This window comes from Aedes aegypti, chromosome 1 (genome assembly GCF_002204515.2).
Source record: "Aedes aegypti strain LVP_AGWG chromosome 1, AaegL5.0 Primary Assembly, whole genome shotgun sequence".
Classification (NCBI taxonomy): domain Eukaryota; kingdom Metazoa; phylum Arthropoda; class Insecta; order Diptera; family Culicidae; genus Aedes; species Aedes aegypti.
In genome coordinates, this window is record NC_035107.1 from 160,631,477 (window position 1) to 160,692,424 (window position 60,948).

The 60,948-nt window shown below is 37.6% G+C and overlaps 3 protein-coding genes across 4 annotated transcripts in view; 1 reads left to right on the plus strand and 2 right to left on the minus strand.

Moving 5' to 3' along the window:
• Positions 1-5,951, minus strand: part of LOC5580228 (E3 ubiquitin-protein ligase RING1) — a 16,307-nt gene extending 10,356 nt beyond the window's left edge. The window contains exon 1 of the mRNA XM_001655886.2: positions 4,929-5,951. Coding sequence (XP_001655936.1) covers positions 4,929-5,898 — 970 coding nt within the window. The 5' untranslated portion in view covers positions 5,899-5,951. The remainder of the gene's footprint in view (positions 1-4,928) is intronic.
• Positions 5,952-15,753: 9,802 nt separating this feature from the next.
• LOC110674292 lies at positions 15,754-18,461 on the minus strand. The gene is made up of 3 exons (XM_021838573.1): positions 18,452-18,461; positions 16,593-17,629; positions 15,754-16,536 (listed from the first exon to the last, which is right to left on the minus strand). The coding sequence occupies exons 1-3, from the start codon at positions 18,459-18,461 to the stop codon at positions 15,754-15,756; spliced, it is 1,830 nt and encodes a 609-aa protein (XP_021694265.1).
• A 578-nt stretch (positions 18,462-19,039) lies between these two features.
• LOC5580229 lies at positions 19,040-60,372 on the plus strand. Of its 2 annotated transcripts, XR_002502034.1 has the most exons (3): positions 19,040-19,662; positions 43,334-43,615; positions 59,902-60,367. XR_002502034.1 is itself a non-coding variant. In XM_021852512.1 (2 exons), the coding sequence occupies exons 1-2, from the start codon at positions 43,607-43,609 to the stop codon at positions 60,304-60,306; spliced, it is 414 nt and encodes a 137-aa protein (XP_021708204.1). In that variant the 5' UTR covers positions 43,334-43,606; the 3' UTR covers positions 60,307-60,372. The 2 variants fall into 2 exon arrangements, 1 of the variants encoding a protein (XP_021708204.1); XM_021852512.1 differs by lacking the exon at positions 19,040-19,662 and having other exon boundaries at positions 59,902-60,372.
• The last annotated feature ends 576 nt before the right edge of the window (positions 60,373-60,948 follow it).

Sequence of the window (60,948 nt, forward strand, 5' to 3'; positions counted from 1 at the left end):
GGGTGATATCAAGATCTACATGGGCGACTTCAATGCGAAGATCGGATTCGACAACTCGAGCTATGAGTCCGTCATGGGACGCCATGGTCTCAGAGAAATGAGCGAAAACGGAGAGCTGTTGGTAGAGTTTTGTGGCAATAACGACATGGTGATCGGGGGATCGCTCTTCCCCATCGTCCAGTTCACAAAGTCACGTGGGTCTCCCTTGACGGCTTTACTGAAAATCAAATTGACCATATCTGTATCAGCCGAAACTGGAAACGGAGCCTTCTTGGTGTGCGGAATAAACGTAGCGCTGACATCGCATCCAACCATCACCTTCTCATCAGCGAGGTGCGTCTGCGCATTGCGCGGATTCGTCGACAGGAGGAAAAAGTCGGACGTCGATTTAACACACGCCGACTGGAAGATATCACAGTGAAAAGGTCCTTCGTCGAAGAACTGGAGACTCGTGCTGCTAATATGTCGGAAGGTGGCAGCGTAGAAGAGCAATGGACCACCATCAAGAATGCCTTCATCACTACCAGCGAAAATAATCTGGGTGAGCTACGCACTCGGAGAATACAGTGGATTACCGATGAAACCTGGAGGACAGAGGAGCGGGGAGAAGCCAAAGCCGCGATAGAGCGGGCGAAAACCAGAGGAGCCAAGGCACTTTCCCGTCAACGATACTCGGCTCTAGAAAGGGAAGTTAAGCGCTCATATAGGCGAGACAAACGATCGTGGGCGGACTCCCTTGCTGACGAAGGTGAGAAAGCCGCAGCAACCGGCGACATTCGTCTTCTCTACGATATCTGACGACGTCAGCGAGGCAAAGATGAATACGACGATGCCCGTGAAAGACACGACTGGACAGCTGTTAACCGACCCCACTGACCAGCTAAAACCAGGCTATCGACATGCATGGAGACACCATCTTCTATGGTGACAGAGGGCTCGATTGGCTTGTCAGATAGATCGGGCCCGGGACATCCTGTCTACTGCAAATCGCTGCAGTTGATATAGGGCATGTCCATTGCCTGGCTAAAACGCTGGTTTGAGCACTTCGAACAACTTTTTCAAGTATCATCCCGGCCACCAGCACCTCAGCATGATCCGCCTAGGGTTCGGCGTATTAGTCGCGTTAACACCAAAGCTCCATCACTGCATGAGATAGAAACAGCCATTTAAGGTATAAAATCTAACCAAGCCCCTGGAGTCGATAGCATATCAGCCGAGATGCTCAAAGCAGACCCCGCAATATCCGCTCAACTTTTGCTTCAACTATTCCGCAATATCTGGCACACCGCGACTTTTCCCCGGCCGACTGGATGCAAGGCGTGTTAGTGAAGGTACTCAAAAAGGGTGACCACACTGTATGCGATAATTGGCGAAGCATCATGTTGCTATGTATTGTTCTCAAAGTTCTATGCAAAGTGATCCTAAACCGGATCCAGGAGAAGATCGATGCGACTCTCCGTCGGCAGCAAGCGGGATTCCGTGCCGGACGATCCTGTGTGGACCATATTATCACGCTCCGTATTATCTTGGAGCAAGTCAATGAATTCCAAGAGTCCCTGTATGTGGTATTCATTGACTACGAAAAAGCTTTCGACCGACTCAATCACGAAAATATGTGGTGTGCCCTGAGACGCAAGGGTGTTCCTGAAAAAATCATCGGCCTCATCGAAGCGCAATACGAGACCTTTACGTGCAGAGTATTGCACAACGGGGTCTTGTCTGAACCCATCCGGGTTGTAGCTGGTGTGAGGCAAGGATGTATACTATCACCGCTACTGTACCTCATCGTAATTGACGAGATCCTGATAGGCGCCATTGACCGTGAACAAAACCGTGGGCTGCTGTGGCAGCCTTTTATTATGGAGCACCTAAATGACCTCGATTTGGCTGATGATATTGCTATACTAGCTCAACGGCTCGCTGATATGCAGAGTAAGCTAGACGATCTTGCCGAACGCTCCTAAGCGGAAGGTCTCAACCAGGGAGTGAAATTATCGGTCACGGCGATAATCATAAGCCTATCGCTCAAGCCGATTTTCCGAAGAAGAGAGACGTGCGATAATATCCTACCCGTCTAGCCCTGCGAGTGTGCTCTCACGAGATCTGCAGCAGCGAATTTACATTATCACCAGCAACGAGAAGTTGGCTTCCTTCTTTTCTACTCTTGTTTCGTCGTTTTGAATGTCCTTCGCTTCCGCATGTAGCTTTTATATACCAAATTTCTCTCCCCCTTCTTTCAGCTGGCGTGGTCTAGTGGTTATGATGCACGCGCGTTTTGAAAACGTTTTTGCTCATGGACATGGGTTCGATCCCCGTAGGCGGTGCGAACATTTTTGTTATTTCCCTTATGATAATTATCGCGATAAGTTTAGAGCCGATAAAATTGGATCAGTGCATATGATCGGATCCATCTAGATTTTTCGTCAGTAGGGGGACACGGGGCAGTATGGACACCGTAAGGAATTTGCCTATTTTGACTGTAAAGACATGAATATGATACTGTTTTTTATGTGCAGTATGCTTTTCAGAGTTCTTAAGCATTTGTTAAGCATGATTGCATAATAAAGAAACAAATATTTTGTTTTCAAAAAAAGGTTAAAAAAAGCATATATTTGGTAGGGGCTTGTTCACAAATTTCATAACGCTGAAGGGGGTGGGTGGGTGTCCTTACGATGTTACGGCTCATACAGAATTTGTAGGATGTTCATACAAAAAGCATAACGAAGGGGTGGGTGGGTGTCGTAAATAATCATTTTCGGCGTTATGAAATAAATGAATGAACCCTAGTCGTCATCAACCTAGCGGGGCAAAGTGGACACCTTCATGGGGCAGTATGAACACCTTCACGTTTATAGGAAAATGGTCCCGCGATCATTCTCAAAACCTCGAAAAATGAAATACATATTCAGGAATCCATAGTGACAGGTCACTGTGCCACTGAAAACATGATTAAATTCAACTTACGACATTTTTCGTAGAGATGCTTTCAATATTGCCTCCAGGTTAGTTTTTATCAAGAATTGACGATTTTCAACCGATTTGTGGTTCCGCATCATAATCATGGCATTAAATGCTAAATATTTTTGGATAATTTTGTGTTTGAAGTTATATTTCTTTCTCTTTGAAGTGTCAGCTCTACTTTGTCACCCGGTGTCCATATTACCCCAACAGTATAAGAAATTTTCATATAAGTTTTTTAATGTCTTAAAGTACCAGAAAAAAATCTACTATATTTTTGAATATAGCATAAATAATTGAAGGTTCAATCAAGAGCTACATTATCGTTCAACTTGCAGTCATTTGCCTCTGAAACCTTATTTGGTGAGGTGTGAATGTTATAATTTTCGAACCAAATAAAATTATGCTCAATTTTTCGGTTTAAAATCAATGTTTTAAACATTTTCTCTGAAATTTTAGTTGATAATTGACTCTTCCTACAATGATCAACAATTATAGCAGTTCACGAAATCTGTTTCTCGCAGATAAAAGCGGGAACTAATTGTCGGGTTGCTTGAAAAATGCATATTTTCGTCTTATTTCTGCGGTAATTTCATTCACCGGTCTCAACATCAACGTCAACAAGACCAAATCGTTGGATATAAACACGGCCAGCCCTTCCAGCTTTACAGTAGCCGGGCAAACAGTGGAAAACGTCGAAAACTTCCAAAATATTTGGTAGCCAATTGGCGTCAGACGGCGGTACTAAGATCGACATAGGTGCACGGATCAAGAAGGCAAGGGCTGCTTTTGCGAGCTTAAGAAATATTTGGAAAAACAGTCAGATTAGTGCCCAGGACCCATAAGTAAGTAAGCTACCGACACTACGCGGCTATCTAGGTTGATCATGAAAAGGAGGTTAATATTGAAGATTAACTCCTAACGTGCCCAAGCAGCCTAACAAGAACCAGGCTATAAGAGTTCGATGCCTCATATAAATTGACCAAACATTTCCCTAAGAATATGTTAAGAACTTTTTTGGCAGGTTTTTCGTGTCATCACGACAAGTATTACAGCACATGTTACTGTATGTATTTTTCTCCTAAACTTTTATCAGAAATATATTCAGTTATGTTTCTAATGTTTCCTTCAGATATAACTCCAAACATTCTGGAGTTCAGAAGTTTCTTAAGTGTTTTTAAGGCATTCCCAAGGAATTCCTCCAAAAATTTATTTTGTTTGTTGCCTTCAAGAATTCAACTTATTTTTTCTAAGGATAATTATAGAAATTATCTTAAGTCGTCAAGGAAATCTAAATATTATTCAATCAATCAATTTCTTTACAACGCTTTCCGAGATTCCCGTTTGGAACTTCTAAACTTTTGGGTCGTTCTTGCGAGTTTTTACCGTCAGAACCAGCATGCGATACCTTCAGGAAACACTCCAGAAATTCCTTCAAAGACGCTTTCAGTAATTTAAGACAATCCTTTGAGACATTTCCAGAGGAAGTCTACAAAGATTTTTACCAGGCATTATTCCAGGAGTGTCCAGGAAAAGGTAAAAGAACTTTTTAAGTAATCATTGAAGTAGATTTTCAAAAGAACCGGTAACTATTTCTAAAGAAAATCCTAAGGTAACTTCTAATGCAACTTGTGTAAGTTCTAAAGTATCATATATGAATACAAGGAAGGTGAAACAGTTTGGAATACAACTTTAATATTGTACTAAAACTATGAAGGCACACATCTTAAGAAAAAAGCAATACACAGTACTGTTATATCTTATTTCTGTTTTAGCTTTTAATCACTGGTAAAAAGATTAAATAAAAATCAGAATCGAGGGATTACACAATTTATCGAAGTTAAACAAAATTGAGTACAATTTTCACAAAATTGCGTAAAATAACCCAAATAACATGTTAATTAACATAACTTAAAAAAAACTAAATAAGTACAATTAATATCTCAAAACGAATGTGTTTTTCCGCATACCTGTAGCATTTGAAGTGGTTTTGATGTAGCGAACCGAGTTTTCTTTCAGCGCCTTCAGTAACGGATTGTCGCCTGCCATTTCCGTTGGATGTGGTTTGAATACAAGCTCAATTTCGTCGCTGCCGTGTTCGGAATTGCCCTCGCCTTCGGTGTCCAGATTGGAGTCATTTTCCTCCGTCCGACCGTCCATTTCGCTGTTGCTTTCGGATTCTTCCGATTTTTCCGAAGTGAGAACCGATCGGGCCCTTTTGGCCTTGCTTGCCGAACTGACATTGGACGGAACCGGGGAAGGTGTGCTCCTGACCGATGGAGGATTCGACAAAGGAGGAACGGATTCCCCGCCAGCCTGACTATTGGAGGAACCTTCCCGATTGGCCGTTTCGGGAACTGTTCCATTAGTGCTTGGAACTGCAGGTTGATTTGCATTCGCCACAACAGGAGTTGCAGATGCGGAAGAAGAATTTGTTGCTGCAGCTGCTGCGGCTGATAGATCATTTTCACTTTTTTGCTTACGATTAGGTCTGTTTTGGGATTGCAACTTAATTCCCTCGTTTATTGAATGAACTAGTGCTTGCTGGGAATGACTTTGATTGAATTTGGCCAGCACTCTTTCTTGGTGTGCTTCATATTCATCTCTGCTAGGATATATTTTCGATATCAATAAATCGAAATTGGGATCAGGTCGAAGCGAACGCTTGGAGACGAGTTTCTTCCTACAAGTAGGACATTCCTTGTTTCCGGAACGGAGAGCCGTAATTATGCAGTCGGAACAAAACCGATGCAAACACTCTTTTGTTGTCATCGTCTTCTTCAGCATATCCAAACATATTGGACACATTAATTCACTGTGCAAACTGCGGGGTGATACAGCAATCTCTGTATTGTCCGTTATCGCTTCCTGCGGTGTCCGGTTTAGCTCATACAAGGATAAATCCCAGGTTTTATTTTGGAGCGGTTCCATAGACGCCATTTTCACTGAAACTATTATTTACCTTTTCCAAGCCGAGTCACAAACAACACTATGGACCAGTGCACGAGTTCACTAATTTGACGTTTGAGCGGTGCCGAATTCACTCGTTGCCATGGTCACGTAAATAACACGGCACCGCTCAAACGTCAGATAGTGAACTCGTGCATCGGTCCATAGGCCAGGAGAAGTGGATGAACTTGTCATTCATTTTTCTGTCAATTCTCATACAAAATCTACTTTTTCTTTGACAGAAATTCACTCTAGGTGAACCACTTCCCCTGGCCTATAGGCCAGGAGAAGTGGATGAACTTGTCATTCATTTTTCTGTCAATTCTCATACAAAATCTACTTTTTCTTTGACAGAAATTCACTCTAGGTGAACCACTTCCCCTGGCCTATATGCGAACAGTTTGACGTGACAACACTCCACGAAATAAAACAAGCATACGTTCAGCACTAGACACACTATGGAAAACGAACATTTACCTACACGGAAAAAAGACTCAGATAAAATGATGCAACCGTTGCAACCAGACCTTCTAGACACGCTAACTTGAAAGTACCCATTAAATGGGTATCACGTACCCATTTTCATGACGATTATGGAACTGTCAGAAAAAGAGTATTTTTCGATGACATTAAAAAGGGTATTTGAACCTCATTATGGAGAAGCCTCTCTTGTATTGACTTCGCAGCACTAAACCGTAATCGCACCTGCTCATGTGATGCGAAGTTTTCTGGATGCGAAGCTAATGTCAAAGTCGAAACAATGGGACGGCGGCTGTGACGACTTCGGGCGGCTTCCACAGATGTAAATAAGCGGCTAAATTGACCTCTTACTCACTAAGTCATTATTGACGAACTTCAATGAAATGTTATGCAGCTTGTGAAATTAATATTTCTGACGTCGAAATTTCACTGAAAACTGTTTTATTTTGATCAATTATGATGTGCATTACTCTAATTTGGCAAGGAGTATTGATAATTTTTGTGAAGTCTCATTTGTTTTGCTGCATGTGGTGTTAGAGATCAAGAGAGTTTCTAGACTTTGTTCTGAGCAATTTTCTCTCACTGTGTAAATAAGTTCGCAGCTCCAAACAGAGATCGCATTCTGGATTTAACCAAAAAATACAATAACAATAATGGGTAAATATTACACATGATAGTTGTATACAAGAAAACCGCCATTTGTCGCCGCTAGGAAAAATTATACGTTTAAGTAAGCAAATTACGCGAATTATCGACACAATGTTCTGGATATAACTTTCTTAGGCCCCAAGCACAATGTGAACGGCAACGCGGTACAACGGCAAAACGGCATGCCCATCTTGATCTATACTTCACTTATCAATCCCATGTTGACTAAATCCTTTTCAAAATTGACTTGACAAGTAGAGTGTAGCTCAAGATGGGGTTGCCGTTTTGCCGTTGTACCGCGCTGCCGCTCACATTGTGCTTGGGGCTTTATAACTTCAAACATAAACTATCCTCAAATTTTGGACGGAAGCAAGCCCTATTATATTAACACGTAAGTAACTCCGTCGGAAACTTTATGCTGAGATTATAATTTTCACTAATTTATGGGTTTTCTTGATGCAGATATTTACCAAACCTGAAGGATGCGGATGATAACGACTGGATTATCAAAGGCAATATACTGCAGGCTGCATCGATTGCTGATAAAATGGATTTTCACGAGGTTCGTTCCGGTTCTAGTATGGAGCCAAAGACGTCTCTGATGGAGGGGAAGGAAATCAGCACCTTGATGAGCATTGACCGGCGTATAGGAACTTCCGCAAAGAAAAATGAAGAATAATATTAATTCCGTGGAATATGTTGAATAATTTTGTTTATGTGAAGCCTAATCATAACGTTTTTACATTACTACACATTTTCTTGAAGCCCTAACCTCAATATGCCGCATGTGCGATAAAAAAAGAGGTATTAATACCCATTTTTATATTGGAGACCAGGAGTTAAAAATACCCATAATTTAAAGTTCACAGCCAATACTCTTTAATGAGTAAGTGGACTTTACTCTTCAAATGAGTTAAGCCACTTTTCGTGATAATGGGTACACGATACTTATTTAATGGGTACTTTGAAGTTAGCGTGTGTCAAGTCGGTCAGTCGCAGAACACGACCATCATCGATTTGCAGCAAATTTTGCACATGTTTTTGGTATGGTACAATGGTATGGTATGGTAATGGTTTGGTATGGTGTTTTCCATAGAAAAATTGATCTTTTTGACTCAAGGCTCAAATTCTCAAACTCCGAAATTGTTGATTTTAGAGAAAAATGTTGTATGAAGAAGTTGCAATGAACCGTTTGGACAATAGAAGTGATAAACCATAGAAGAAGTTCAAACTCGAACAAAAACGATGCGAGCGTCACGAGTGGCCTGTCGGCCAACTACTAAATATAAGGATTGGGCGCTATTCCACTGTGCGATGAAAATAATTAGAGTGATACGTCTGTTTGTCTGGGGTTTAATATTTCTATTGTTTGGACTATCAGAAAAAAATATGCTTTGTATAAATAATTTATGTTTTTTCATGAAAAAATCAAAAATAAAATTTAAATTTTATATAAGGTACCGTGGGGTAAGTGGATACAGAACAATCAATAATCAACTTCATTATTATGTACTGCTTACGTGAATAATGTAATTCAATTTTTTTTCTGTGGATAACAAATAAGAAACTAATATACTTCAAATCGTCATTTATTTAGATTTTTCTGATTTTTATGTATTGAGTATAAGGGACTTGAAAATTTGCGCCAAATGATCCACTTGCTCCACCAAGGTGGGGTAAGTGGATCACCACTAAAACAAATCTATTCTCAAAACATATATGGTGTGATTATGTATACTAAGAATAATATTGCTCTCGTTCTTGTTATTAGTGCTAGTTATGTTATGTTTTGATACTTTAAAAAATAAAAAGTATCTTTATTTTATCAACATTTATTTTAACATTATTTTTGTTTAACAAACTGAAATCTTCTTATTCCAATTATGAATGTATTTGTATCATCTGTCTAGAACAATTTATATGGTCAAATAAGGTACGATAATATGTTTTCAATTGGAAAATTTGTATATTTTGCTCTTTTGCAAACAATTCAAACAAAACTTTTTGTGGTTTATTAAAGCTGAAAAAAAAACCACGAAAAGTATTGGTTGAATTTTACAATATTCATTCGTTTATATTTTCTTATACCAGAAGGATTAATATAAAGTTTAGGTGGATTATTTCAAATTTTCTATAGTCAATTAGACAAATTTAAGCTAGTAATGAGAAAAAGTAAAAACAAAACAATATTTGCAAGTATTCCAACTTATTGAAATTATCGTAAGCAGTCTGCCGATAAATGATAATAATACTTGATCCACTTACCCCACCCCATTAAAAAGTGGGGGTAAGTGTACCATGTCCAATATATCTGTATTTATTTATAATAATCACATATTTTTCATTGTGATTCATTCAATCAGAACAGAAATGTTCACCATGCGTTGAAAAAACTATTAGAATTTGATTTAAGGCAGAGATAGAATGGATTTTTGATTGACGGAATTCAATTTTGAAATTAATTATTTTTTGCAGCCAACAAGTTTTCTTGTGTTAGTGTACGTGTAGTACCAGTTTTGCATTAGTATCAGTTTGGACGTAAGAGCATAACCTAAAACGAAGCAATAGTGCGAAAACATTCAACATATTCAAGTATTTATGCTAAATATGGACAAATGATCCACTTCCCCCACTGTACCTCAACACAAATCAGAATACATAAACAATATTGTTAGTTTAATGGGAGCAATTCTAACCAGAAATTTGTTGAAACAACAAAAAGAAAAGCATTACGTCAAATGGAAGTTTCATTTGTTTCAAATGTTCTTCTTCTTCCTGGCGTTACGTCCCCACTGGGACAGAGTCTGTTTCTCAGTGTTCTTATGAGCAATTCCACAGTTATTAACTGAGAGCTGTGGGGTGTGTATGTTTAATACCACAGACAAACAGACGTCACACTCTCATCATTGTCCATCGACCACCTTTTTAACGGTTGATTCAAAAATATGGCAGGTGGCCAATCCGCCACCCGCAGCGCTCGAATCGTTTTTGTTCGCGTTTGACGTTTACACACTAACGCCATCTGTTGGGCCGTCGGCCAAACACATCGATTTTAGCATTGGGCGTACATGTCCTCGTGACTATGATTTTGATCGCGATTTGTTCTAAGTGTTACGTCTGTTTGTCTGTGTTTAATACCTTTCCCCTTACATGCGTATGTTTAATACCTTTCCCCTTACTGACTGACAGCTGAGACGGTAATGCATTCGTATGCTATGATCGCAATATTAGTGTGTGCGTGATGTGGCCGTCAGTCTTCCAATCGCCTCAAGTCAGTCAGTGTTAGATTTCCGGTGAAGTAAGTCACATTCCGGGTGATTCTTCCACACTGTTATAAGATGGCTGACAGTCTCCCAATTTGGGATTGTCGAGTATTTACAAGAGCTTACTATGCCAATGACAATTTTTGCATGTGTATATTGTGTGGCAGGTACGAAGATACTCTATGCCCTGGGAAGTCGAGAAAATTTCCAGCCTGAAAAGATTCTCGACCGGTGGGATTCGAACCCACAACCCTCAGCTTGGTCTTGCTGAATAGCTGCGCGTTTACCGCTACGGCTATCTGTTTCAAATGTCTACATTGTTTATTCAGTTAATCATGCATAAAAACTGTCCCACCATTTTAGTTTTCATTTGAAGCGGCAAGAAAGTGGATATACAGTGACTCAATTTCATTTTCGTACGGAGCACTGTTTTCATATCAAGTTTGTATAAAACTATTAAATGATCCATGGACTTCGATATACTTTATCAATAACGATGGTCATATGTGTCATCCATTGTTGGGCAATCATAAACTGTATTTATTTGCTTAAATTTTTGGAATAATGGAAAAGAATTGAATTTGTGTCTAAAATTGACCAAATTTCATATTCGTACACCTTTTTGTTAGGACAAACATACAATATTCAAAATTAATTTTTAATGGACTAGATGATCGCTTAAGTTCTTCATTGTGTTGTTCAAATGTAGTAGAGTACATTAGGACAATTTATAAGCGGACAAGTTATCGGAAATTACGAAACCTTTGGGGAGCAACTATCCTCCAAACCTCCATCCTTCCATTGTAATTTTATGGCAAGAAATCTGTTCCGTTGAATCTCAAGTTCGATAAGGGTTCATTCACATATTTCATAACGCTGAAAATGGCAATTTTTGACACCCATCCACCCCCTCGTAACGCTTTTTGTATGAATATTCTACAAATTTTGTATGAGCCGTAACACTGGCAGAACACCCACCCACCCCCTTCAGCGTTATGAAATTTGTGAACAAGCCCTAATTTGCAGCTTAATGGAAGATCCATAATGAGCCTCTGTACGTGCCATAAATTCTTTTGTTCTTTTGACTTTTACTGTGCGCCGTGTGTTGGTGCTGTCTCGCTCTCTCTCACGGGCAACTTGAAAACAGGGTGCACAGTAAAAGTCAAACGTTTTATATCATGCATAGGCTCATGAACTAATTTGTTTTTAGGCAATTCCTTTTCTTGTCAGTAGCAAACCAACCTTAAGTGTGAAACTAGATGTTGACTACCGTAGTTGATCAGTCGCAAGTTGCAAGTTTTCTATTTTTAAAACAAGTACTGGCACCCACCGGGTGGTAAATGACTGGACAATGCGTACCATTGGTACTTCGCGTACCTGCAGGTATAAAATAGACCCCATTTGTGGTTCTTAGCCTCTTGTCCAGTACCTCCTACCCCTACCTCCCCGTGGTGCCGCCTGGGGTACGAGTAACCGTAGGGAAGATCGGGTAACCAACCCTGGTGGGACCTTGGTCGTATGCTGACAGGGAAGGGGAGCTCCTCTCTTCTTAGGGTGTAGCTTATCAGAGCGTCTGTTCTCCATGTTAGGGCGGCTCAAAACAGCGTCTGTTCTCCATATTAGGAGCGGATGATCATCGTCCTAGTGCCAGCGTGGGACTCTAAACAGTGCTGTGCACGATGATCCTCCGGCGAGACAGGGGTTGGTGCAGGCCTTACAAGCCAGCCGTAAAAATCATCAGTACAGGAAGCATACAATGTAAATTCGGACCGGAACAATCGGCATAGACCCAGGCATCGAAAACGGACTAACGATTGAAAACTCGGATCATGGAACTGTAAGTCTCTCAATTTCTTGGGAAGTACCCGCATTCTTTCCGAATTATTGAGGGTCCGCAAGTTCGACATCGTAGCGCTGCAGGAGGTTTGCTGGAAAGGGTCGACGGTACATACGTATAGGGATGGTTATACCATTTACCAGAGCTGCGGCAACAGACATGAGCTGTGCACAGCTTTTATCGTGATGAGCAAAATGCAGAGGCGCGTGATTGGGTGGTGGCCAATCGACAACAGAATGTGCAAGTTGAGGATCAAAGGCCGTTTCTTCAATATCAGCATAATCAACGTGCACAGCCCTCACCTAGCAAGTGACGATGACGATAAGGACGCTTTCTACGCGCAGCTGGAACGTGAATACGACGGCTGCCCAAGCCATGATGTCAAAATCGTTATCGGAGATCTCAACGCTCAGGTTGGCCAGGAGGAGGAATTTAGACCGATTATAGGGAAGTTCAGCGCTCACCAGCTTACGAACGAAAACGGCCTTAGACTGATTGATTTCGCCGCCTCCATAAACATGGCCATACGTAGTACCTACTTCCAGCACAGCCTCCCGTATCGGTACACCTGGAGATCAACCCAACAAACTGAATCGCAAATCGACCACGTTTTGATTGATGGAAGACACTTCTCGGACATTATCGACGTCAGAACTTATCGCGGCGCAAACATCGATTCGGACCACTACCTAGTGACGGTTAAAGTGCGCCAATGATTCTCCGTTGTAAACAACATTCGGTACCGACGCCCGCCACGGTACAATCTGGAACGACTCAAGCTACCCGAAGTCGCAACTGATTACGCGCAAAGCCTTGAAGCAGCGTTGCCGGAAGAGGGAGAGCTCACCGAAGCCCCTCTTGAGGACTGCTGGAGTAGTCTCAAAGCAGCCATAAACAACGCAGCGGAAGGTGCCATTGGGTTCGTGGAAGCAAATCGACGAAACGGTTGGTTCGACGAGGAGTGTCAGACGGTTTTGGACGAGAAGAATGCAGCGCGGGCGATGATGCTGCAGCAAGGCACCCGTCAAAACGTGGAACGATACAAACAGAAGCGAAGACAGCAAACCCATCTATTCCGGGATAAAAGCGCCGGAAGAGTTGGAGTGCGAAGAGATGGAGCAGCTGTATCGTTCTCAAGAAACACGAAAGTTCTACAAGAAACTAAATGCATCCCGCAAAGGCTTTGTACCGCGAGCTGAAATGTGCCGGGATAAGGATGGAGGTATCTTGACGGACGAACGTGAGGTGATTGTAAGGTGGAAGCAGCACTACGATGAACACCTAAACGGCGCAGAGGAGGAAGATCAAGACAGCAGGAGGAATGGCTTCATCAGTACGGCGGATGAGGGAGACGTGCCAACTCCCACAATAGGTGAAGTTAAGGATGCTATCAAACAGCTCAAGAATAACAAAGCAGCTGGAAAGGGTGGTATTGGAGCGGAACTTATTAAAATGGGCCCGGACAGGTTGGCCACTTGTCTGCACCGATTGATAGCCAGGATCTGGGATACAGAACAGCTACCGGAGGAGTGGAAGGAGGGAATAATATACCCAATATACAAAAAGGGTGACAAGTTAGAATGTGAGAACTATCGAGCGATCACCATTCTTAATGCAGCCTATAAAGTGCTTTCCCAGATCATCTTCCGCCGTCTATCGCCACTGGCAAGCAGATTTGTGGGAAGTTATCAAGCCGGTTTTGTGGACGAGCGATCTACGACAGACCAAATCTTTATGTTGCGGCAGATCCTCCAAAAGTGTCGCGAATATCAAGTCCCTACGCACCACTTATTCATCGATTTCAAAGCGGCCTATGATACCATCGACCGCGAAGAGCTATAGAAGATTATGGACGAGAATGGTTTTCCCGGGAAACTGACTAGACTGATCAAAGCAACGATGGATAGTGTACAGTGCTGTGTGAAGATATCGGGTGCAATATCGGACTCATTTGAAACACGCAAAGGACTTCGACAAGGCGATGGTCTTTCCTGCCTCCTGTTCAATATTGCGCTTGAAGGTGTTATGAAACGGGCGGGCTTCAACATGCGGGGCACGATCTTCAATAAATCCAGCCAGTTCATTTGTTTCGCTGACGACGTGGACATTGTCGGAAGAACGTTCCAGGTGGTTGCTGAACAGTATACCGAGCTGAAACATGAAGCAGATCGGGTTGGATTGAAGGTAAATACGTCAAAGACAAAATATCTGCTGGCTGGAGGAACCGAGCGCGATAGAGCTCGCATAGGCAGACGCGTGACGATCGACGGGGATGAGTTTGAGGTGGTGGACGAATTTGTCTACCTCGGATCATTGATAACGTCGGATAACAACTGCAGCAGAGAAATTCGAAGACGTATCATTGCCGGAAGTCGTGCTTACTATGGACTCCACAAGACCTTGTGGTCTGGTAAACTTCACTTCCGTACTAAGTGTACCATGTACAAGACGCTAATAAGACCGGTAGTCCTCTACGGGCATGAGACGTGGACAATGCTCGAAGAGAACTTGCAAGCGCTAGGAGTTTTTGAACGATGTGTGCTTAGGACGATCTTCGGCGGAGTATGTGAGAACGGCGTATGGAGGAGAAGAATGAACCTCGAGCTTGCGCAACTCTACGGTGAACCCAGTATCCAGAAAGTCGCCAAAGCTGGAAGGGTACGATGGGCGGGACACGTTGTGAGAATGCCGGACAACAATCCCGCAAAAATGGTGTTCAACTCAAATCCGGCCGGTACAAGACGAAGGGGAGCGCAACGAGCTAGGTGGTTTGACCAAGTGGAGCAGGATCTTGGAAGTGTGGGGCGATCGAGGAATTGGAGGTTAGCAGCCATGGACCGAGTTAGTTGGCGTAACATTGTGGCGCAGGTCATGTCTTTAAGGACGTAGAGCCAGCAAAAGTAAGTACTGGCACCCACCGCTCGTGTACTGTATTTTGGTTTTCAAAAGATTTAAGTATGTTTAAATAAATATTTTGAGTGATGTTTTGATTTAGCTGATATGGGATAACAACGTTCGGTAATATTGAAAATGACGTTGCTTACTGAAATCATGGCTCCTGAAGCCGAATATGAACAAGTCATTTACTTTTTGAATTACTTAAAAACAAATCACTTTGAACGGCGCAATACGCCTAAAAGTAGACAATTTACTAAGGAAATTCTTCATTCTTATTAGTAGTTCGTTAATGTTACTTAACTGAATAAACTTATGAAGATTTGATAATGGAATCGTATTCGGCGATGCCATTTTGAGTAACAATCGCAATTTTCTTGCTTATACCATTTGCAGAACTCGTGTGAGCAATGAATCTTCAGTAGTGTCATCCATAATGATAAAAATCATTAATTCAAAAACTTGACAAACTTACGCATGAACGAAACGCAATTTTCGTAAAAACCTCAATTTACATTGGCTTATGAATGTAAGAAAGAGAGGCACCATTCATGCTTTAAGAATATTTCATCAAATGATTATTCGAACTTTTTTACGAGAAGGATCATACCGACAATGTAACCCCGCTGTACCTCGGACTACGGTATATGAATTTCACAACTTAGTTTTGATCCACAATAATGAACTTCATTTCTGAATTCTGGCATTTTAGGAATTCCAATCTTAGGATTCCACCCGGAATCCTTGGGTTTCCACCCGGAATCCTTGGGATTCCACTTGGAATCCTGGGGATTCCACCCGGAATCTGGGGATTCCACCGGAATCCTGGGATTCACCGGACCTGGATTCCACTCGGAATCCTGGGGATTCCACTCGGAATCCTGGGGAATTCCACTCCGAATCTGGGATCCCGGAATCCTGGGGATTCCACTCGGAATCCTGGGGATTCCACTCGGAATCCTGGGGATTCCACTCGGAATCCTGGGGATTCCACTCGGAAATCCTGGGGATTCCACTCGGAATCCTGGGGATTCCACTCGGAATCCTGGGGATTCCACTCGGAATCCTGGGGATTCCACTCGGAATCCTGGGATTCCACTCGGATCCTGGGGATTCCACTCGGAATCCTGGGGATTCCACTCGGAATCCTGGGGATTCCACTCGGAATCCTGGGGATTCCACTCGGAATCCTGGGGGATTCCACTCGGAATCCTGGGGATTCCACTCGGAATCCTGGGGATTCCACTCGGAATCCTGGGGATTCCACTCGGAATCCTGGGGATTCCACTCGGAATCCTGGGGATTCCACTCGGAATCCTGGGGATTCCACTCGGAATCCTGGGGATTCCACTCGGAATCCTGGGGATTCCACTCGGAATCCTGGGGATTCCACTCGGAATCCTGGGGATTCCACTCGGAATCCTGGGGATTCCACTCGGAATCCTGGGATTCCAGTCCGGAATCCTGCGGATTCCAGTCGGAATCCTGCGGATTCCACTCGGAATCCTGCGGATTCCAGTCGGAATCCTGCGCGATTCCACTCGGAATCCTGCGGATTCCACTCGGAATCCTGCGGATTCCACTCGGAATCCTGCGGATTCCACTCGGAATCCTGCGGATTCCACTCGGAATCCTGCGGATTCCACTCGGAATCCTGCGGATTCCACTCGGAATCCTGCGGATTCCACTCGGAATCCTGCGGATTCCACTCGGAATCCTGCGGATTCCACTCGGAATCCTGCGGATTCCACTCGGAATCCTGCGGATTCCACTCGGAATCCTGCGGATTCCACTCGGAATCCTGCAGATTCCACTCGGAATCCTGCGGATTCCACTCGGAATCCTGCGGATTCCACTCGGAATCCTGCGGATTCCACTCGGAATCCTGGGGATTCCACTCGGAATCCTGGGGATTCCACTCGGAATCCTGGGGATTCCACTCGGAATCCTGGGATTCCACTCGGAATCCTGGGATTCCACTCGGAATCCTGGGGATTCCACTCGGAATCCTGGGGATTCCACTCGGAATCCTGGGGATTCCACTCGGAATCCTGGGGATTCCACTCGGAATCCTGGGGATTCCACTCGGAATCCTGGGGATTCCACTCGGAATCCTGGGGATTCCACTCGGAATCCTGGGGATTCCACTCGGAATCCTGGGGATTCCACTCGGAATCCTGGGGATTCCACTCGGAATCCTGGGGATTCCACTCGGAATCCTGGGGATTCCACTCGGAATCCTGGGGATTCCACTCGGAATCCTGGGGATTCCACTCGGAATCCTGGGGATTCCACTCGGAATCCTGGGGATTCCACTCGGAATCCTGGGGATTCCACTCGGAATCCTGGGGATTCCACTCGGAATCCTGGGGATTCCACTCGGAATCCTGGGGATTCCACTCGGAATCCTGGGGATTCCACTCGGAATCCTGGGGATTCCACTCGGGATCCCGGGGATTCCACTCGGGATCCCGGGGATTCCACTCGGGATCCCGGGGATTCCTGGGGATTCCACTCGGAATCCTGCGGATTCCACTCGGAATCCTGGGGATTCCACTCGGAATCCTGGGGATTCCACTCGGAATCCTGGGGATTCCGACTGAAATAAAACTAAACTATTGAGAAGTATACGTCTACGTTGCATTCTTTCATTTCTAATAAAAATGTGGTATTCCAGAGGAAAAATCTAGTATTCGGAAATTACAGATCTTCGGTGAACATTTACAGAATACTCGGTAGTTTTGACAGCTGAGGTCCAAAGCGCAGTTTACCGAAAGTTCAGTAATATATTTACCGAATTGATTACCGATCATTCAGCTGTTTAGATTTTGGTAATGAGATTACCGAGTTCGGTGATTTGATCTGAGTGTGTTTGCTCAAGAGTTTTAGCAAAGAACTTACTGTGAAGTTATAGGAATTTGTTTAGGATGAATTCTTTTGCAAATATTTTTGACGAATTTCTCTCATTTCTTTTCAGAGATGCCGTAATCCGGGGGCAAATTGATCACTATTTTCCAACTTTTTGTTGTGTTATTTTTCGGAATTCAAATACACCATTGATCTTTATCAGTTTATGTTATCAACTTTTCATGAAATAATATTTAACATGTCATAAAAATTGTTTTAATATCAAAAATTAAAAATGACACTCTGAAGCGAAATTGATCTATATGGTGATCAATTTCGCTTCAGAGTGTCATTTTTAATTAGCAGATTTAAGAATTAAAAAATTTCCCTATCTACAAAATTTGGGGAATCCTGAATCTGGAAATGATGTCAAAATTCTTACAATGTGTTTGATCATTTTATTGCAAAATAAACTTTGAAAATCTGTCTAATACGCCTAAATGTAGGCAATTTCCCTTGAAAAAAGCACATTATTTGACAATAAAAAGTTTTATGAGTAAACAACTATACTTACTATGCTGCATGGTATCAAAATGGGTTCAGTAATTCATACTTGAGCTTACACAGCATTTTAAACACTCAAAGTTGACATGTAGACATAACACCAGTGGATTGTTTATCACCGACATTTCCAACTGTATTGCTTCCACCTTCAAAAAATGAAAATATGTCTATGCAAAACTGACCCTAATAAAAATAAAATAGTTCTAAATCATCACTAGACATCTTTAAACTTGAAACCATGGAATGTCTGTGGTGCCAACGAAACCTTCAGCACCCTTGGGAGGAAATGTATTTTGGTACCGACCTGATCAAATTCACCCCAGTGTCCAATTTGCCCCCGCATTACGGTACATACCGATTTTTTACAAACTGAGCAATTTCACCAGGGACCACTTACCCAAGCAACCAAAAGTTCAAATAAAAGGGTATGCAGATCCTTAAGTAATTGCGAGTAGACCTTGCATTAACAACTAGTATGTATAAAAGGATAAGCCAACTTTGTGCTAACCGTGCGGCAACAACTCACTAATGCATCCGATATCTCTCTGCTCTGCTCTGTCCCGGCGGAGGCATTCTCATAATCTCCCCTAAAGTATTTGCTTACTCTCAGTTGTATTTCACATTCGCAGTCGTTCGCACGTGCTTCCCCTAGCTCTCCGACAATGTGACCGGTGAATGGTTCGATATAGTGCCTACATATAAGAATTCTCAACTCACCGTCCTAATGTTACGTCGTAAGGAAAAAAAGAAACGAAACTTCGCGTAGATCTGCAACGGGCGAATCGCTTTTTCGTGGTGACGTAGTTGTGCTACAGTTTCGTGATTTGATGTCTATAAATAAATCTCACCAGCAATGCATCGTTTTTTGCCATCATTTGATTACAAACATACCATGTTGCGGGTAGAAGAAAGGAAAACTCGCTCTACCTAGTGGATAAACCGTCGGAAATGTGGATCGATATTATACTGACTACGTTTTGGATCGACTTGCTAATGGATACGTGATAATTTCCTTGCTCAACCAAGCGTTCTGAATTGCAGTGAATAATTGTATAAGTCACATTGTTACAAGACTCAAGTGCTAATCAGTATCATATTAAGCGATAAGAGCGCACCATCAAAGGTACACATAGGAGGTGTATTATTTTATACAGCCCAGACAGTGACGAAGAATCGGGAAAACATTCGTTCAACGCCTAGTGGCAATCAGAAGTCATCAGTGTAAGAAAAATGTTTATTTTCTCATCTTTCACCATGTGTTTACACGTGATCTGTTTTCCGTGAATCTTGAAGTGCATAAATATACTACTGTGGATCAGAGTTCATAACAGTGACTATGTGCGCATCGTACCTTCGTGCTGTGCGTACACGAATTCTCTCTGCTCTTGGAAGTTTTCTTAAAAACTACCTAAAGCAATAAATCAGTACTTTTCAGTGCTACATAAACAGTACTTTTCAGTGCTAAAATTAAAAACGGTACTTTTCAGTGCTACTAAAACAGTACTTTTCAGTACTATTTTTTTCTACTATTGATCCCTTTACGATCCTTGTTTGGACCCGTGCCTTCGATTTTTCGTTGGACCCGTTGGCGAAAGCTAGCGGTGGTAATCCTTCTTGGACACCGTCTTGGGAAAAAACCTCTCGAAGGTCACGTCTTTCTCGTTTATTAACTAAACATGGTATCAACAACTAACAAAAGGAAGGGTGAATCTCTGAATTCACTACTTCCTTCCAAAAAAGTGGGTTTTAAAACTGTCACTACACGTGGCAAGAATGGAAGAAAGGACGCTTCCCCGGAATGCGAACTTTCTTCCAAGGGTGCAATGAATAATTGTATCGAAATGAGCAATCAGTTCGATGCTCTAGACAAATTTTCCGAACACCAAATCGAAGCAGCCTCTAGCCCAGGCTCTTTGATTCAAGTGAGGAAGCAAAGAGTGCCGCCTATCGTGGTCAGTTGTTCCGAATTTGCGGGATTTAGGCAGGAGATCTTGAACTCCATTAGGGGAATCAAGGTTTCCTTCCAAATCGCAAAGAAAGGAGACTGTCGCGCTTTGCCGGAAACTCTTAAAGATCGTGAACTTCTTCTCAGACATCTTGAAGAGAAGAAGCACAAATTTTTTACTTATGACGACAAAACTGAACTTTTGTTCAAAGTTGTCTTGAAAGGTCTCTCAAGTGACTATAAGTCACCTGAAGAGATCAAAAATGGAATAAATGATTTACTTGGGTTTTCCCCAGTCCAAGTAATCATTATGAAAAAGAGAACCCAATCTGGCATTGTTCGGAAAGGGCTTTCTCAAGAATATTATTTAGTTCACTTTAACAAAAAAGAACTAAATAATATTAAAGCTTTAGAAAAAGCAAGACTTATGTTCGATGTCCGTGTGACATGGGAACATTTCCAGAAACCTGGAGGAAATTACCAGAACCCCACTCAGTGCCGTCGGTGCCAAAAGTGGGGTCATGGTACAAAAAATTGTCGCATGGATGCTAAATGCATGATTTGCGGAGGTTCTTCTCACGCCAAAGACGTCTGTCCAGTGAAGGAAGATACCACCAAATTCATATGCTGTAATTGCGGGGCTAACCATAAGTCCAATTTTTGGAATTGTCCTTCACGCAAAAGGGTCATTGAGGCTCGTGCCAGGCAGATGAAAGATAATATCCGTTACGATAACGGTCGTTTCCGGAATTTGCCTGGTAGAGTATCGAACAATGCTCATTTTTCAGTTAACGATCGCTTGATCATGAATCATACCCATCAGGAAGATCATAATCATGCTCATTCACAAACAAATTTTAATCTGTCGGGTAGCCGTTCGAATCTTTCAATTTCGAATATATCTACCCACGGTAAATCCTTTGCCGATATCGTAGCAGGAAATTTGAACTCCTCCCCTGTTCGATCCATGGGTACCCATTCTACTTGTTTCAAATCAAATGGAAAAAACCCTACCGCCACAGGTAATTCCTACTTTGCTTCTTCGTCTACCGAAAATTCCAATGGGAAATCACAAGACATGTCTGCCTCTGATTTTAATTTTCTAACTGAACAATTGAATCTAATGATTGATGCAATGTTCAAAGCCACCACTATGACTGAAGCAGTCCAAGTAGGTGTAATATTTACTAATCAAATTGTTATTGGATTACGTTTTTCTAATGGATCCAAATAATAATTTAAATATTTTAAATTGGAATGCTCGTTCTCTGAATGGTAAAGAGGACGAGCTGTTTAATTTTCTTACGGTTAATAACGTGCATATAGCAGTTATTACCGAAACGTATTTAAAACCTGGATCTAAACTCAAAAGAGATCCTAACTTTTTTGTTTATCGTAATGATCGACTTGATGGGGCTTGTGGGGGAGTTGCAATCATCATTCATAGGCGTATAAAACATCAACTGTTTTCATCATTTGAAACTAAAGTTTTTGAAACTTTAGGTGTTTCTGTTGAAACACAGTTTGGTAAATATACTTTCATAGCTGCCTATTTGCCTTTTCAATGCTCTGGACAGCAAGTTAATTTGCTCCAAACTGACTTGCGAAAATTGACTCGCAATAAGTCAAATTTTTTTGTCATTGGTGACTTTCATGCCAAACATCGGTCATGGAATAATTCTCAAAGTAATTCCAACGGCAGAATTTTATTTGATGAGTGCTCTTCAGGATATTTCTCAATTCAATACCCTGATAGCCCTACATGTTTTTCCTCTTCTAGAAATCCATCTACGATTGACTTGGTCTTAACCGACTCTAGTCATCTTTGTAGCCAATTAGTTACTCATGCTGATTTTGATTCTGATCATGTCCCTGTTACATTTCAAATATCCCATGAAGCGATTCTCAATCCTATCAGCTCCACTTTTAATTATTTACGAGCCGACTGGAATATATATGAAACGTATGTAGACTCTAATCTTGATGTTAACATTTCTTTAGAAACTAAACTTGATATTGACAATGCTCTTGAAACTTTAACAAATTCCATTGTTGAAGCCAGAAGCATTGCAATTCCAAAATGTGAAGTAAAATTTGAATCCGTGATTATAGACGATGATCTTAAACTCTTGATCCGTCTTAAAAACGTGAGGAGAAGGCAATTTCAACGCACTCGCGATCCTGCTATGAAAATTATATGGCAAGATTTGCAGAAAGAAATCAAGAAACGTTTTGCTCAATTAAGAAACAAAAATTTTGAAAATAAAATTTCTCAATTGAACCCTGGCTCTAAGCCCTTTTGGAAATTATCTAAAATCTTGAAAAAATCTCAGAAGCCAATACCGGCATTGAAAGAGGAAAACAAATTATTACTAACTAATTGCGAAAAAGCTCAAAAACTTGCTATGCAGTTTGAAAGTGCGCACAATTTTAATTTAGGACTTACTAGTCCAATTGAAAATCAAGTTACTCAGGAGTTCGAAAATATTCTTAATCAAGAGAACGTTTTCGAAAATGCCTGGGAGACTGATTTGGAAGAAGTGAGAACTATTATTAAAAAATTCAAAAATATGAAAGCTCCTGGCGATGATGGAATTTTCTACATCCTCATCAAGAAACTTCCAGAAAGTAGCTTATCATTTCTAGTTGATATATTTAACAAATGTTTTCAATTAGCATATTTTCCTGACAAATGGAAAAATGCTAAGGTTGTTCCAATTTTAAAACCAGACAAAAATCCTGCAGAAGCTTCTAGCTATCGTCCAATCAGTTTGCTTTCCTCCATCAGTAAACTTTTTGAAAAGGTTATTTTGAACAGAATGATGGCCCACATCAACGAAAATTCAATTTTTGCCAATGAACAGTTCGGATTCCGCCATGGACATTCGACCACTCATCAACCTTTACGTGTAACAAATTTGATCCGTTCCAACAAATCTGAAGGCTATTCTACTGGTCTTGCTCTTCTAGACATAGAAAAAGCATTCGACAGTGTTTGGCATGAAGGTTTGATTGTAAAATTGAAAAACTTTAATTTTCCAACATACATTGTTAGAATAATTCAAAGTTATCTGTCAAATCGTACACTTCAGGTTAATTATCAGAACTCCAAATCTGAAAGACTTCCTGTAAGAGCTGGTGTTCCTCAAGGCAGCATTTTGGGACCAATATTATACAATATTTTCACATCTGACTTACCTGAGTTACCTCAGGGATGTCAAAAATCCTTGTTTGCGGATGACACAGGCCTCTCCGCCAAAGGACGAAGCCTGCGTGTCATCTGTAGTCGATTGCAAAAAAGTTTGGATATTTTTTCTTCATACTTGCAAAAATGGAAGATTTCTCCTAATGCTTCCAAAACTCAACTAATAATATTCCCACATAAACCAAAAGCTCTTTATTTGAAACCTTCAAGTAGACATGTTGTCACGATGAGAGGGATTCCAATAAATTGGTCAGATGAAGTTAAGTATCTAGGGCTCATGCTTGATAAGAATTTAACTTTCAAAAATCACATTGAGGGCATTCAAGCCAAATGTAATAAATATGTAAAATGTCTTTATCCCCTTATTAATAGAAAATCAAAACTTTGTCTTAAGAACAAGCTTTTGATATTCAAACAAATTTTCAGGCCAGCCATGTTGTATGCTGTACCAATATGGACTAGCTGTTGTAATACCAGGAAGAAAGCTCTGCAGAGAATTCAAAATAAAATTTTGAAAATGATTCTGAGGCTTCCTCCCTGGTATAGTACCAATGAGTTACATAGAATATCCAATGTTGAAACATTGGAACAAATGTCAAATAAAATAATAAATAATTTCAGGCAAAAATCGTTACAATCTTCTATTGCCACGATTAATGCGTTATATGTTTAGGTTAAGTTAGGTTAAGTATATTTAAAGCGTTTTTTTTTTCTCTTATAAGCAGGTGAAATCAACTCACCTGTAAAAAATCTGAACTGCTACGGCAAATGAAATGTAATATGTTGTTAACAATATGTTAATAAAATCTTAAATTTGTTTTACCAAATTAGGATGATAGTGTTGTCTAATAACACAGAACACCTAGATATAAGAAATGAATGTAATGTTTGGAATGATACTAATAAAGAAAAAAAAAAATAACAGTGACTATATTTACTTCCAATTTTGAGAAGGAATCACCACAAGAAAATATGATCAAACATCGGAGTGCTAATTTTTGTATACAGTGGCGGACAAAACCTTACGACCACCTCACAAAAAATATAATCGTTAAATCGCTATATATTTTATTTATATGTAATTTCATAATACTATTCAATTAAATTAAAAATGTATTTGGTGAACATAACAATTGCATAAAGATTTCATAGAAACATATGAACATTCTTCTTCTTGGCATTACATCCTCACTGGGACAGACCCTGCTTCTCAGCTTAGTGTTTAATGAGCACTTCTACAGTTATTAACTGAGAGCTTTCTTTTCCAAAGCTCCCATTTTCGCATTCGTTTATCTTGAGACAGGTAATCGAGGAAATTTTTATTACAAAAAGACCCTGGACCGACCGGGAATCGAACCCAGGCACCTTCTGCATGGCTTTGCTTAGTAGCCGCGGATTCTAATACTCGGCCCCCAACATATGAACATAAATAATTTGAAAAATACGCGACAAACACATAACAGAACACTACTGAAAGAAGTGCTCCAACAACCATATGGCTTGCAACATCATCCATTGTTTTTCGTACAATATTATAGTAATACACTGCAGTTTTCAGGTAACAGTTTGGTAAATGCGTGGAATATGTTCAATAGAAGTGAACTAGGTATGCATTCTCTGCCATAGGCATGTCACCTCAAACCTAAGGGCGGAGAGTCGAGGCGCCATAGCCTTAGGTAGATCCCTGAGAATTTGCAAAACTTTCCAATGCTTGTTTCAATCATATTTGTAAACCGATTACAGAAGCGCACCGTCATACAAAACTATGTAGATCCAAACTGTCCCAAATTGATTGACCAAAGTGATCTTGACTGGTATTTTGTGAACTTAGTTTTGGATTTCGGCTTGCAGTAACAATCAAAAGCGTTGATAATTTTAATTCATCGCCGTAATCCAAACCATAGGATCGAAACGTAGGCGACGAATTAAAACTATCAACGCTATTGATTGTGACTGCAAGCCTAAATCCAAAAATATATAAGGTAGTGTATGTAACTCCCATGAAAAATAAACGTATTTAAAAATCCACATTTTTCAGTATATTTTGAATGAAAGATCTAAAAAGAAACTGAAAGCAGAGAAATAAGTTAACTCTTCTAACTCTGTTTGAACTATAATTTCAACAGCATTATAAAATATGATGCAGTTATAAATGATAGGCTGTTTGATACGACTGGTTGAATTGTTTATAAAACCCTCTTTCATGGCATGTCAAACGTAGTGAAAGCGGGAGTTATGTAACTTGATGATTTATGATCATTTGGATGATGATTTGGACTACCGTTGACGGTAACATTTTTAAAAATAGTAGTTTTGTTTAATATATCAATAAACTTGTATGTTGAAACCAGACAAAATTTACGACTTTAAATTTCTCTTGTGCAAAGTATCACGCATGTACTTTAATCTCTACTGTTATATTAGTAGAAGATTGAAAGTCTTTTCAATACACTTCACACGTATTTTCCGGAATCTATTTGATTTTTCCACAAAAAATTCATTTATTTTTTTCGGTACGGTGTTTAAAACATTAAAAATGGGGGTGAGATTGGGTCAAGAAAGAACGATGGTGAATGAAATAACAAGTCTACTTTTTTGTCGCTTTACCGTGCCATGTGTACTCTTTCCTCATTAAGATGTGTTCATTCTTCCTAAATACAGCATCGCTGAAACATAAAACAAGTCTAGTTGAGAATTCCGTGCACTGATCAACTATGCAATGCATTTTGACAACTTTTGAAATACCGGGATTAAGACGTCAACATCTGTCTAATATGTATTGATCGTGGAATGTCGTACCGAAATTCAATTATTTACGAAGGATTAAAATAATCACTGTTTCTGTTAACCTTTAGGGAAACTGAATAGGCTTTTTGATAATGGGGATGAGACTTTGAAGACAATTTGAGAAAAAAAAAACAAGAAAATTTATGTAAACTTGACGATAAATGATGAGTTTACATATTTTTTCTCAAAGCTCATCATTTTTTTTTGCTATAATCGTTCTTTTAAGTGGGTTTATCATACTTGTGAAACATATTAGATGTCTTTTCTTCTTGTTTGCATCGTATTTCAGCAATATTTTTCAGCTGTGAATAGTTTTAATAGTTTTGAAATAATATTTTCAAAAACAAGTTATTTTAATTACGGTGACCCAATGTCACCCCCTTTATGGGGTGAGATTGGGTCATTTTTCATTCACTTGTTGTGCCGCAGTGAATAAATGTTTTTTTTAATTGTTTGGACAGTTGTTAATGTACCATCAAAGTACATACACACCAAATTTGAAGTTTATTGAAGTTAAATTGCGAAAGTTATTCAATAAATTAATCGTATATATCGTTTTCGACCCATTCTCAACCCCAACGACGGTACTACCAAAAATCGGGAAATAAATCCGACCGATCTACAATTAAAAATATGCGACCGACCAATACAAAATTATTTACATAAAAACACATGAGCTATCTGCTTACATTTGTTTCATCGGACGTAGTAAAAAAGAACAAAAATAGAAATTAAGACAAATTTACAATATTTGTTGCAATTTTGCATCATTATTAATTTTTAATATGTTTGTGACTTTCAGAAAAAAAACTTTTGTAGTTAGTCGCTCAAGCTTTTATTTCCAATTTGCACACAGGCAAAAGAAAATAAGCTGTACACAATCGATATCTCGTTGCCGATTTAAGGTAACTAGAAGCAAGTTTTATCTATTTTTCATACATGTTTTATGGCGTCTTCTAATTACAGAGAGCTGACATAGACCAATCCAGTTGCCTGCGTAGCAGGGTTGCCACATTAAAATCTATATTTTTTCCTTGGAATATCTGTATTTCTGTATCCTGGAGAAAAATATCTGTATTTTAAATCTGTATACCTAAAAATTGATATAATCATGAGATTTAACAAAAAATTTAATAAAATACTATTCATATGCAATTTAAATGCAGAATTGTCATAACAGGTCACTACTCAGCTTGAATTTTAAGGTTTTCAAAAATATTTATTTTCATATTTGCTCAAAAATCTGTATAAATCTGTATAATTTTGGCAAAATTCTGTATACAGAATCTGTATATCTGTATTTTTGCAAAATATCTGTAATCTGTATATACAGATTCTTGGTCATAAAATATTCGCAAAAATCTGTAAAATACAGATAAATCTGTATATGTGGCAACCCTGCTGCGTAGTAGTGCAATGTTGACAAAATTTTCTTTGTTTGCTGTGAGAACTGTCACAACATTGCTTTTGTTTGCTGTGAGAATCCAAATATAAACAGAATTGCTGCAAAACAACCACTTCCTTGTTGGCTTGCCGTTGACCGAAAGCTCAATGACGTCAAACAAACATCGATACGCTTTCATTCTGAGGAAATCGACTTGTGTATGATTGATTGTGCGTTGGTGTTCGTGGAAGTTTGCTTGGGGACCTCTATAAATGAAGAACTACACGAAAACAATACCGTAAAATCGGGTGTAATTGATCAGAAGGGTGAAATTGATCATCGAATCATACGGTTTTATATATTCTTATTCATTTATTTAGGAAGGTTTTATATATTCGTAATGGAGCACAAATGTCAATGTAAGCTGCAGTAAATGAACGTTGCTTGTCGTAACTATTGTAGAATTGTGTGTTGTGAAGTTTTTTTGCGTTAAAGTATGTTCATTACTATGAAAATAACGTAAAATTTCAAAATCGTGCACGGTGCAGTATTGACAAACAGCTATGGACTTCTATTTATAAGCAAGGATTTGAACATGGTATAAACCTGAAAGTTTGTGAGGATGCTTGAGATATATCCCCAAACCAGATTTTATCACCAAAACTTGTACCAATTAGCTCATATGGTTGAAATAATTGAATTTCTGTTAGATATCATTGAATTCCTTAGGAAATTGCATACATTTAAGCGTTTTCCGCGTAATTCTTGAAATTTAACTATTCGTTATTTATATAAATATTGCATTGTTAAGAATTTTACAAGCATATTCGGATTCAGGGAGCTCAAATTTATCACATAGAGTTGTTTTGGAAACTAACAATAATGGCATTGACAAGTGATCAATTTCACCCCGAAATGAGATCCTCTGATTTTTTTATTTTAGAGGTATTTGTTAACACTAAAATGACATTTGTTAGAAAATTTCGGTACATAAGTCGATGAGGCTCACCTTCGTACTTGTTTTCCTGCATTTAGTTGTTTGGCATTGTTGACATTATAGAAAACAGACTAGAAAAACCGTGAAAAATGATCGATTTCACCCGAAATTACGGTACCGTAATCCGGGGTATCATTGATCAGCGGGGTAACATTGATCGGAATGACTCATCTCGTAAAAAGTTCGTATCATCATTTATTGATGAAATATTTCCAAATCATGAATGGTGCTTCTTTTTCTTATATTCATGGGCTAATGAAAGTGAACATTTTTGCAAAAATTGCGTTTACCTTACGCGTAAATTTGTTAACTTTTCGAAACAATGATTTCAATGGGTAAGGAGTACACTACCGAAGATTCATGTCTCACATATGTTCTGCAGACGATATGAGCAAGGAAAATGCGGTTCTTACTAAAAATGGCATCGCCGAAAACGATTCCGTTGTCAAACCTTTCATAAGTATTCTAAATTAGGCAACATTAACGAATTACTGTTGAGAACATAGAAATCCCTTAGGGCATTGCCTACCTTTAGGCGTATTCCGTGGTTCGAGGTATTTTTAATTTTGAAATAACTCAAAAAGTAAATGACTTGTAAGCGTTTGGCCTTCATATTCGGCTTCGGGGGGCATGATTTAAGTAAGTAACGTCATTTTCAATATTACCGAACGTTGTTTACATAGGTGATCAATGTTACCCCATATCAGCTAATTCAAAAAATCGCTTAAAACATTTTTTTAAACATCCTTAATTCTTTCAAAAAGCAAAATACAATATATAGTCACGAGCTATAGGTGGCAGTACTTGTTTTAAAAATATAAAATTTGCAACATTTGCATTTGCAAACGGAATATTCAAGAAATATTCAAAAAAAAATGATCAATGTTACCCCGGATTGCGGTACCCTGAAATGAAAAAGTCAGTTCGTTTGAAACAAATCTGAACAAAATTGGTATTATGGTATAAATATGAGCTGTATATAATTCTTATACACAAACATTTTCCAGCAACTCACATGATTCCCAAAATCTCGATGAATGTTCTTAAAACTTGTAATAATTCTTAATAATTCAAAAGGTTTGGTTTTCTAATTAACAATAAGGCTACAAATGATCAAACGAATTCTGAAAGGGGCTTCGGTGAATTTCAACATCGAGAACATAAAGGATAAAAAAGAGTTTGGCAGTATGAGACATATTAAAACTACATATTGCAGTTGCCTGTCAAACAATGATAATCCCGTAATTTTGAAAATGGATATATATTTTGCAGTTTACCTGTTTTTTTTTTCTGTTTAAAACATTTTATGGGAGCAAAACCTATGTCTGAGGATGGCCAGGATACCTCTGGCCTCCCCTTATTCACGCCATATCCGTGTTTCATTAAAGTTATTCTTAGTTTATCTTTACGAAATGACTTTTTTGATTATTTGAAACCAAATTTGAACAATAGAACCTGATTTGCTGTTGAAATTGTAGTTTACGAGTTGTGTAAACTACATTTTTTGCAATTGGGTCCTAAAATTTTTAATGATATCTTGTTTTTATTTAATAACAAGAAAGAGCATGTTACTGCAACTACTTTAGCAATTTTTCCCACTCAAATAACGGCTATATCATGTTTAAACTTTAATTTAAAAATTGGGTCCATAAATGAACCTTGACACTTTTGATCATGTTTGACGTTCACTTAGTCGACAAAAACACCACAGGGGTTTTAGTTTTAACACTGGGGTTGTTCCTATCTGACATTTCGGAAGGGACACGGAAAACGAAATATACCCAAAATTTGAATTTAAGCAAAATGGTGTGACAAAATCTAAAGAAACATGAAACAATGTTTTTTGGACTTAAACCAACGGAAAACTTTAAAAAGTTGAGTAAACATGTATTTTTGGCCTATACTTAAGCGTTTGGCACTAAAATTGGGACAGGGCTTTAGGACCCTATTTGGTGGAAGACCACTTGACGGTATCATAAATCATATCGGGATGCATTAACCATTATTTTGAAGCTACCGAAAATGGTTGTTATCAATCACACAACTCAAATCAACTGCGTAATGAAAAAGCGTTGCGTTTTAATCATTATACAACCGATTTCAGTTACGTAGTAACTATTATGACACTGCTTTATTCAATACAGGACAGATTGGTAAATGAATGCATTAATCGAAAAAATATTTGGTATGCGTGATAGTCATTAGCATTACGTGCAACCGGCACCAAATATTTTTTCGAAAATAGTTCCCAATTCTGAGAAATAAAACGTAAGATGCATTTCGCCATACAAATAATTTTCGCGTTACCTTTTAGCAATTTCTCTTGCATAGACACTAGCGCAAGTGCATTATAATGTGGTGAGTAGCGAATCAGGGCATGCATGTAATCCATTACGAGGAATGCTGTGAAAATCGAGTTCTGCAACGAGTTGCGTTCAATACTTTTTGCTATTTCGTAGAAGACCGCTTGAGGGTATCAGAAATCGCATCGCGATGCATTCACTATTATTTTTCAATTTCTGAAAATTGTAATGTCTAATGATTCATTACGCAACTCAAAATTTTTACTTTCCTTATATCGATATCCTCAATCTCCCTATCTCGTTTTTAATTTTCGATTTCTTCTCCGTATGCCCATTATCGAAGGTTACTAGACTAGATTTTAGGGATTCAAAACAATTTACGAAAACGAAATTACATCTGTTTGTTTTTAATTTGTTTTGGTGACGGAGTGATTTTCATTCTAGTATTCAATCAAAAGTTTGTTCTATGTCTCGATCCCTCGCTATCTCGATGGCCCCTTCGATATCGACATATGGAGCGTCGACTGTTTTTCGTAATATCAGCTCTTGGAAAATAAATGAAATTAGTGCTACTACGCAGAAGCCTGGAAATAGAGTTTGCAACAATGTGCAGAGTTAAAAATGGGTTTAATGTTGTGAATCGTGGTAAAATATAGTGTGATATATTTTATTTTTGTTGTAAAAATGTGATTTTAGGTCCTTTGTATAAATTTTATGCAAAAATAATTTATACTTTGTCGAAAACATTTTTCAAATAATCACACGACAGAACAATGTCATTTCGTGAAAGAGAAATTGAATATTCTTGATGAAAACCAGATAAAACACATACAGTGAAACCTCCATGAGTCGATCTTCCATGTCTCGATATCAACAAAACTACATAGTTACCATGATAGTACCCACAAACAGCTTTCCATAGCTTTTCTGCTTCGTGACTCGATATTTCCATGGTCCCTTCAAATATCGACTCTTGAAGTTTTGACTGTAATTCATTTCTTTTTAAATATATTCTACGCCATTAGAAAATTGTTTTCTGGAATTGTACGAAAATCATGGATGATATTACAATCCATCTAGTTTTTAGAACACTTTTTCAGAAGTGGTCTTAAGTTTTTGTCGTTCATTTCTCCAACTCTTTATGCTTATTCGTTTAGTTATTGTTTAGTTATGATCTGCAAGTGCATCATTCGTTAAAGTGAATGGTTAATGATTATTATTAATTAACTTTATTAACATGGGATTTCGCCCTTGGCGAGTTCGTCTTCCAGTGGATAGTGAAATGAAATTATGAACATAAAATCACATAGACAATATGCTTAAAATATACCAATCCAGCGATCATAAAAATTTTAGTGAGGTTGTCTTAAGGTTTTGTCCGTCACTGTATATTTATTGGACGAACCCAATCCTGCGGTTGAATGGAATACACAAAATGCTACGCCAGTCGCCCTTCAATATGGAAATAAGTGTACTGTAGCATTAATACTGCCAACAGTTGGTGCAGGTGTGACAAAAGCTATCATGCGTGACTAAGAAAACGGAAACAATGGCACTCGGTCATTTTTGCGAAACAAACTTCGAAACGTTGCTGGATCAATATGTACGTATACTTCGGTTAGGTTTTTATGGTTTGTAGGAGTGTTCGACAGTCGTGCGATTTTCGCCTTAGATAAAGGCAATATACGTTGCCAGAATTATGTATCGAATTCAAAATTCATAACACGCCTGATGAGAAAACAAGTTTGAATACAGTTTTAAATTTCAATAGAATTGTTAAAGTATCCAAGTAGAGAGGCATGGCCACTAGACTGATGCAAATTTTGAAGTTTTTGCTCCCCTATGCTTAAACGGTGTCAATTATGATGAAAATAATTCTCCCAAAATTTGAAGTGATTTGGATGAAATTTGGTTGTGCACACGCCATTTGAAGTTTATATGGAAATTACTATGAAAAAGCCTAACTTTTTGTGTTCAGTCCTCTAACTGCTCGTAATAATAATCTATGGAAAAGTGAACAAACTCTACTCATGTGAAATCTTCTCAGCTACAACTTTGCCGAATACCACATTTTGATGGGACATAAAGATAATTTGATATTATTGCTAACAAACTCTAAATCATTCAGTACTTTCAGAGCAACACTGCTTTTTGGCTGTAGAACATAGTAGCCTGGATTACTTTGATCTATTCTACAGGCCATGAGCACCACTGTTGCCTGCTGAGCAGTTGGATAAGCATGAAAACCCAGTTTATGATTATGAATAGCAATTCATCCTGTCGTCCAATCAAAATGTGGTCTTGGACAAAGTTGTAGCTGAGATTTCACATGAGTAGAGTTTGTTCACTTTTCCAGAAAATATTATGGCACAGAGATAGAGGGCTGAACCTAAAAGGTTGGCGTTTTTCATAGTAATCTTCATACAAACTTCAGATGGCGTGTGCACAGTCAAATTTTTTTCCGAATCATTTCATACTTTGGGAGGATGCTATTTAGTACAATATAAATCGTTTAAGCACAGGGGAGCCAAAATTTCAAAATTTGCATCACTCTAATGGGCACTTGCGGTAAAGAATGACCGATGAAAAAAAAAAATATCTAAAATAATTAGCGTAACATGACAAAGTTACACAGTTGATACATAAATTTCAAAATTGTCTGCGGCATTTATCTCCATGAAACAATGAACATCATGAGAGATTTGCGGGTGAATTACTGTAATTCTTTAAAATCTTTTGTAATTGCCAAAGATCTTCCATGACACAATAATTCATGATCTTAATAATAACATCATTCAAAAGGTTAAGGTACCGCGGGGCAAGTGAGAATCCGGGGTAAGTGGGGCGTTTCGTCAGAGCTCAACTAGGAAAAGTTTTCCATGGGGGTATTCTTCTAGAAAGTTGAAGATGCAATTACAAGGAATGTATTTAGTACTAAACATATTGTTATTTTTATTACCATGTGGTTCATGTAACAGTTGTCAGTTCAGCGCCATTTTGAACTTGAATGACAAATTGTGACACGTTTCACGTCTTGCATTGACTCGCAAAAAATAAATGTGTTTTAAATCGAATTTCCATCAGTATTTTAGTATTATTACAAGCTGCTAACGATAAACCAGTATTTTGTTTTTATTTCATATGAAATATTCGATGGTCTATCTTACCCCAAAATATATTTGTACCTGGGGTAAGTGGGACCTATCAAAACAAAAACCAGAATCAAAACTTTTCGTACACGTTTCATACATTTTGCTAGAGTGTAGCACTAAAACATTCAAACAAATGATTTTTATCAAAAAAGATCAACCTCAAATTACGTAATTGCATAAAAGGGAGAAGAAAAGTGTTATTATTCTTTATTTTTTAATTAATGTTTTATTTTTGAAATAAGACTTCAAAACTGAACAAACACACAGCTGAAATTTGAAATGCATCATGAGAATGATTACTTTTCTATGTTATTTGAACTTTATTTGTTATTTCTACCAAATTAAGTAGTGATGGAAAACAATTCCATCCCATTAGGTGCTTTTCTGCCATGCATATAAATAATAACAAAACATATTTATAATTTCGTCAATTATTGATTGTTTATGTGCTACATTTTAATTAATAACTTATAAATGATATATTTTGAGCATGATTAATTCCTCTTTACGCTTTTATTGAGGAATTTTCAGTTAATATTAAATGTGAGGTGACATACTATTAAATAAAGGGTTTCTTCCTAAAACGTAATGTATTTTATGGTTGATCCCTTATGTACATCAAATATGTACTCAAAATTAAAAATCTATGACTTATCAATCCTATTATTGTAATGGTTGACTTACTGATGTTGATTGACGCATGGAACTGGATGTGTCCCACTTGCCCCGCTTAGCGAGGTAACTGCGTCCATTGGCTCATTCTAAAACATTCTTCCAAGGTTTTCACAATTTCAAAATTATTCGATTAGTTTCATGCACATACCAGCAAAAATGTTGCCAAAACGTGATTGTGTTGTTGGATTTGAAAAATATTGACATTTGAAAATTTTACTGAAAAATTTGTTTGAACTATCGTTTTTTTCGTTCCCACTTGCCCCGCGGTACCTTAATCAAATATCCATAACAAATCTTGCATTAGGAATCTGTCAACAATTCTTTCTGAAAATTCTCAAGTCTGCCAAGAATCTTGCAAGCAAAAGTACTAGTTATTTCTGAATACAACTACCCAGAAATTCGTCTTAGAATTTTCCATAAAATCTTTTAAATTTTTTTCTAGCATATTCAAAAGCGTTTCTGCAAAAGAAATTCCAAAAAGGTTCTTAGAAAACTTTTCCATAAATCAAACGAGGAATACTTAAAACATGTTTTGAAAACACAAATTATCACAAAAGAATAGTAAAGTTTTTTTTTTTCAAAACATACTAAGAACTCTTAAGTGTTCGTCTAAGCAAGGCTGGAGTCAGCTCTCATTTTTAAGAATTCCTCAGATATCAGATTTCAGAAATTTATCTCGAGATTTCTCCAACGATTTTTAACGGATGTGCAGAGGAATTTCTTTGAAATTTGCCGGAGGAAATCCATAAACACTCCAACGCTACTACTTCCAATAACATACATAGGAATTACTGCATATTTTCCCGGAGAGTGTCTCAGGATATTTTCCACTAAATTTTCTATAGATTTCGAGCTCTTCGAGCTTTTCCAATGGTTTGTACAGGAGGTTTCCAGAGTTTTGAATGAAATTCATTTAGAGATATTTTTTTAAGAAACCCTACAAGAATTTTTAGGCCGATTTTTCCAGTTTTCATAAGTATGATCTCCTTTAAGAGTTTATCCTTGGGTACTCCCAGGAATAACGCCACAAATTCTTCCAGGGAAAATCCTTTAAGAATTCTTCCAGAAATTTCTTATAAAATTAAAACAGGGACTTCTCATTGAGCTCACACAGAGATTTTTTTCTTGAAACTTCGCCAGCATTTCATTCAAGAATTATTCCGACAGTTCTTCCATACATTTCTTGAATAGTTTATCAAGTAAAATCTCCATGAATTCTTCAAAAGTATATTTAAAGTTTCACACTTATTAATATTGCAGCAATTACACAGCGGAACACGTTTTTGTCTCGAGTACCAAAATACCGCTATTTACTAAATTAAGGGTTGCTGAATTCATTGCCGCTAAAAACTGAAACATTTCTTAGAATGGCATCAGATACAGCAACCCCAAATATACTAGAGACACATCATTTAATCATTGTCATTTTTGTTACGCTGTGTTATAATCAATCCTTACGATTATTCCTACACAAATGTTATCAGGAATTCCTTGGAAGATGCAATCAGATGGAACCATGCAAGATATTACGAGATTCGATTTTTTGCATCAATTTCGTAACAATCATCTAGAAAATCATATTAGACTTACTCTAGAGTGTAGGACTTCTTTCAGAAATCATTGTGTGAGTTCATTAAGGGCTAATAAAAATAAGAACTGATCGTATATTGGAAATGCCAAAATATCATCTAGTCCGGCCTGTCCGAACACCCACCAAATTGTTCAATTTCTTCTTAGCTATTACTTATAAGAATTCACGTGGCGATTACCAGACAGTTGAAAAGAAGTGAAGACATCTTTTATTATATACACTATCATATCATATATACATAAGTTTGGGTTCACCCCCTCAAAAACATACAAAAGTGTTCTGTCCATATCTCTGTGATTACGCGTCTTATTGAAACTCTCTAAGCTGCTTTCGAAAGGCAAAGAGTTATTCTTACTTCGTATGTATTTTTTCCAAAAACAGTTTTTGAGTTTTGTAGACTAAATTTCAAATTCAAGTTGTGACATTTTTCAAAAAACACACTGAAAAAACATTTGTCATTTTTTTAGCATTGGATCGACCAAAATTTTTAAACAAGGTGTCATTAGAGTCGTAATCTTATATTCTTTGAAAAGCACTTACGAAATGTATGCGGAAAAATCTGAATACTATTCAAAATCATTGAAACAGTCATTCAAGTCATCATGCAAAAGTTTGGGTTCACTCCTCAATATGATGCAAATCGTGCTTGGGTTCGCCTTAACCGCACGCAAATCATTTTTGTCAATATCTCAGCCATTTTTCAACCGATTTTAATAATTCATAGCTTTTTCAAACGCATATAATGGCGCGCATATGATTGGTTTGATATTTCACAGATTTTTCGTGCAATAAGTAAGTTCAGGTGTACCCACACCATACTGAGGGGTGAACCCAAACTTTTGCACGTTGACTTCAATGACTGTTTAATTGATTTTGAATAGTTTTCAGATTTTTCCGCAAAAATTTCGTGAGCGCTCTTGACAGAATATAAAATTACGATTCTAATGACACCTTGTTTTAAAATTTTGGTCGATCCATTGCTGAGGAAATTACAAATGTTTTTTCATTCTGTTTTTTGAAAAATGTCACAACTTTTAGTAAAAATTAAAAAAATGATTTTGGAAAAATACATACGAAGTAAGAATAACTATTTGCTTTTCGAATGCGGCTTAGAGCGTTTCAATTGTACGTGTAATCGCAGAGATATGGACTGAACAGTTTTGTATGTTTTTTAGGGGGTGAACCCAAACTTATGCACTTGGCTGTTTAAATAACACATTTTCTGGAAGCTTCTGTAATTTTTTTGGGTTTATAAAGTAAACGTAATTGACATTATTTCATTTTTACGTATTAATTATCCTTGAATTACCCAGAAATATTTCAAAAATCACATTTTGTGCAAACTTTAATCGAAGAGATTGGGCAAATCTCAATCTAATTCGAATATAACGAATATTTTTCAGAAACTTACTGCCCTGTCTTAAACGTGCTTAAACTATACAGTATATTGAAGGTTTTCCAGAAATTTCAATACAAAAAATGCATCAAGCTTGCAGAACAAGCATCTTGAATAAAACTAATTCATGTTTCCCGGCAAAAAAAAATGGGTGATGCGGTCGGGATCAATCGTGTTACGCGTCGCGTAGCACGATAGAGCAATGTCGCAGAACGAGGTAATAGTGTTCGATCCTTTGATCGTACATACAAAATTAACAAGGCAGGCTCTTTACTAGTTTAAATAATCAATTTGGTTGTAAACATGTGACGTCATTCCCATCATACCATATACCATCCGGACCACTAGATCATTTTTTAACAAATTTGTTCGAGGTGGATAGGAATGACGTCGTCAAGTAGCTGTCAGTTTTCGGAATGGGGTCGGTAATCTGAATTGGCTGTGTAAATATAACCTTCTTAGGCTGTGAACCGTTTCATCAGCATTGGCGTAGGAACAGGGGGGGCCAGGGGGGCCTGGCCCCCTCCAGAACCATCCAGGCCCCCCCCCCAGAATTTTTGATGATAATAAAATTAAAAAATTAAAAAACAAACAAACAATTTAACTTGCAGCAAAATCTTCTGAATCAATCTAGGTACATGACTCTTGTTATTGACAAAACTTTCTTCAGTAGTTACGTTATTTTATGTTGTAGAACACTATAGCGAGAAAACCTCGCTTGTCTTATACAGCATCAGCGTGATAGTTCTGACTTTGGTGAATCACGCGACAACCGAAAGCTTATCCGTCCGGCTGTCGATCGATTGGTTACTGTTAGAACTAGCTTCATGTTGTATGCGGTAAGTACAATTTTTCTGACATATCCATTACCAAAAATATCGTGGTATGAAAAAATGGAAGATCCCAAAAATTAGTTTATTTTTCTGAACAATTCAATTAATTCTGTTTCAGCATAGAGCAGCACTGCAGTCTGATTTCTCATGTTTTTGGAGGATACCCTGCTCGAGGTGTGTGGTGATGCTGATTACCCTTATGAGAATCCACTAAAGAAATCCATTTAACTTCAACTGGTATGATGTCCGAAAAAAATAATTGAAAAAATAGACAAAGTTACTATAGGAATTTCTCAGACAATACATAGCGGGAATTCTTGTCGAAAAATAAGAATTTTTCAAGGAATTTCGGCATGGCCAAGTTTTCTTCAAATGAATGGTAGAAGTTTAACATGGCGTGAAAAAAATGTAACAAAATCGACCATAGTTACCTTAGCTCTCTTTGATTTTGATTCAATTTTTTAAGTAGTTTTGCATGAACAAATTTATTGCTTGAACAATATTTTTTCAAGAAAGATTATTAATTCCAAAATTATTTGATTAATATTCAACAAATTTGTAGCACAATTTTTCAAAAAGCTTTTCGATATGCATTATAAAATTTTAGTTTAATCAAATACCTCAAAGAATATTTAAGGGGGGCTTCAGAACTTTTGCAAATCTTTTCGAAATAAGTCAAACAATATTGTTGGACTTGTACATACTTTCAAAGCGAATTCATCCTGGTGGACATCCACTCCTATGTCAACTTTTTATTATCAAATTGGTTTCGGAAAATGTTCCCAGCTTTACCTTAAAAATGTTACTTTATCTTTCAAAAAGTTTTCGCTCGCAATTCCTCCAAAAAATCATTAATTCTGTTAAATCTAATTCAGAGGTATTTCGCTGAAAGTTCTATTAGAAATTCTCTATTAGAAATTGCTCTAAATAGTTTTCCCAAAAATTTTATTACAAATTCTTCCGCAAATTTCATCAAAAGTCGTTAAGAAATATTTCTAAAATATTTCACAAATTGCGTCAAAAAGTTTTCTATGTTTTCTTTTTTAGAAATTTTGGTTCAAATCCCCGGATCATTCAAGAATTGTAAAAAAAAAATGTTTTCAAAATGTCTCTTACCCTCGAATCTTTAGAGGAAATTTGTTGAAAACCCCCAGGAAAATTTTGCTTTCGAAATAAGCATAGCGGTAGAGGAGTCTGTAGCAAAATAACTGGGAAGGAGAAAATTTATTAAGATATTCATAAAGAAATTTTTATTGATTTTCCTTAAAACACTTCGTTAGAAATTGGTTCTTGGTTTGAATTTTTGTGCGATACGAAAGCGTAATTTCTAGAGGCTTTCTGGCAGAATTCTGGAAAACCAGAAATCAAGGAAAGATAGCTTTTAAGGATAAAAAAGATTCTGATGGACCTCGAGAAATTTATTTTATTTGTTAATTCATAAGAGAATATTTTACTATCCTGTAATTTACCTGTAGATAATATATTATAAATCATCTTTCATTGTACCATTGCCCACCTATTGTTCGACTTGCTTCAACATTTTAATGTTTCTTCTTCCTTCGCAAACCGCTTTGAGGAACCTCGTACAAATCTTTCCATACTCCGAAAAGCATCGTTTAAAGAATCTAAATCTAATTATACAAATTGTGAAAAATTACAGAATTCTTATGCGTATAGTTTCTAATTCCTGAAAATCCATCAGGAATTCCTCAACAAAATTTCAAAGTAGTGCAGAAGTTTTCACTAAGATTTAACCCTCTCTTTCCCATGGTAGCACAGGTGCCACCGATTTTCAACGAACGGTAGCTAAACCGAATTGGTACGAGTAGCTCAATAATGATTGGAATACATTTATTCGCTCATTTGTCTTATCAAACATCGAAATAAGTGACCTTAGGGTCAAACTATTGGAAAACAATCAACTAACTATTGAAAAACAATAAAAAAATTATTGTGATTTTGAATAATATAGCTTATTTGTAAAAACTTTTTGTTTTTTGAAACGCCATTTTGACAGTTAAATTGTCAAACAAAGCTGTGGGAAAGAAAGGGTAAAATTAGAATCTTACATTTTCACGTTAAACTTCTACAGTACTACAAAATAGTCGATAATAAAACCTTCATAAAAATTTGTTTGGAATTTCTAGAGGTAGGAAAAAATGGGTTCTACATCAATATGTTCACCATAGTATCATGAATCTTCAGAGTTCATACTAAATATTATATAAGACTCTAGTTACAAATACTTTCAGTAAAAAACGTCGAAAATGAATATGATTTTATGTAGTAAATCCTACAAGAACCACTTAAGCTTTTCTGTGAGGTACATTGTTAACATGTATCAGAAATTCTTTAATTTACGACAGGAATTCATCGATATTTTCCGAAGTATGTTAAAGCTGCAATTATTCAATAACATATCAAAAAGGTTATTTCAAACCTTTCGTTACTTTAGAAATCTGATATGGAGTGATTCATAGAGGAATTTATAAAGCAATCCCTAAAAAATATTAAGTTTTTCCAGGAGTAGTTTTAGACCCAAAAAAATGGAGAGTGTTTAAATTTTTATATGTCTTATTTTATGGAAGATTCCTGAGATTTATATTCGCAAAAAAATGAGTTATTTCTAGAACCTGAAAGAATACTTGATGGAACTTCTCGAGATTTTTTTTAAGATTAAGAATGAATTGCAAGTGTTTAGTGAATCTGGTGAAAAAAATGTTCATTTAAAATCCCAAAAGAATCGTTAGTGCGGTTTTATGAAAAAAGCTCTGGAAAATGCTAAGATGAATCTTTGGTAATTTTTCAGAAGAATCTACAAGAAACAATAATATATTTCTCTAATAAATCTCTGTACAAACACTCGGGAATCTTTGATTATTTTCACGGAAGAGATGTTGCACCTTGATTTTAGATAAATCAAAAAAATAATTATCTGTGAAAAAATACAGATTTCTTGCGGAGAGCTTCTCTGAGCAATCATGAATAAAATTTCCCAATTGAATTCTTTTAAATTGCTCAGGAAATTTTTGTGGAATATTGCTAGGAATCCTTAAAGTAACACCTGGAAGAGCCAATTAATATTTTTGCAGGATGTCTGGATAATTTTGCTACGATTTCTTCAAACAATTCTATAGAGAAACCTTAGAAAGAAATTCAAAAGCAAAGTTGGAAAAACTGTTAGTGAACTCTCTGAAGAATTCGTGGAATGAATCCTTGCTTGTTGATTGTGAAGTCATTTTTGGTGAGAATCCTATATATTTTTGTTCTGTATTTTGGAGAAATCCTTAGAAATCCTAAACAAATTATTTATGAACACAGGGGGATACTTTAAACTAACAATTGGAATTTATATGTAATGTGTACCTAGAGGACCTTCGAGGAGAAAGTATTGAAAGAATTTGTAATGCGGAATTCTTCAAACGATTTTTTAAGCAGTTCGATAGAAATTCTTCGAGAAATTTTCTGATGAGATCAAAAAGTCTGAGAATGATTCTCTTGGGGAATCCCAGGACGAACTCAATGAAAACTAGTAAAGGAGTTCTTGAAAAAAGCACTGAAAAGTGCGAACATAATTCATGAATGAATTCCTGTAGGGATTCTCAGAGGAAACTCTTCAAAGCACATGATTTAATTCCTGAAATAATCAAAGGAGAAACACAAAAGACAATCCTTGTGAGCTTTTTGCTAGAATTCTTTAAAGATTTTTGACTGGTTACAACATAAAGGAATCTGTTTCGTAGCGATGATTGAAATTTACAAATATCACTGATATGCCACGAAATGAGACAAAATTATAAATGAATGAAATCGATACAAATCTGTAAAAACTACCAAATTTATGAAAATCGTGATTATTGCGAACGACATTACTTCGGCAAAACAAGTATTTGCCAGGCCCCCCCTAGGCCCCCTCCAGAAAAAAATCCTAGCTACGCCAATGTTCATCAGTTCGTTTAACTTTTAGTTAAAATTTGACAGCTCGATAGTTATTTCCCCTCCGGTTAGAAATAACTCTTCTCTGGAGCATGGTTAAACTTGACAGTTCGAAAGTTATTTTCTGCTCCCGTGAATTTGAGAACAACTAATCATCTGTCAACATTGTTCTGAAATAACTACTCGACTGTCAAAGCCCAAATGGGTCGACCGCGATGTTCAATTTAACCATTTGAGGGGAAAATAACCATCGAAATGTCAAATTTTAACTAAAAGTTAAACGAACAGGTGAAACGGTTCACAGCCTTAATATTGAACACCGTGATGGAAATCTTCTAGGCTGCAAGACAAATATGCCGTTTGAAATGATTTTTTTTTTAATTATGTAGGTGCTGTGATAAGGAATAAAGGAGAATTACATAGATAAAAATAATAGATAATAGGCTTAATCAGGAAGGTCATGTGTTTCTAACTTTAAATTTTGGACTTTCCTCTGAGATACAGCCAATGTGGGGAGAAACGCTGCTTGAAGAATAACGGCTGACTGACTTCACTAGAGTTCGCAAGCTTCACCTGCGGAAAACAGAACAGAGTAAACACAAAAGTTCCCACAATTACCATTCGACCATGTAGTTTGCTTTTAGAGCCCACTTCTAAACTCAACTATAATATTTATTTTCATTTCCAGACATCTCCTCATCACATAGTGTGCATCATCAAATGGCACGTTGGTAGCGTCGAGCTATAGCGCAAACACGTCTTACATCTGGCAGATAAAAAAAAATAAACCGACCATCACATAACGTTGGGCTTTACGGAACCTATTTCCTTCTAGGCGGTAATATTAAGCCTCCGTTACTGCTGCAGAAAGCGAAAACTGCGTAAATTGTATCCCATCGCAGAGGAATTCCATCGTAACTAGTCTACAGACCCCATCTCAGAAAACCGCGCGCCGAAAACAATGAATGAGGTGAGTTAAGCCGGTGAACTGTTTTCAAGAAAAAATCATTTATCATGCGGTAACGTGTGAATTTAAGTTCTATGTACGATGACGGCATGATTGCTCTGGTTTGAGTTCTAAACTGATACTATAATTATGATTGATTATACTAAAACCGAATTTGGGACAATTATTCAGCAAAGGTCGATTCGGTTTGTTTTTTTATTTATTAAATCCATTCCTTACTACATACTTGATTACTTATCCATTATTTCATTTATTTTTTTTAAATAAGGGAGAAGTTGAAAAGTGTGTTGTTCACTTAATGTTCCTTTCTCAAAAATACAAGTCCCCTCCTAGTTTGCAGTTGACCGTAAATTGGGCGTAAATGTTCACGTGACTATGTTTAAAATTGTTAATTGTTCTAGCTGTTACGTCTGTTTGTCTGTGATTTTACTATGATACCGCGCCATCTAACCCAGCCATTTTATTTCAAATTGTCCTGATGTACCTTATCCAGCTTTATTTTTTCTCTTAAATTCTTTTAAAGCTCAAATTTTAATCGAATCTCTTTATTTCGATCATTTTTTGAACAAAATTGATCTGTGGATTGAGTTGAGAGTCAGAGTGGGGTTTGAGACATTAAGGGCCGATTTCTTCATCTTTACTTAAGCCGTAAACTACGTTTACTCATATAGATAAATTAGGTTTAATGCCTAATCTGTGGTGAAGAAACCTCCTTTAAATCTTATACATACAATCTTATACATACAATCTTATACAACTTATTTGGTCCTCGAAAATGGATCGAATTTGTATTTTACTTGAACAGAAATATTTCATAATTAATACACCTAATTTTATGTTAGGTGTCCTTGATCGTTATTCGTGAGATACAGCCCAAAATCGGAAAATCAAAGCATCTCTAAACAAATACCATGCTTACGTACTTTTAATATTTTTTTTTTTATTTTTTTTTATTAGTATCATTTCAAACATTACATTCATTTCTTATATCTAGGTGTTCTGTGTTATTAAACAACACTATCATCCTAATTTGGTTAAACAAATTTAAGATTTAATTAACATTTTGTTAACAACATATTACATTGCATTTGCCGTAGCAGTTCAGATTTTTTACAGGTGAGTTGATTTCACCTGTTTATAAGAGAAAAAAAACGCTTTGAATATACTTAACCTAACTTAACCTAAACATATAATGCATTAATCGCGGCAATAGAAGATTGCAACGATTTTTGCCTGAAATTATTTATTATTTTATTTGACATTTGTTCCAATGTTTCAACATTGGATATTCTATGTAACTCATTGGTACTATACCAGGGAGGAAGTCTCAGAATCATTTTCAAAATTTTATTTTGAATTCTCTGCAGAGCTTTCTTCCTGGTATTACAACAGCTAGTCCATATTGGTACAGCATACAACATGGCTGGCCTGAAAATTTGTTTGAATATCAAAAGCTTGTTCTTAAGACAAAGTTTTGATTTTCTATTAATAAGTGGATAGAGACATTTTACATATTTATTACATTTGGCTTGAATGCCCTCAATGTGATTTTTGAAAGTTAAATTCTTATCTAGCATGAGCCCTAGATACTTAACTTCATCTGACCAATTTATTGGAACCCCTCTCATCGTGACTAGAGTTACTGTGCACGTGCTGTAGCCTTAGGTGCAGGAGCCTCATTGCTTGTAAGCGCACGGGAGCGCTGTACATCGTGAGACCTTTTTTGGGGCGCCTCATTTTTCTTGAGATGTGTCTCACTGCGGTCTCATGCGCTCCGTCACATGTGCTGTTTAAAATTCAGCGCAATAATTGAAGTGATTACAAAAGTTTTCAACGAGGATCGAAATTGTAACTTTTAAATCGCGAGTCTTCGATCATATCATGTAGGCCATCTAGACACCTGCATGATGAGGCGAAAATAGCTGTAGAGGCTCTTCGTTACTAAGCAGTTGTTTCACAACTTGGATACCGATGGCGAGCCATAGCGCCGAGCAGCGCATGTGACGAGTCTCCCCGAGAGCACATCACCTAGCGCGCGCTTTTAGAATTTTCATGAGCCTCCATCTAGCGCAGCACACTAGGATTTTGATGAGCTGAGAGACGGTTTGGTTGGAGGCTCGTCAGTACATTTATGTGCTCTTGAGAAATATGTAACTCTGATCGTGACAACATGTCTACTTGAAGGTTTCAAATAAAGAGCTTTTGGTTTATGTGGGAATATTATTAGTTGAGTTTTGGAAGCATTAGGAGAAATCTTCCATTTTTGCAAGTATGAAGAAAAAATATCCAAACTTTTTTGCAATCGACTACAGATGACACGCAGGCTTCGTCCTTTGGCGGAGAGGCCTGTGTCATCCGCAAACAAGGATTTTTGACATCCCTGAGGTAACTCAGGTAAGTCAGATGTGAAAATATTGTATAATATTGGTCCCAAAATGCTGCCTTGAGGAACACCAGCTCTTACAGGAAGTCTTTCAGATCTAGAGTTCTGATAATTAACCTGAAGTGTACGATTTGACAGATAACTTTGAATTATTCTAACAATGTATGTTGGAAAATTAAAGTTTTTCAATTTTACAATCAAACCTTCATGCCAAACACTGTCGAATGCTTTTTCTATGTCTAGAAGAGCAAGACCAGTAGAGTAGCCTTCAGATTTGTTGGAACGGATCAAATTTGTTACACGTAAAAGTTGATGAGTGGTCGAATGTCCATGGCGGAATCCGAACTGTTCATTGGCAAAAATTGAATTTTCGTTGATGTGGGCCATCATTCTGTTCAAAATAACCTTTTCAAAAAGTTTACTGATGGAGGAAAGCAAACTGATTGGACGATAGCTAGAAGCTTCTGCAGGATTTTTGTCTGGTTTTAAAATTGGAACAACCTTAGCATTTTTCCATTTGTCAGGAAAATATGCTAATTGAAAACATTTGTTAAATATATCAACTAAAAATGATAAGCTACTTTCTGGAAGTTTCTTGATGAGGATGTAGAAAATTCCATCATCGCCAGGAGCTTTCATGTTTTTGAATTTTTTAATAATAGTTCTCACTTCTTCCAAATCAGTCTCCCAGGCATTTTCGAAAACGTTCTCTTGATTGAGAATATTTTCGAACTCCTGAGTAACTTGATTTTCAATTGGACTAGTGAGTCCTAATTTAAAATTGTGCGCACTTTCAAACTGCATAGCAAGTTTTTGAGCTTTTTCGCAATTAGTTAGTAATAATTTGTTTTCCTCTTTCAATGCCGGTATTGGCTTCTGAGATTTTTTCAAGATTTTAGATAATTTCCAAAAGGGCTTAGAGCCAGGGTCCAATTGAGAAATTTTATTTTCAAAATTTTTGTTTCTTAATTGAGCAAAACGTTTCTTGATTTCTTTCTGCAAATCTTGCCATATAATTTTCATAGCAGGATCGCGAGTGCGTTGAAATTGCCTTCTCCTCACGTTTTTAAGACGGATCAAGAGTTTAAGATCATCGTCTATAATCACGGATTCAAATTTTACTTCACATTTTGGAATTACAATGCTCCGGGCTTAAACAATGGAATTTGTTAAAGTTTCAAGAGCATTGTCAATATCAAGTTTAGTTTCTAAAGAAATGTTAACATCAAGATTATAGTCAACATACGTTTTATATATATTCCAGTCGGCTCTTAAATAATTGAAAGTGGAGCTGATAGGATTGAGAATCGCTTCTTGGGATATTTGAAATGTAACAGGGACATGATCAGAATCAAAATCAGCATGAGTAATCAGTTGGCTACAAAGATGACTAGAGTCGGTTAAGACCAAATCGATCGTAGATGGATTTCTAGAAGAGAAAAAACATGTGGGGCTATCAGGGTATTTAATTGAGAAATATCCTGAAGAGCACTCATCAAATAAAATTCTGCCGTTTGAATTACTTTGAGAATTATTCCATGACCGATGTTTGGCATTAAAGTCACCAATGACAAAAAAATTTGACTTATTGCGAGTCAATTTACGCAAGTCAGTTTGGAGCAAATTAACTTGCTGTCCAGAGCATTGAAAAGGCAAATAGGCAGCTATGAAAGTATATTTACCAAACTGTGTTTCAACAGAAACACCTAAAGTTTCAAAAACTTTAGTTTCAAATGACGAAAACAGTTGATGTTTGATACGCCTATGAATGATGATTGCAACTCCCCCACATGCCCCATCAAGTCGATCGTTACGATAAACAAAAAAGTTAGGATCTCTTTTGAGTTTAGATCCAGGTTTTAAATACGTTTCAGTAATAACTGCTATATGCACGTTATTAACCGTAAGAAAATTAAACAGCTCGTCCTCTGTACCATTCAGAGAACGAGCATTCCAATTTAAAATATTTAAATTATTATTTGGATCCATTAGAAAAACGTAATCCAATAACAATTTGATTTGTAAATTTTACACCTACTTGGACTGCTTCAGTCATAGTGGTGGCTTTGAACATTGCATCAATCATTAGATTCAATTGTTCAGTTAGAAAATTAAAATCAGAGGCAGACATGTCATGTGATTTCCCATTAGAATTTCCAGTAGACGAAGATGCGGAGTTACCTGTGGCGGTAGGGTTTTTTTCCATTTGATTTGAAACAAGTAGAATGGGTACCCATGGATCGAACAGGGGGGGAGTTCAAATTACCTGCTACGATATCGGCAAAGGATTTACCGTGGGTAGATACATTCGAAGTTGAAAGATTCGAACGGCTACCCGACGGATTAAAATTTGTTTGTGAATGAGCATGATTATGATCTTCCTGGTGGGTATGATTCATGATCAAGCGATCGTTAACTGTAAAATGAGCATTATTCGATACTCTACCAGGCAAATTCCAGAAACGACCGTTATCGTAACGGATATTATCTTTCATCTGCCTGGCACGAGCCTCAATGACCCTTTTGCGTGAAGGACAATTCCAAAAATTGGACTTATGGTTAGCCCCGCAATTACAGCATATGAATTTGGTGGTATCTTCCTTCACTGGACAGACGTCTTTGGCGTGAGAAGAACCTCCGCAAATCATGCATTTAGCATCCATGCGTCAATTTTTTGTACCATGACCCCACTTTTGGCACCGACGGCACTGAGTGGGGTTCTGGTAATTTCCTCCAGGTTTCTGGAAATGTTCCCATGTCACACGGACATCAAACAAAAGTTTTGCTTTTTCTAAAGCTTTAATATTATTTAGTTCTTTTGACGTTGGATAACGTCTTACGGCAACATATGGGGGTACAATTCAGAAAAACGAAAAATTGAGCATGTAACGAAAAATGGTCAGGTTTTGACCGCTAATAACTCAGTCATTTATCGATAGATTTTCAATATTTATCCATGAATCGATTGGAAATTTATCTACGCGTCGATCCAAATGGAGGACACTATTGATTATTAGCAACAAACTATTGAAATATCGTAAAACGTTGACCCCTTTCTTATCTAACCAATCACGTTCAAGCACATTTTTCGGTTCCGCTTCCCACTATAAAAGCGCACCGCACCCTGCTTCTTCCCTCATTCTTCTTTTTGCCGTCAGACTGTGAACACGGTCGGCGAGCAAATTTCGAGAGTCATTCGCGTCCTCAGTTCAGTTTTCAATAGGACGCGAATACAACACGCATTAGAACCGAAGAACCACGCATTTCGGAGCCGCAGCAACTGAAGCCGCTCATTTGAGTGCACCAGCCAGCATAATCGTTTTCGGCCAGAAATCGTCGCTACCAGCCAGTGCTCCGCTGTCATTGCCATGCGGGAGGCTAGCGCGGTCATTCTGGTTCATTAGATCGAGCGGCACAGCCGTCACCGTCCGTGTAATATTCCCTAATTTGTTCGAGATGGCTGAAGAAAATCGACCAAAGCCGCTTGTTGAAGCGCACATCGTCATCCGCACCGCTAATCTCATCGGGCGAGGAGGATTGAAACCAGTGCACCGTCAAAATATGTCCGTGTTACGCAAATTCAACAACTCAATCGGCCCTTTTGAGAGCCAACAAATGTGTTTTAAAGAGTTATTTGTATAATATTCCCTAATGTGTTTACCACATACTTGCTATAATCTCTTAATTCATCTCATAGCATCATACAATAATTGATTTATTACGAATAATTGACAATACGGCAATTTGGAGCTGTTTCCGAGGATGCTGCTGCAGTGCCGTCGGGTTGCAATAACAGCATAATGCTAATCTGTACATCCCTTACCCAGACATCAGTTTCATATAGCCTATTTCCCAGATAAGAAAACGAAGAATATGAAAGGAGGAGCATCATCTGCTATTCTAAGGGTATAAAGCATTCCTCCTTCGTTGAATCTGGTTTCATTCTGTTTTCGCTTTCGAGCTGGTAAGAGCTCCTCCAAACCTGCTCAGCTCCTCGCCACCAGAGGCAAGCTGTTGTACGAGATGGCTGAAGAAAATCGACCAAAGCCGCTTGTTGAAGCGCACATCGTCATCCGCACCGCAAATCTCATCGGGCGAGGAGGATTGAAACCAGTGCGCCGTCAAAATGTGTCCGTGTTACGCAAATTCAACAATTCAATCGGCCCTTTTGAGAGCCAACAAATGTGTTTTAAAGAGTTGATTGTGTAATATTCCCTAATTCGTTCGAGATGGCTGAAGAAAATCGACCAAAGCCGCTTGTTGAAGCGCACATCGTCATCCGCACCGCTAATCTCATCGGGCGAGAAGGATTGAAACCAGTGCACCGTCAAAATATGTCCGTGTTACGCAAATTCAACAACTCAATCGGCCCTTTTAAGAGCCAACAAATGTGTTTTAAAGAGTTATTTGTATAATATTCCCTAATGTGTTTACCACATACTTGCTATAATCTCTTAATTCATCTCATAGCATCATACAATAATTGATTTATTACGAATAATTGACAATACGGCAATTTGAAGCTGTTTCCGAGGATGCTGCTGCAGTGCCGTCGGGTTGCAATAACAGCATAATGCTAATCTGTACATCCCTTACCCAGACATCAGTTTCATATAGCCTATTTCCCAGATAAGAAAACGAAGAATATGAAAGGAGGAGCATCATCTGCTATTCTAAGGGTATAAAGCATTCCTCCTTCGTTGAATCTGGTTTCATTCTGTTTTCGCTTTCGAGCTGGTAAGAGCTCCTCCAAACCTGCTCAGCTCCTCGCCACCAGAGGCAAGCTGTTGTACGAGATGGCTGAAGAAAATCGACCAAAGCCGCTTGTTGAAGCGCACATCGTCATCCGCACCGCAAATCTCATCGGGCGAGGATTGAAACCAGTGCGCCGTCAAAATGTGTCCGTGTTACGCAAATTCAACAATTCATCAATCGGCCCTTTTGAGAGCCAACAAATGTGTTTTAAAGAGTTGATTGTGTAATATTCCCTAATTTCCCCTTTTCAGGGCCACAAAATCAATGAAAAGAGTTATTTTGAATTAATACATTTGAAAAACAATTCTTCAATATAATCTCCCAAGCTTCTGAATACATGTAAAGTGATTATTTTGTATTAACACAAAATAATAACACACAATGTCTATAATAAATCAGAATTGACATGCAACAAATAGTGTGAAAATTAATTGGATTTTTAGCAAAAGAAATGTTTCATAAGTTTGTGACTGTCTCAAGCCAGCAAATAGAAGAAGCTAACGTTATCCAACGTCAACTTGGCGGTCGTATCTCGGAAACAACCTCTTACTTTTTTTTTTTTGTTAAAGTGAACTAAATAAAATTCTTGAGAAAGCCCTTTCCGAACAATGCCAGATTGGGTTCTCTTTTTCATAATGATTACTTGAACTGGGGAAAATCCAAGTAAATCATTTATTCCATTTTTGATCTCTTCAGGTGACTTATATTCACTAGAGAGACCTTTCAAGACAACTTTGAACAAACGTTCAGTTTTGTCGTCATAAGTAAAAAAATTGTGCTTCTTCTCTTCAAGATGTTTGAGAAGAAGTTCGCGATCTTTAAGAGTTTCCGGCAAAACGCGACAGTCTCCTTTCTTTGCGATTTGGAAGGAAACCTTGATTCCCCTAATGGAGTTCAAGATCTCCTGCCTAAATCCCGCAAATTCGGAACAACTGACCACGATAGGCGGCACTCTTTGCTTCCTCACTTGAATCAAAGAGCCTGGGCTAGAGGCTGCTTCGATTTGGTGTTCGGAAAATTTGTCTAGTGCATCGAACTGATTGCTCATTTCAATACAATTATTCATTTCACCCTTGGAAGAAAGTTCGCATTCCGGAGAAACGTCCTTTCTTCCATTCTTGCCACGTTTAGTGACAGTTTTAAATCCCACTTTTTTGGAAGGAAGTTGTGAATTCAGAGATTCACCCTTCCTTTTATTTGTTGTTGCAACCATGTTTAGTGAATAAGAAGACGTGACCTTCGAGAGGTTTTTTCCCAAGACGGTGTCCAAGAAGGATTACCACCGTTAGCTTTCGCCAACGGGTCCAACGAAAAATCGAAGGCACGGGTCCAAACAAGGATCGTAAAGGGATCAATAGTAGAAAAATAGTACTGAAAAGTACTGTTTTAGTAGCACTGAAAAGTACTGTTTTGAATTTTAGCACTGAAAAGTACTGTTTTTGTAGCACTGAAAAGTACTGTTTTATTGCTTTAGGTAGTTTTTAAGAAAACTTCCAAGAGCAGAGAGAATTCGTGTACGCACAGCACGAAGGTACGATGCGCACTGACTTTTTATAATTTTAATCATTAATCACATAAAGATGGAAGCAAAACGATAAAACACCTTCCCGACTACAATGTACAAATTTACTGAAGTCATGCTTATTGCTGTCTAAGGCTTCAATCACGATGACCATAAAAGACATCCAAACGCATTAAATGTGCCCCACTCCACTTCTGCACCCTTCTACGGTCGGTAAGCTTATGGGATACGCATCATCAGTGCGGCAACTCGTAATGATTGAAATTCACGATCATAGATCATTACCCTACCACATTTAGCTACCAACGAAAATCATAAAGAAGTGGGTAACGCAAAACAACGACAATCGTGACTCGTAAGCAATTACGGGGTCAAAGTTTGTTTGGTTTTTTTTTGGGGTTTTATCGTTCATACTTTAGGCTTTGTTTCTATTTGACCCATATACTCTTTTAATGCACATATCATAACAGTTATTTCAATGTACATATAGCTTTACTTTTGGACTTTAAGTGATAATGGGTCATGGGGATTAAAGATGGGGAATACCTAAGTACCCTCCAATACCTCAGCAAACACTTCAAATCTCGCATAATTTATAATAATACCCTGAAAGCCATTGTTAACCAAGTGTAAATAAATTAGTGCGCATCGTACCTTCATGCTGTGCATACACGAATTCTCTTTGCTCTTGAAAGTTTTTCAAAACTACCTAAAGCAATAAAACAGTGATTCTCAGTGCTACAAAAACAGTACTTTTTAGTACTATTGATTTCTACTATTGATTACTTTGCGATCCTTGTTTGGACCCGTCTAACTACAATCAAAGCGGTTGTTTATAAAAAAAACTGTCACTACACGTGGCAAGAATGGAATGCACTCTTTCTTCCAAGGGTGAATTGCCTAATGTTGATAATTGCATCGAAATGAGCCATCAGTTTGATGCTCCAGACAATTTTTCCGAACACCAAATCGAAGCAGTCTCTAGCCCAGGCTCTTTGATTCAAGTGAGGAAGCAAATAGTGCCGCCTATCGTTGTCAATTGTTCCGAATTTGGGGGTTTTAGGCGGGAGGCGAACTCCATAAGGGGAATCAAGGTTTCCTTCCAAATCGCATTTTGCCGGAAACTCTTAAAGATCGCGAACTTCTTCTCAAACATCTTTAAGAGAAGAAGCACATTTTTTTTTTTGCTTATGACGACAAAACTGAACGTTTGTTCAAAGTCGTCTTGAAAGGTCTCTCCGAAGAGAATGGAATAAATGATATACCTACTTGGATTTTCCCCAGTCCAAGCAATCATTATGAAAGAGAGAACCCAATCTGGCATTGTTTGGAAAAGGCTTTCTCAAGAAGATTATCTTACCCAAGTAACCAATAAGCCGTAAAAATCGGCACCAAATCAGTTCTATAGTCGATTTAAAGGCATGGCCAACATGGCTTATTGGAACTATATCGTGATTAAGGGCCGCTCAAAAGCCACTTTTGGCGAATTATTCGGCTGATAAATGGCCTACACGTTCCGAGTCTCTGAAGTGAAAGATGTCAAAAATTTTATAGCACGTGGGTGGAGGAAAAAGGAAAAAAAAGTTTGTTTATCTCATGTACTTTCCTTTCTATTTCTGTCTCATCCAAGTTGTGTTTTTTTTTGTTGAATGACTGCAGCCCGAACTAATGTTCTCCCGTTTCCTAGTATCTGGTGATTCCGGCCACATTTCCATCTGCTCCATCGTTGCTCTTCTGATTTACCCTGCTCAGAATCGTACATAAAGCAAAACATTATGGATGCTGGATGACGGCATACATTGCATGTAGTTGAACCTGCATAATCTATTCTACATTTTGGCGAAAACCAAAACAAAAATCGCAAAAAACAAATTTAAAAGAATTATACATTCCTTGGAAACCCCCCTGAGAGCATTCAAAATCAACGTATTCCGTATTTCCCGGTATTGCAACCCTTATCGCAATCCGGACGGTCTCCGGGTCGGTTGGAATGCGAGAGTTTCACACTTTTTCGTTCGTTGCGGTGGATTCAGATAATCACTTACCACCCGTTAATCCGGAGACCATCTGGATTGCGAGAATTGCGATCAGGATCACGGCACCACGTATTTTCATTTAATCATTCGTAATAACAATTTTGTTGCTACTTAATACTGCTTCGAATTTTGTCATTCTTGACAAATTGCATCATCGTTCGTGATTTGTTTTGAACGAAGCCAAATTTGATTCGGGTGGCATAAACGTCATGTACACCAGCCTCTTAACAGCATTGACAGCCTTTGTATGCTGCTTGCAGGCACAAGGCTTATAAGCACTGTGGAATAGCGTTATATACCCATATACGGCTTGTTTCAGTGCCCGAAGGTCACAGTGCCTAAAAGCACTTGAAAATTTTATATAAAGCCTGTTGACACTGAAAATCTGTTAAGCGGCCCATATACCGCTTATAACAGTGCTTAATGGTTACCTGGGTATTTACTTTAATAAAAGTGATCTAAATAAACCTTTAGAAAAAACATGATTTACGTTCAATATCCGTGTGACATGTGAACATTCCCAGAAACCTGGAGGAAATTCGGATGGATCTCCTTTAACTTCGAATGGAAAATCCTATGCCGATATCGTAGCAGGTAATTTAAATTCCTTTCCTTTTCATACTACGAGTAACCGTTCTAATGGATCATTGAAGGTAGTTTTTGTCAGTGCTCACCGCATCAAAACAAAGGCGCCACTGTATAACAAACAAGGCTACGGTGGCGCTATCTATGCTTTCCATAGCGGCCGTTTTGGTTATTTTAATGATCCATTGTTTCAAATCAAATGAAAAAAAAACCCTAAAATAAAATAAATAAAATAAACTCAAAAGAGATCCAAACTTCTTTGTTTATCGTAATGATCGACTTGATGGGGCATGTGGGGGAGTTGAAATCACCATTCATAGGCGAATAAAACATCAACTAATTTCGTCATTTGAAACTTTAGATGCTTCTGTTGAAACACAGCTTGGTAAATATACTTACATAGCCGCTTATTTGCCTTTTCAATTCTCTGGGCAGCAAGTTAATTTGCTCCAAACTGACTTGCGAAAATTGACCCATAATAAGTCAAAAAAATTTGTTATTGGTGACTGCCAAACATCGCTCGTAGAATAATTCGCAAAGTAATTCCAACGGTAGAATTTTATTTGATGAGCGCTCTCCAAGATATTTCTCAATTCAATACCCTGATCAGAGTGTCGTATTTCTCATGTATACCTGAATGAGCTAGTGTGCCATGCGATATTTCACAGATTATGTGAGACACGAGATGCAGATACGTACAAAATATATCTTAGTGAGCAAGTCTCATGAGACATCTCGTGAGACTCGTCACATGCGCTTACTTGGAGTACTTTATGCAGTTATGTTTGCCTAGTACAATAACCCCACGGAAGCATACTGCTTTGGTCCATGACTGTGCTTTTTCGGTGACCAGCACAAGTTTTTCAATTCAAATGCTATACATAGTCTTTCAAACTGCCTACAAGTAGTTCAATCCATAATTTAATCCCTTTTCATTGCTTTTGAATGCTTTACCTGCGAGTCTCAAATGCACTGCACTATGGTCCAGGAATCAGTTTTACGCGGAAAGATGCATTTTGAGCTTTAGAATGAAACATTAGACAAAAACGGTCTTCTACAAAGTTGTTTGTATTAGTAAGGTCCTTTGTTTGGTGTTATTTAAAATTAGGGTGGACCACATTTTCATAGAAATTGTGTAACTAACTTTCTTATTTGTAGAAATTATACTATACATGCTTCGGCAAAGTTGTAGACCATTCAATTTCAAGCAACTTTTTAAAAAAAAGTTTTTTTATATCTCTTAAATTGACCGATTTAGAGCTATTTTACTACGGTGACATAGGGTGGTCCGAACAAAATTGGTTTTCTGGCTCTAGAGTTTTCAATTCAAATTTCTCATCAAAGTAGTCTATGAAACACTTTTAGAGCTTTAAAAAATGCGTAGTTTGGTGAGTGAAGAAACTCGCTATCTCTTTCCGATTGGGAGTTATTATTGTTTTTCTCTCAAAAACATGCCTACTTCGATTGTGAATATTTCTGATTGGGGCAAACATAAAAAATATCTTTTGACGGCATTCAAAAGACAAAATAAAATTGTATATTATATCAAAAAATTACAAATGTGTTATTTTTGTAACTCTAATAAAATGCCCTTAAAAACAAATGCTTTTAAGCAGAAAAACTTTAATAACTTTTGAACTAAAAAAGATATCATCAATCTTTTTGCATGAAAATTTGCGTTTTGTTAAGTTCTAAAAGTCGTTCATAGACGACTTTGACGAGAAACTAATATTAAAAACACTAGAATTGAAAAACTGATTTTTGTTGGACCACCCTTTGATGATTAGGAAAAAATGCTCTAGATTGGTCAAATTTTGAGCTACAGAAAAACTTTTTTTGGCAAAGTTGGTCAAAATTCCAAGTTCTACCGCTTTGCCTAAGAGTATATACCAGTATTTTTGCAAATAAAAAAGTTGATTATATGACTTGTGTAAAATTGTGGACCACCCTAGTTTTGAATGACTCAGTATGAAAGCCTACATTTTTATAAACAATTTTGTAGAAGATCATTTTTGTCTAAAATTTTATTTTCATGCTCAAAATGCAAAATAATAAAGAAATACATACTATGAAAATCTTCAAAATAGTTTTAAAGCCCTATCTTTCTTATTTCAGATTTCTCGTCAAAGCGGTCTATGAACGACTTTTAGAACTTAACAAAACGCAAATTTTCATGCAAAAAGATTGATGATATCTTTTTTAGTTCAAAAGTTATTGAAGTTTTTCTGCTTAAAATCATTTGTTTTTAAGGGCCTTTTATTAGAGTTACAAAAATAACACATTTGTAATTTTTTGATATAATATACAATTTTATTTTGTCTTTTGAATGCCGTCAGAAGATATTTTTTATGTTTGCCCCAATCAAAAATATTTACGATCAAAGTAGGCATGTTTTTGAGAGAAAAACAACAATAACTCCCAAACGGAAAGAGATAACGAGTTTCTTCACTCACCAAACTACGCATTTTTCAAAGTTCTAAAAGTGTTTCATAGACTACTTTGATGAGAAATTTGAATTGAAAACTCTAGAGCCAGAAAACCAATTTTGTTCGGACCACCCTATGTCACCGTAGGAAAATAGCTCTAAATCGGTCAATTTAAGAGATATAAAAAAACTTTTTTTGGCAAAGTTGCTTAAAATTGAATGGTCTACAACTTTGCTGAAGCATGTATAGTATAATTTCTACAAATAAGAAAGTTAGTTACACAATTTCTATGAAAATGTGGTCCACCCTAATGTTCAATAACACCAAACAAAGGACCTTACTAATACAAACAACTTTGTAGTAGACCGTTTTTGTCTAATGTTTCATTCTAAAGCTCAAAATTCATCTTTCCGCGTAAAACTGATTCCTGGACCACTGTGCACTGTCACATTGAGATTTTCTCATGAGACGGCGCATGAGCCAGTGCAGATGTGATCATTTGAGCTAGTGCATTGCTACATGAGATCCAAAAAAATGTGTCTCACCATAGCACGTGCTCAAGCGCGCGATAATCTTTGTGCGCTCATGGCAAGCTGATCTCAAGCTCTTGATGTGAAGCGCGTATACATGATAGCCCTACATGTTTTTCCTCTTCTTCTCTTCGTCCCATACAATCTTACAAAGTAAGTCAAAGCAACCCGTAGCAGCTGTCAAATCAACATTTGTTATCATAAGTTAAGTCGCATGAGATCACAGGATAGTTCGGTAGAATATTTATACACTCGCATTGTATGTTATTATTCATCACGTAATATATACACGCATATCGCCTCCACTTTTGTACGTAGAAGGCCTTTTCGCGACATCTTATAAGTGAAACTTTGCACATACAAAGCCTCCAGGTGATTTCGTTATACGTACATTTTGGTTGTCTGGGATTGACGTTAACATTTCTTTACAAACAAAACTTGATTTTGACAATGCTCTTGAAACTTTAACAAATTCCATTATTGAAGCCAGAAACATTGCAATACCACAATGTAAAATAAAAAAAACAATCAGTGGTTAAAGACGATGATCTTAAACTCTTGATCCGCATGAATAAATAAAAATCGATTTTCACAATTAAGAAACAAAAAAATTGAAAATAAAATTTCTCATTTGGACCCTGGCACTAAATCCCTTTGGAAATGATCTAAAATTTTGAAAAAAATAAACCTCAGAAGCCAATACCGGCCTTGAAAGAGGAAAACAAATTACTACTAACTAATTACGAAAGAGCTCAAAAACTTGCTATGCAGTTTGAAAGCTCGCACAATTTTAATTTAGGACTTACTAGTCCAATAGAAAATCAAGTTACTCCGGATTACGAAAACGTCTTCGATCAAGAGAAAGTTTTTTAGAATTCCTGGGAGACAGCTTTGGAAGAAGTGTTTATTATTAAAAAATCAAAAATATGAAAGCCCCTGACGATGATGGAATTTTCAAACCCCATAGCACTTAAACGGGATGGTAACTTTTTTGTTAGTGAACCGATTTGTGATTTTTTTCTAATTTTCATGAAAATAGTAGGGTTTTATTGCTAGTAATGCACCCCTTAGTAGCTGAGATTCATCCTCGATTCTTCTCTGCAATGATTTCTTCTTTCTTTCTGGCGTTACATCCCAACTGGGACAAAGCCTACTTCTCAGCTTAGTGTTCTTATGAGCACTTCCACATTTATTAACTGAGAGTTTTCTTTGCCGATTGACCATTTTTGCATGTGTATATCGTGTGGCAGGTACGAAGATACTCTATGCCCTGGGAATCGAGAAAATTTCCTTTACGAAAAGATCCTCGACCAGCGGGATTCGAACCCACGACCCTCAGCATGGTCATGCTGAATAGCTGCGCGTTTACCGCTACGGCTATCTGAGCCCCTGCAATGATATCTTAGATGAATAAACGTTTTGTGCTATCAACAAGTTCCATGTCTTTACTTCATAGTGCGCCTGTAAAACACACAAAATCATTCGATTTATCTCGTGAAATACTCAAAAAACTGTTATCCTTATGCAAAATTGACGTTTCCTATTATGGACCCTGCACTTGATTCCCATGTTATCCGCCGCGATGCCCACGTGCCTATTATGGACCCACCTGGAAATTCTAATTATGGACCCTCTTGTGTGGTTTCATTCAGAAAATTGTTCACATATCTGTAGGTATTTATGGAATTAAAACCAAATATTTTGCCTGGAACTGATACCCAACAGTGCAATCGAATTTTTATAGGGCTAGAGTTGCTTTGAGTGTGATTTTATGTTTTTCTGCAGGGGGTCCATAATATGCAACGGATCCATAACCGGCATTGAATCCCTACGTTGTCTGTGCCTTGGGATCATATTGACCCTGTTGTATCTACCTATTTTAAGCGTTTCCACAAATAATAGATATTACTTTTAACTCTTCACTTCTGAAGTATATTGTATGAAAATCGTCTATCAAGACAAGCTTCAAATTAATGAACTATGTAAATATTTTATTACAACGACTGGTATCATGTGTTTATCATAATTAATTATGGGTATTGTTCTTTTCAGGTAGTCGAATGCATCAAATGTATTTGCGGTTGCAACGAACTATCGAGGGATCGCATCAAAGAGATACTGTGTAAAAAGATCCACGGCTTTTTGAGTGACGAAGCTGCGCTCGTTATGTTTAAAAAGTTCATTCCAGCAAACTCTTCAACGCACACGCACATCGAAATTATCCAAAGAGCGAAACAGTACCTAGAAATGGATATCGACACCGAAGAACTGGAAGAATTTGCAGAGGATCTGGAAGAGCACTTAGAAGATCAACTGAAGACAAATTCCGATACCAAGAAAGCATTGGAATTAGTCATATTCGAATACAGTAAAAAAATAGAATCATCAAAAGATTATGAAAATTTCACAGCAAATTTGCGGGAGAAATATAAAAGTAGATTTAGGAGAACATCTTGATTTAGCATTAAAGTATGTAGCTTTATTTATTCTGAATTACACGTAAAACGTTAAAAAGCCATAAAATTGTATTCTCATTCATCGAAAACATTAATCCATGATTCGCCAAACCCCCAATCTAATTCATTATGAATAGGGTCCTGAAGCCCTGTCCCAATTTTAGTGCCAAACGCTTAAGTTTAGGCCAAAATCGCATGTTTACTCAATTTTTTGATGTTTTTATTTGTTTAAGCCCAAAACGTTTTTGCGATTTTGTCACTCCCTTTGGCTTACACTCAAATTTTGGGTGTATTTTGTTTTCCTTGTCCCTTCCGAAATGTCAGACAGGAACAACCCCAGTGTTAAAACTAAAACTCCTGTGGCATTTTTGTCGACAAAGCGAACGTCAAACATGATCAAAAGTGTCAAGGTTCATTTATGGACCCAATTTTTAAATTAAAGTTTAAACTTGATATAGCCGTTATTTGAGCGGGAAAAATTGCTAAAGTAGTTACAGTAAAATGATATTTCGTGTTATTGAATAAAAATAAGATTTCATTGAACATTTTAGGACCCTATTCAATTATGTTACGCAAATTTACTCGGTCCATGTCTGTGTCCCTCCAACTTCGATTTTGACCCACGCTCTCCAGATCTTGCTGC

What these genes read in the sequence shown, in the direction of transcription:
- LOC110674292 (XM_021838573.1), bottom strand. An exon ending in TGGAATCCGCAGGATTCCGA is followed by an intron (nt 16,537 to 16,592) that starts GTGGAATCCGCA and finishes TGGAATCCGCAG; the next exon opens with GATTCCGAGTGGAATCCGCA.